The sequence below is a fragment of the Chiroxiphia lanceolata genome, chromosome 23, assembly GCF_009829145.1.
Source record: "Chiroxiphia lanceolata isolate bChiLan1 chromosome 23, bChiLan1.pri, whole genome shotgun sequence".
NCBI lineage: Eukaryota > Metazoa > Chordata > Aves > Passeriformes > Pipridae > Chiroxiphia > Chiroxiphia lanceolata.
Genome location: NC_045659.1, coordinates 3,046,132 through 3,118,220, shown reverse-complemented (window position 1 = coordinate 3,118,220; position 72,089 = coordinate 3,046,132).

Below are 72,089 nucleotides of genomic sequence, written 5' to 3'. Positions count from 1 at the left end.
GATTTTGGTTGTCTCTGTCCCATTCTTGCTGCCTTGGATTCTGGCCTTAGCACTCCTTTTTATCACCTAAGAAATAATCCTTCCCTCCCAGTCCTGTCAACACCATTTGCCTCGCTCAGGTCTCCATCCTCTCCCCGTATCCACTGCTCCACTTTGCTTTCTGAGTCCTTCAGATGTTCTGGGCACAGCTCCTTCCTGAGAGCCCTGCAAGGTCATGGCTGTGTCCAGGCAGCAAGAAATGCAAATATCTCCCCAGTCCCTGCATGAAGGAAGGGAAAAACCAGACCCAAACACATCCCCACACCCAAGTCAGCCCCTGCGCCCTTTGGTTTGCCCCCAGATTTGAGGAGTCTCTCCCTGAAATCACCTTTCTCGTGCAACAGTGGTGAGGATGGGATTTAATCTGGATTTCCTGCTGGTTGGAGGCTGGTGTAGCCTCTGGAATAGGGTCTATAAAAGTAGAACCTCTTTACATCCTGATTCAGGCACCTCTGGTTTGAATCCAGCCCTTTTTTCTCAGTCTGAGTCCAAATCCTTCATTCCCTGGTTTGATCCTTTTTTTTTGCCTTGTAAGCCAGGCTGCACCTTGTGATGCCCAGGTACTGGTTTCCTAATCATCCCTCCTGGATGCTCAGGAGAGCAGATGGAAGGGTCAATGTTATTTGTGCCCCGGGTGCTGTCCTGTCCCTGATCAGCCCTCAGCAGCTCGGTGTTTGAAGCAGGTTCCAGGCATTCACCACCCACTTGAGCACTGAAAAAAACCAAAATCACCTCTCCTTAGACTGGCATCTTAAGATGTTTTGCTTCAGGCCTGGACAGTTTGTGCCAAAACAACCCAGGACCTGGTATTCCCATGGTCACTGTCCAGTGCTTGGGCTTAACCCATCCTGTGCCACAGGGAAACCTGGAATTCCTGTGTGCCCAGGGATTGCAGCTCACTGATGGGACAGCTCATTTCTAGATGGTCACTGCAGGCTGGAACCACATTTCAGTCTTGCAGTTGCCCAATTCTTATGAAGTCTGGTTGGATTTGTTTGGGAATTCACTGCCCAGCCCCAGATAATTGGTTTTATTCCTTTTCCTAATGCTCCAGCCCTGTGTATGGCCTTCCGTAGTGAACTGCCACTTGAATGCAACTCAATCTCCCCCTTCCTGCAGGGTCATTTTTCCATGAGGGTTGAAACATCCACGTTTTTGTCTCATTCCCTACATTCAGCTACACCACCCCAGCCTCCAGCAGTAAGGGGGCAGATGTCACCTCCTGCCACCTTTTTCACGAAGATTGATGCCTGTTCACTCCTTTCCTTCTGTGTAACTGAATACCCACTAAACATTTAGCAGATGTAGAGCTGCAGAGCCTGTACCTGAGCAGGGGGAAGCTTCAGGACAACCTGACAGTGTCATGTGGAGGGGGACACATTTCAGAGAGGTCTGTCTGCCCAAGAGCTCTGGACCTTGTCTCAGTTAACCACCTATTCAGCAGTGAGTTGTCTTGCTGGAGAGAGATGAGCACTTCCAGAGGGTGATTTATTCTGTCCTATCATGGGATAAACTTCCATCTGGTACCACCTTTTCCTTCACTGTGTGATGGCAGAAGACTGCAGGTAGAGATATATGTATTTTACATATATGTTTTACAATCTGAGCTGGCTGAGGTGATGTCCATGTGTGAGAACACTGCTGCTCCTCCTTTGTTCCTTTTTTTTCCTACAAATTCTCTCTTCTGTATTTCCTCTGATTTCAGGAGACAATACAGGAGAGATTTATTGCTAACACAAGATGTCAAATTGCTGTGATTAGAGCCAGGTTAGATCTGTATTTCTTTTTTTTTAGCTCCACTGACTCTTCCTACCCATATTCCAAACACCAAGGGAGGAACAGCTTATGAGCTCAACACTCCCAGGAAAATGAAGGAGCTTTAGGGAGTGAGCACTTTGTGAGATGGGACCTAAATTAATCCCTGCTGTAAATCCATCCCAGACCTTGACAGATTGGGCTGAGAGCAATGCAGGTGATGAACAGGAGGCAAAGGCATGGTACAGGATGACTTATTTCTCTACAAAACCTGCCTTCTATCTTGCTCCTTGCTGGTCACATCATACAGCCCCTGTGTTTAATAACTTTGGGATTGACAGCAGTGAACTTATTGGTTCCTACTCTTCAAGGGACTCCTTAAATCATAGGGGCACTGTCCTTCCAAGCACTCAGATCAGATTGCAGAGCAAGTTTCCAGAGCTCTCTGCTCCCTTTGATTCCCAGCATCTTCCATTATTGCATTTTATCCTGCAACATCCTCCAGATGGTGGGAAGTATCAGGAATCGTTCCATGAGTGAGAGGGCAAGGGATGGGTGTAGTTAAAGGATTTTGGAGACAGGGAATATCCTCTGCTCCTCCTTGACCTGTTTGAGAGGCAGGGAAGCTGAAAAACAGAGGTGTAATGTCGATGTCGGACAGGGAAATCTGCAGCCACAGTAAGGACGGGCCTGAGAGTCCAGAGTCCTTCCAAAGGGATGTACCTGTGGAGCTCCACCCTGGCCTTCCAATCTTCCTTGAAAAAACCCCCTCCTGCTTGTGTCTCACGTCCTTCCTGAACACACTGTTGCTGTCCTTCTCATTTTACCTGGCTGCAGCACAGTTAAAAAGAACTTTAACATATCTCCCAGGGGCAGATGAATTCATCCTCGCTGCGAATCCCAGGCACTTTGTACCTTTCTTGGGGGCTTTTATTCATTCCCTTTGGCATCCCTGCATGAACTCATCTCTGGGTTCCCCATTCCCAGGATGAACTTGATATACAGCAGCGTGGCTAATCCTGTTACCGAGCCCAGGGGAGGACCATGAAGAGCTGCCCATGCCCAGACAACGTGGCTCCATCCCTTGCCATGAGTCATTCCAGCTGCTGGAGAACGCTATCTCTGTAGATTCCCCTTTGGAAAAAGGAGGATGGAGGCTGCTCCAGCCGAGCAGTGAAAATATCTCCCCCCAATTTGCAGACAAGGGGGCTCTTTCAGAGACGTTCTCGGAGGAAATGCCGCGCATGGCACGAACACGCTCCAGCTCCAAGGCCAGAGGATAAAAGACACATATGCTGGCACAGATTAGATAAGAAACAACCATATGTTTCTGCTCTGAATCCACTGCAGAATCAAGTTTGCTGGTGCATCTGCTCACAGGACAGGTCCTGGCATATGGACGGGGAGGGGAGTCCGTAGGTGCGCGGAGGAGAAAGGTTTGTCCCACTCTGGAGCAGGGAATCACAGCCAGGGTGGAATGACAGCAATTAGAGGTGGAGATTAATGCCACCGGGTCTGAGAGCATGATTTCAGTGGAGTCACTCCTGATTTACAAGAGGAAATGCAGGTCCAGCAGCTCCACAGCCTCGCCGAGGTCTGCGTCGTGTTTTCCCTCCTGCCAGAACTGAGCAGCAAGAGACACGTATGAACACACACACAGTAGTGCAGCACAGCATTTCCCACACAGGGATGGTTGAGATTTCATCTAAACCCATGGAAAACACTACTTTTTGTTTGCCTTGCAGTGGAAGTCAAGTGTTTTCTAAATAGTCACTTTTCCCTCCTGCCAGAACTGAGCAGCAAGAGACACGTATGAACACACACACACACTAGTGCAGCACAGCATTTCCCACACAGGGATGGTTGAAATTTCATCTAAACCCATGGAAAACACCACCTTTTGTTTGCCTTGCAGTGGAAGTCAAGTGTTTTCTAAATAGTCACCTATTTATTTATTTATTTATTCCTCAAGTAACAGGCTTTATGAAACCAAGTGAGCTTTTTTCCCCCCTCCCATGGTATTGGCTGTTGTTGCCAGTTTGCAGCATCAGGTTATTACTCAAAGTGGGTTTTGGATTGGTTTGTTCTCACTTTCCCTCTCTGCTGTTGATTCCTGACCAACTCAGTTGCAAGATGCTGACTGCCCCATAGATAAAAGTTTCAGACCCTGGTAGCTGAAGGTAAACCTGGCTGACTGCTCCTGTCCTTTTAATTCCTTGTTCTCTCTCTTCCACTGGCTGCTGAGCCACTTGTATCTGTCTAGTCAAGTTATCCTTTTATTTCTCCTTATTTTCTGTTTGCAGTTCAACACAAAATTTGACTGCAAACTTGTCAAAAACCAGAGAAAGGCCAAGGGAAAAGTTGATTTGTGCAGTGAAGGAAGAGTGATGATGGTGAAAAATCTGAACACAGAGCCTTTTTTGTTTTGGTTTGGTTTGTTGTTTTTTGTTTTGTTTTTTTTTTTTTTAATGATGTTGGAAAATGAGACATCTGAAATGGTGATTGGGCTGATGAACTTCATCCTCTAATAGTTACAGGCTGCTGGGTGCAGTCTCTGAGCTGTTAACAGGGAGCTCTGGGAGCAGCAGGAGGGTGGGGGAAGGAACGTCTCCGAAAGGACACGCGTGATGCTGAGCTCCAAAAAAAAGTTGTGAAGGGGAGGTGTGAAGTCCAGGAAGTGGAGAATTGTGGACTAGTCACTTCAGTGCCAGCCAATGGGAAATTACTGGGGGGAAAAAAACCCCACTGAACCAAGTATCTGTTCACACCTAAAGGATAACGAGGAGGAGAACGAGACAGCAGGGATTTGTCAGGCAGGGATACCCAAAATTAAATCCTAATGAAATCTGGAGTTACAGATAAATTAACAGGCAGGTTATGTGGGATGCTCTTTATGGCACAAAGATGATAGTAATTGCCTCCAATACCACACTTCCCTGGGCTTGATTCCATTTCACTATCAGGACAGCACAAGGACCTGTTCCTCAAGAACAAAATCCCCTTCCTGAGTACCAAAAATCACCTCCTGACTCACAGATCACTGGGACAACTCCACTCCTCCCAGGAAATGTCTGTGACAGTACCAGGAACAAGCACTCAAGAGCCAGTGATTAAAACAAAACAGAAAAAAAAAAAAAAAAAAGATTGGCTAAACCAGTGAGTTTATTCTGAAGTGTTTCCAAATGGCCACACATCTTTGTTTCAGTGGTGAAAATCCCCTTTTTAAAAATTATTTTATTCGATCAATTAAATGCTACCAATTTCTGGATGCACTAACCACAAATTTGCTAAATTCCTGAGCTAATGAAAGGCTGGCTTGCTTTGACATGAATGGGAGTTTTGTTTGAGTAACAATCGAATAAGGACTTGGCCCAAAGACAGCAAGGAAAACATTTAGATGTTAAATATGGATTCAGAAGACCTTTCTTCAAATCTTTTCTCTTACAGTAACAGGATAGTAATTGTGCTCTCTAGAAGGGACAGCTCAGTGAGATGTCCAGCACTTCTCAGCTTTTAGCAGAGTGAACAAGAAACTATGCAAATATTTTAGTTTAGAAATACTTGCAGCTCCTTTTCAAACAATGAAAGCCTCAATTAAAGCCAGATCTCTGTTATTTAAAAATTCCAGGCAGCAACTGAGAGAGAGAGAGAGAGAGAGTGTGAGTTCCATTTTTCTTCCCCTCACTCTCAAACATAAAGTTCAAGGTATTTGAGAGTCAGGAAAATTGTGTCTAAACATTAAAACTGTGAGAGCTGAGGAGGCTGGAGCTGTGATTCTTATCTTCTAAAGAGTTTTGCAGTCATCAATACCTAAAGTAAGCTGAAGTACAAGAAATAGGTGACCTTAATAGATATAACTCTGTGTGGGTTCATTGTACCATGAAATTAAATTTTTAATCTGAATTGATGAACAAAAATGCTGGTTTGATCCTCCCCACACACAATAGTTTAAATACTTTGGTAACTATTTCCCTTCCAGAATGGAGCTGCACAAACAAGGTCAGCAATAATCCACTTCATGGACTGTGGGCTGGGATGATCCAGAAACAAAAAAAAGGTCCTGGCGACTATTTTTGCTTTGTTAAATAGCTGCAAGAAAGATTTAGGATTATTGGGAAGGTAAAATGATGTTCTTTTGCTGCTGATAATTAAAAACATAGGGGTTAATCCCAAGTCACTAAAATCTGTGGTCACTGAGTCTTTTGATGGCTTTGGATGCAGTTCCAGGCTTCTGCTTTTTTTTTCCCAGTGGAAGCCACTGGGTTTTGTGTATAATCACATTCAGTGACACCTTTTCCTCTGAGCTCATCCCATTTCAACAGGATTCCCTTAAAAGTGATGCTCTTCCTCCCTGGTACCTTTCAAATCCTGCCAGGCTGAATTCCAAGCAGATCCGTTGTCTAGGAGGGAATTGCTCACTGGTTTACAGCTTCTGACCACTTGACCTCAAGAATGTTAATATAAAGTTGTAGAAGCTGAAATGAAGATATTAATAGAGGATCTCCTGCCAAAAAAAAAACACAAAAAACAAAAAACCCCAAAAAACAAACAAACAAAAAAACCCCAAAACCCCCAAAACTCAAAAAAAGAAGACTTTAACTAATTTCTTTATTTTTAAAAGCCAACTTTTTTTTGATTTTTATAAAGTTTATCAATATTAAAGACGCTCTTAGGTCCATCATCTCATTTACAGCTCCTTCTTCCCCTAAAATTCCCATCAGATATCCAGTGGATAAAAACAAAATGGAACGAAAATAATGAAAAAAATCTTCTTTGCCTGGGTACAAAGCCTGCCCTGGGATGTGTTGGTCAGCTGGAGCTGTCAGGAGGGCTGGAGGAATTATCTGCTATTATCTGCCGAGTAAACACCAGCCCAGAGTGAAAACTGATGCCGTGGCATTTTTTCTAATGCAATAGGCATGGCCCTCAAAACCTGAGTGGTGGAGCCAAATGCTCTGCCATGGCCCTATACAATGGCCCTCTTTGACAATAGCTGGGTCCTGAGGTTGTTATGAAATCCAGGCTATTTTGGGAGGGCCCCATTGTTCCTATTTTATATGTGCTGCAGGCTCGTGTCGCGGAAAACGTGGAATTCATTGCAGAAGTGGTGGGTGCTGCTGGAAAAGCTGGAGGTTTGGCCCCACTGAGAGGGGAGGAGTGTGTTCTCCCGCCATCCAGGGCCTTGGGGACAGCTGGAATCCATAGGGAAGCACCAGCATTCCCTGCTGCCTGTGGGAAGGAGGAGCAGTGAGAGCTGCCAAGCAGAGCTGATGCTCATCACCCCTTTTATAACCCATTTTAGAAGCAGCCCTGCCTGTCCTGGAGGTATCTCACCTTCTTTGCTGCTTCCCAGAGCAACATCTCATTTAGCACTGAAGGAGGATATAAAACACTAAATATCCAGCTGGTGGAAGCCTTTTAATTTCCTGAAATAAGGTGCTTTTATGCCCATAATGAAGCTGACTCACTGCTGCCATTAAATAGGAGGGGTTGCTGTGTCTCTCCTGCTCTCTCATGGCCTGATCCTGCCCTCCTGTCTCTCCCAGGAGACAAGGTCAGACCATCAAAGTTGGTCTTTGATCATGGTGCACGTGGAAGGAAGAGGAACACGAGTTATTTGTGTGCTCTCCCTGTCACTGGTTCACTTCTCCACTTATTTCACCACAGAAAGTGAGATCTTCAGCGAGAAGGGACTGCAAAGCCAAGTTTTAATGCTTTTGCAAAAATAGCTGGGCACTTCCCATGGGATTCCTCATTCCTGCAGGGGACCCCTGGCCCTGAGATTGTCCATCCCCCCAAAATGCCCATGTTTGTCTTGCTCTCCCTATTCAGACCCATCCCTGCATCATCTCCTCAGATCACCTTTGATCCTTGACAAAATGTCAGTTCCTGCTGTAATTTTTGCTTCATTTAAGTTAATAATTCCAGGTAAATCGATGACCTAGTGATGTATTCAGTTATCTGGAAGGTAATTCTAGCCCTGGCCTGTTTTGGAGAGAAAACCAAGCACACAGGGATTTTATGGGGTTATGAGAAGCAGAGAACATCAAGAGGAAAAGAGTATTTCCCCTTGCCTGGTTTTACTAGTGGGCCCTGTGGTTGTTGGAGTTAATATTTTGGATATTTGTCAACATTCTGGATCATGATGAAGCTCTGGATTAGTCATGTAATTTCTGTTGTTCTGTGCCTTTATACTCTAAAAAAAATTTATATATTAGTATTCAACCCTACGAGATAATTAGCGAAATTTATTTGAGCCCATGGAGATGCCTAAAAGAAACTCCTTTCTTTAGTTTTTTTTTTTTTCCTTTTTCTTGTGTGTTTCTAAATAATTCCTGGCTTTTCAAAACTCCTCGTGTGCTTGTAGAGAGATCCTTCCCAAAACTGGGGACTTGTAATCAGGCTGACAAGTGGACTGGGGGCTGGTAGAATGACCCATGAGGTCTGGTAAGCTTAGTCAGGGTTCCACAGAAGGAAAACCTTCCATTATTTTATTCTTTGCTTTTGCTCACAGCTCCCAAATGTCACAGCAGAGCTGGGAGTTTTCCTAGTCCACGGAAACTGTGGATTTGTGCACCCCCAGGCAGTTTTCCTGAAGTTACTGTAAAGTTTGGACAGTCAGCCTTTCCCTGCTGAGATCGATCTGAGCAAATTTAGAGCCATCGAAGTTCATTAAATATTTATTGATGTTTGTTGCATGTGTATTTTTTTCCCTTTTCCCCCATTTAAACCAATTCCGAGTTTGTGCCCTGAATGCAGATCAGCAAATGAGGGGGGGATGAGGAGCCTGCAGACAAATAATGTTGGTTCACTGGTTCCTGCTATTCACTGGTTCCTGCTACTCATTTCATCCTTCCATTTGGGGAGGCAGAAGAAGTGAGAGGTAGCAGAGAAGTGGTTCATCCTCCTGGTGACAGGACTGTGTCCTCCCCTGTGAGCATTAATGGGAATTAGGGACACAGTGTGGGGAGGGGAGCACAGGGGAAGAAATGTTTGTTATCCAGTGTTTCTGTCTAAACTGAGCACAGGTGAGAGGAGCTGGACTGGCAGCTCCTGGGAAGCACAATCTGTTCCCACATGCAGCCCAGCAGGACAGTAGCAGGATCCAGGGGGGAACTTCCCCAGGCTCATCTGCAGGGTTCCTGCACTGCTGCTGGGGGGGATGTGCTCCCAGTTCTGGTTTGACTTAGTCCTGGGCTCTGAGCTCGACTGCTGAGTGATCTCAGGCCTGACAGCAGCTCGATGTGCTGACATGGAATGTGTTTGCACATGTGCTCCATCTTTAAGAGAAACCATAAGGACTCTTGGGCTTACCTGGAATGAATCCGGGAGGTTCTGCTGGACTAAAACTGAGCTACTTGATGTGCTGGCTGAGCATCAAGCCCAGAGAAATGTGTGTGGTTTATCTATTTTGTAAAATTGTCTGAGCAGTAGCTTGCTTTGGAAGCTCACCAGCCTTCCCAGCCTAAATTTGGAGTGCTTTCATGTGCCAAAGCAGTCGTAGCTGAAGGACCGTGCAGCATCTCCCAGACAATGTTCCCATCCTCTGTTGACTGAAATGGTGTAGCCCCTGTTGTTTAAAATACAGCTGCAGTCTGCAACAGCAGAGCATTTTACCTCCACTCTGAGTGCTTTATCCTCAAAGCAAAGTCTTTTTCTTTTCTCCCCCAGGCCCCCCAACCCAGCATTTAAACCCAAGGAGGCAAAGCCTCGAGGGTCCCCGCCTATATCTAATCATGGGAACTGTTGCTTAGTATTGATATTGCCTTATTAAAGCAATTAGCCAAGCATTTCAGAAGCTTGTTAATGCTTCTAGAGTGACTTCTAATGAGGGATAATGATAACAAGCATGGAAGGTCTCTGGTGAACTTTAGATAATGATGTAAATCTGAGAAAGGTCAATGGTATTCGTGGATTCAATGATGGCCATCCCATTTCCGTTCATTACCTAGTTCAGCTTTTATTTTCCCTTCCCAGGCCATTTAGATCTGCAGGAACAGGTTCCTTATCCAATCTAGAGCCCCACCACTTGATTCACAGACTGACTTAGCCATGAAATAAATGATGCTGAGCCTTAGTGCTCCTTGTAATGAGCTCGAGTCTAGACAAGAACAAATCAATTAGCAGGAGGAAAGCAGAAACAACAGGAGGCACTACATAATGCCAATGTTTGCATTTGCATGGCAAAACATTTCCCCAGAAGATCCCAAAACAGGGGTCTGGGTACCACGAGGAACACTGGATGTGCAAAGGATGGTGCAGGAGGGAGGTGAGATCAAACAGGCACAGGAAGGTGCTACAGGGAGGCAAGAAATGGAGCTGGGAAGGTCAGGTGTGACAGCAAGGTCTGGAGAAGTCACACCTGAACTTTTGCTTAAATTTTATACAAATATTAAATGTTCATATTGCTGTTAAGTAGGCATTTGCTGGCTTAGAAATGTGAGTGATGGGTTTCCTGTGTGTCCCTGTGCCTGGTCAGGGACTGTGGCCCTAACCCACAGCCCACGGGAGTCAGTGCAACACTAACTCCCCACAGGAGTGCAAACAAGGCTTTCCAAAGGGGCCCAGAATTCTGGGAGAGCTTGGAAAGGGTGCAGAGGTCACACCAGGCACTGTCTCAGTGCAGGATGACACATGAGGTTTTGGCTGAAGGAGGCAGAAGGGAAGGCAGAGCGCAGCAAGAGGAAGGGAATTTCCACCCTATGATGGGGTGTGATTCTGATATGAACTCTGTTTTTCTGAAGTGCCACAGAAGCAGTTTGAGGGGTAAAGCAAGTGTCTCTCAGTGATAGACCCACAGAGCTGTCTATTTAGGAAAAAAGCTAGAGAGAGATGGCTTGATTACTCCGTGCTGGCACTGCACTGGTACATTCATGAGATACCAAAAGGCCATTTAATCTACTAGAGATAAGCATAAAAGCCTATTACCCAGCCAGGCAAATTCAAAATGGAAATAAAAAGTGCACTTTTTTTTTTTTTCTTTCCCCTAAAGTGAGGGTGATCACCCAGAGGAAGAAACTCAGCAGTGGATCAATAAACTGCCTCTTGCAGTCTGTGAGGGACTCCAGAGCACCAGCAGGTGTGACTGACCTGGCTCAGCCTCACCTCTGCTGCCCAGCTCTGTTTAAGCTCAGATATGAGCCCAAAAATTCACTTTATTTTCTGTGTGTAGCTGTCCTGCTCTCCCTGACCTGCAGGCTGCTTTTCCCAGGCTGATCCTGGATGTTCCAGCATCCCCTGGAGCACAAACTGCATCCTTCCTGGGGAGGCTCCCCTTGATTCTCCCCCTGCCTCGGTTTCCCCCTCTGCTCAGCAGCCCCAATTCTGCTGGAATTCCTGACCTGCCAGGTGCTGTGATGAGGATTAATAATTAACAGTGAGATTTTTTAAATCTGAGCTGACTCTCCGGAGTTCAGAGGGTTGTTCCGGGCTCGTACAGAAATCAAAGGAGGCAGAAGGTAATTGTAAATCATTTTCAGGAAGTGGTTTCATGCCTTTGGTGGAAAGAGGTATAAAAGGGAAATGTATTAAACAGAATGATTTCCATTCACACGTTCCCCACTAATATTTTGAGCCTGTAGATCACCTTCTGATTATTAAGTGCAAATATTTGCTCTTTGTTTATTATTCTGCATCTCTTTGAGGTTGAAGAGGAAGGGAAGGAGGAGAGGGGCAGATGGGAATTATTAAATAGGTAAATAAAAGGCCAGTCATCACATGAATCACTGCAGTCCCCAGTGTGGAAAGATCCCCAAGCTGGTGAACCCCTTTCCTGGAGCACTGGAGTGGAGGGAGCCAAGGGCAGGATGTGTTTGCTGCAGGACCAGGCTCTTCATCTGCATCTGCCCCTAATTTTTACGCTTTTAAGCTGCAAGTTCCTGTGTGTTTGGGCAGCACTGAGCATGGCACATGGCCTGGCTGAGTTTCATAATGTAGGGTAAGAGAGAGAAGGTTTTTTGGGAAATAATCAGTGTTACTGTGGGCTGGGGCTGAGGGAAGCCAAGCCAGCCTGTAGAAAATGAGACAGTTCCTGTGCTTGAGAGAAGAAAGTTGGAAGGGGAGATGCAGAAATGAAGTGACTTGTCCAAGGTGACACATTTGGTCAAGATAAAAACCCTACTGGAACCCACACCTTCCTCCCACACCTTCCCAGGTATATTTTTGCTTCCCCAGGAGCCTCCCCCACTCCTGCCTTCCTCTGAAATTCCTTTCTTGACTGATTCATTTGAATTTATCACAGCCAGAGTCTGTCTGAATATCTGTACTATTTATATATATATATATATATATGTATCTGTACACTATATACATACATACATACATCATATAATTAGAACTTCAGAAGTGCTTATTTAAAAGAACCCCCCAAACCAACCCAAAATAACCCACAAAACCCACACAGCATTGCCATAGAGCATCTGTTGTCTTCTCCCTAAGTTTCTCCCTGAAGAACGTATGAAGAATAAGAGTTGCTTCATGGTTTGGATGAAATTATGTATCTTTATTAGGTTTCTCTTCTCGGGAAACAATTTATTAGACACAAGAATGTTATGTTATACTACCTCCTCCTTTTTTGCCTGGGAATTTACAGTTCACACACTGCACCAGCACATAAATCCAGTTTTATTTCTCAGTTTATTCACCTGGAACTAAGTGGATTAAATCTTTTTTTTTTTTTTTTTTTTTAAAGGGAGACCAGCCCTGTATTTTCAACCAGGACCACTGCAAATAGTCTTTAGCCAGACAAATTAGAGGTGGCTTTCTGTGCAAACTTTTATGCTCAGAGAGTTTAAATGGTGATTTTTTTTAAAATGTAATTTTATTTTTTTTTTACTTTTTCCGGCGCAAAAATTCACCTTTAACGACCCCTCTCTCCCCCCTTAATAAACCGGGATTGATTAGAATTTGGCTTTAAGAGATGAAAGGACTCTGCAATTATCTACTTGTATATGCCCTTCAGTAAACTACCTTGTCTCCCCCTTTCTACCTCCCCTTCTTAAGAAGACTTTCCCAGGTCCCTCTTGGCTGCGGTTGAACGATGTTGGCTCATGTCCATGCTGCAACAAAGACCTGGCATTCCAGCTGTCTGCTTCTAATCTCCAGTGTCAGCTCTTGTTAATGTTTCAGCATGAAATCAGAGGGGGCAAAGCTGCATGGAATATTAAAACCATGATCAGAATTCCACTGAAATGCTGATAGTCTGCGAGCACCATTAGGAGGGGCCGGCAAATCACTGTCTCGCATTAAATAAAAAAAAAAAAAGGGAAAAAAAAAGGAAAAAAAAAAAAAAAATAAAAGATTTCCATCGCTGGGAAGTACAATCAGTGAATCACTGGGCTCAAATTAGCATTTTTTCAATTGGGGATCGAAGTTGATTTATTGTTCTACACAACATTAATGTAACTGTGTGCTTGACCTGTTAAGGCAGCTAATTTTTCATTTAAATGGCTTCTCTCTCTCTCTCTCTCTGTATGCAAAAAGGTTGTAATCATATTTCAACTTTGCAAAGTGAGCAGGAAAGTACTGGACTGTTTCAAAATTGTCTTAAGGAGTCTCTCTCTCCCCTCCCTCCTTCTCTCCCTTCCCCCTCCCTTATGCCTAGTGGTCAAGGGCAAGTAGGTTTTTGTTGGTTTTTTTTTCTCTTTTTTTTAAAAAAAAGCTGTCTCAAGTAATAAGCTTAATTGTCATTTGACTTGAGCTATTTTACACCACTTTGACCATGTAGAAAAGCATCTGAGTGGGTGTAAATATCACAGCCCCAAGCCCTGCAATGGGAGCTTAGTGTACAGGGAGGGTCTGTCCCATTAATAATCTCAGGGTTTGCATAAAAAAAAGGGAGTTTTTTTAGCCTTGCACATTTATTTTTCTCACTGTCCCGGGTAACCAGTTGCTGGATATGACTGCAGACATCTTGTATGTTTTGTGGTTATTAAAAAAACCCTAAAAAACCCTCGAATTCAGAGCAGAATTAAGGACCGAGCAATGTGACCAGCACAAAGCTGGGTACAGAACGAGCAGTGCAGCAATTCCTGCTGGTTTCAATCGACTTTGTGCTGTGCTGGACATGGAAAGAGTTGTAGTTTTCCAGTGAAGTTTTGTTTTGCACATGAAAACCGTGATTTACTGGAAGTGAAGCTGCCTGTGAGAAAGTGTCGCTGATGAGCCTGAAGAGAAAAACGTGGCCGTGCAGGAGCAAATCTGCTTCTCTGGTCTGAAAAGGCCTGCTTGGTTTTGGTTTTGCAAATGTAATTTGTAGCTTGGAAAGAGAAGGATGGGTTTTTAAAAGGCAGAAATCCAATCTGTGTGTGTGTGTGGAAACCTGCTGAGGTTGCCCCTTTCTTCTTGGGTGAGGAGGTGGGGATTTGAGGGATGGGAACCCATTTCCCACCTGACTCCAGCGTGTCTCCTGTTCCGTGTGTCTCCTTCAAACCCCGTCCTTTCCAACTGTTGCTGCCTCGTCCTCCAGCAGCCCAACCTGGGAAAAACCTCTGCAGGAGCTGACATTCTCCAGATGACAATGCAGAGCAGCCCAGCGCCTCCTCCCTGGCTAAGGGAAGATAATATACATTTCCAATTAGTGGCACACATTCTAGTCATGTTCTCTTTTTACTGCCTAACTATCTTTGTTTTGCTAAAAAGCTGGTCGGTCATTAATGAAATCCTGCAGTTCTGCTAATCCTGGGTACAATGCAGCTTTTCTCCAGCAAGCTATCCCTGACATAAAACTACAGTTACCCAAGCTCCCCACCACATTAAGATTCGTTGCCATTTGCCTTTCATTACATACCTGATGTAGCACAGTAGCAGTCAAATGTCCTTGGCAGGCAAAGCAAAGTATTTAATTGTATTAGTTTCCGCTTGCTCCGCCTTAGGAACATTTTTTTTTTTTTTTTAACTTGGGAGGGAAGAGAAAAAAATAAAAAGAAAAAAAAAGAACAACAAAAAACCCAGAGAGAAAAAAAAAATACTGCATCATGGAAACTTATACTTTCTGCTTGGATGTAAATGTAATTATACTTTTCCAAGCAATTTTGCAACCCCCCCTTCCCCAGCAGCACTGTATTGCCAGTGCCATATGAAATGCCTCTCCGTGGAGGAGAACAATGAGGCATTCATCAAAGGGAACTAGTGATTAGATGTTTTTCATTTTCAGAACTTTAAGAGATAAATAGGGGCCCTGTTCCTCCATTTGATGTACAGTGCTGTTGGGATTCAATTAATCTCTTCTGATAAATACCAAATTTCTGCAATATTATTTCGGAAGAAAGAGTGTCACACAGAATGTTGAGCTCCATCCCTCAGAACACGGGGGCTGGTTTTCAAGACAGAAATATATTAAAGAAGGCTGGGATGACCATGGGGCCTGGAACAGGGAGAAGAAGCTGTACAGCTCTGTCCCTGAACAGCCTTGCTTTTTCCCAATGTTTCCCCCCCAAAAAAGGGCATTGGATAGAATAAGGAGCAAAACATTAAATCTCTATCACATGTTTTAGGAGATCTGAGTTTTCTGTGGAATTATTGAGTCTCTTGGTGTGTTGGTGCCCTGTTCTGCTAGAATTAATAGTCTTTTTCTTCATCAAGATGTCGGGGATGGTTTTTCTTAAACTCTTTTGAAATGCTCATGTACCAGAGGGTTAAGCAGTGCAGAGTTCTCTGCAGGTAAATGAAATTATGATGTTTAACTTCTCCACTCTTCATTTGAATATGCAGAATTGCAGCCAGAGGGAGGGATCACTGGCTGCTCTATGACCTTTGAAAAACGAGTGGCTGCTTTCAGCCCTCGGAGCACGGTCCAGGTTGAGTGTCTGTGTTCCAAAAGCTGTCCCTGCAATTGATAATAATTCACCCACCTATTCCCATTGACAATTTTATTAATAAGATCAATGGCTGAACAGGCCTCGAAGTCTGAACATGCATCTTGCCATTGCTGGAGCAAATGAAGGGTATTGATGGAGCAGGGCAGGGGAGGCTCGTGCTGAGGGACGTGATCGGTGGGTGGACCAAGAAAATAGGTCAGGTTTGATCAATACTCCTGCTTTAGGGAGTGCTGAATCTACTTATATAAATGGACCAGCTCAATTAAAAAAAATAAATAACTTGGGTAACTATCAGGCCCAATTTAGACTCCAGCTAAGGAAGGGATAACCCTGCTCCTGGCAGCGAGGGTTGTGAGGCAGCTCAGTGAAGGTGATGTCCATCACAGAGGCTCCTGCGTGGTGTCACAAGGTTTTCAGGTGGATATATGAGCTGGTGTAGCCCTATGGGGGGATTAAAACAGTTTAAAGTCCAGCTCAGCACAATCCCAAACTTGTAATATAGTGTAATATCATATTTTAATGAATCCACCCTAAATTGCCACAACCCCTCCTGGGTCTGTTTGTGGGTTCTCTCATGGTCACGTTTCACTGGTAGAGTTTATAATCTGTTTTTCCTCGTGGTTATTCTGCACTAGAACTGTTTTGTTTGCTTTGCTGCAGCAAGAGCAGCCATTACTTTAAGGTGGCACACACTGCACTGCAAAGCTGAAGGACTTAACAAATGGTGCTCATTAAAGGTTTGATCCTCCTCCCATTTATACCTCTTTGGAAAACCTGCCACTGGTTTTACCAGAGCAGAGCCAGAGGCTGATCAAACACGAGTTTACCACTGAGGACAACGCAGGGATTTATGGCCAAATGCTGCAGTTGGTTTCCAGAGCACCATGGAAAACTCAGGGGCCGAGTGGCAGCTGTACGTAGGAAATGAGAAATGTTTTTGGCACAAATCTTCATCTTTGTATTTTAAAGATGCAACAACTCCTTTGTAGTCTCCAGGATTGATGTCAGGCTTGTTGGGGGTCAATAGGGATCTTTCAAATGATTTCAAGGGGCTTTGGATCAAATCTAAAGCCAAGCTGCTCATAAAAAGTCAAGGGCTAGACATAGATTTGGGGAGGGAGATGGAGGTCATTCGGTTAAAAAAGTGGATTTTCTGAATTTCTGCTGGTTTTATCAGGTGCTTTCTGAATGCAGCTCAGCTTGTATTATCTGCAAGATTTTATGTCACTGCAGTATCTCAAGCTGCACCGATAACAGGATCTCACAATGTATTCTTAACACAAAACATGTAGAGAGTTTTGGAAGGTTTAGTCTCCGGATTAACTGAGTGGAAAATGTCTTTCATTGTAGCTACAGATGGCCCACAACACAGGGGAGGAATCTGGAGGAAAAAAAAAAATCAGAACCTCTTTGTCTTTGCAACTTCATTAGGTTTTCCAAAGCTCTGAGCAAGATTGTTCATAAAATGAGAGAGGAGATGGAGAATTATTATTTTTCATATTCCCTCGTTTGTTTTCATCTCGTGTTTTCCCTAACAGAAAACACTGAATGCATTTCTCATTTTAAAAAATATGAACATGGGGGAAAAGAATTCAAGCCTTATGTGGTTTTATATATATATATATATATATATATATATATATATATATATAGGAGAAGTTAATACTTGAAGGAAATCTAGTGAGCCACCTTGCAAATAAAATGAAAATATTACCAACCCAGCTCTGAACTTCAGGCAGTGGAAGGCAGCAATTTGATGATATTTGATTTCTGATTTGTTTTGGTGGTTCTCCACGAGGTTTTCCCCCCCAGTGAGGAATTTGATTCCTGATGTGCTGTGGGGAGGCTGCTGCATATCTGGTGTCACGGGAATTCACGCTCCCCTCTGACGAGTCATGCTTCATTATGACTATCATCAAAATCAAAATAGCAACCTTTTTGCTGACTGTACTGCTAATCCCATGGAGGCTGGAGGGAGAGGTGGGTGGGTGGGCAGAGAGAAAGCATAGCAGGGATAGTGGCACTGGGTTGGGAACAGGATATCTCCCTGTGTAAGATTAAGTTATCAAATTAAGGTCTAGTGCCGTGATCAAGAAAGTCAGTGCTCCATGTGATATAATTTCCAATCTGGGCCAATTCTGCCTTTGATAGGGAGCCATCTGTGTGTATAATTCTGTCCAGGTTGAAGTGGAGCTCTTGATAGTGATGGGATCACCACCAGAAATGTGGATCTAAGCACCATCCTCAGGTCTTGTGAATGACATTACTGAGCTCCCCAGGGTGAATTCATCTCATTTTTCAAGCCCTTCCAGCAAAAGGCTCTCAGCTCCATGACAGAACATTTACCAGGGAGAAGACATCTCTGCTTTGTGGGAAAATGAAAAACTAGCCCAGCCAGCAGTTGCAAAGGAAATCTGTAGCCTGTGCTTGTAGCACATTAATAACATGACTGGTGACCTTTCTGGAGACAAGAAATGCGTGGAATTGATTGTCCTACCCAGGAGCTGGGCAGAACTATAGATCGGTTATTTTCAGCCCCATCTTTGTTGTGGTCACATCTTTGGCCAGTGCAGGCTCAGTGTGGGTATAGTTTAGTCTGGTTAAATCCAAATACAGCTGAGGAACGAGAACAATGCCTCGCTCTGGCTGCCAAAGGTGCAGCTGCTGGTGGCCACACTGGAGCTTCTGCATTACAGAGCTTCTCCTAAAGGGAAGTTTAAAGTCTCTCTTGTCCTTAAAGCTGAAGAATCTCACTTTTCTATTTTTTAAATACATATATATATACATATACACACACATATATATAGACATAGATATGTAATTTTTTGTTATGATCTGGGAGAATGATGATAATTCAGGTCCCCAGAAGTTCTGAGCATTTGGGTTGCTTCATGCTGTGTTAGGGAGTAAAGATCCCAGAGTCCAGTGTCCTCCTTTATTTGGAATTAATCCCAAGGTTGTCTCCATGGTTTACTGCTGTGAAAACCTGGAGGGGCCAGGTCTGGGACAACCTCTTGGGTTAGATTATGATGGGCTTCTCCAGCCTGAGAGTCGGAGTTTTCAGCAGCTCTCCAGGGTTTTACTTGGAAATCAGAGAGGCTTCCCTGGGTTATGTCACATCTGCAGAAAACTTAACCCCTTTCCCTTTAAATATTGCTTTATCTACCCAGTACTATAAACCTCCATTGCAGCAGGATGACCAGGAAGGTTAATTTAAGGAGCCTGAAACCTCGCAGGTAATTTTCCAGTCGGGTTTCCTGCGTGAGGGGCAGGGAACTGTCTGGTACCCAGGACTGGGGTGGGTGTCTGCTTCCTGCAAGCATCCAGGAGTAACCCACAGAATCCATTAGAGAGATGCCTAATCATCTTAACCTGTCAGATCCAAACCAGCCTCTTTTAAGAGCCAATTTGTTTTTCTGCCAGATCGATGTTCTTATCTGTAATTGCACAGGCCATGAATGGCACCCAATAACCAGTTAATATGCAGTTCCATTCCACAGCAGGGTGGGGAGCAGGGAAATGTCTTAATTTAAACATTTATTGTACAACTGTGAAAATGTCCTAAGTGAAATTAATTGAAGCTCGGGGAGAATAACTTATAAATCACCTTGTCTGGCTTGCATAAAATGATATAAGGATATGCTGAAGCCTTATCATGGGGCTCTGTGGAGCTGGAGGAAGCTTTAACCCTGAGGTTACTGCTGTTATTCTGGCTCCAGGATGGAAGAAATCTGACTCCCACAGGTTATGTGGTAAAGGGAGGGCTGATCTAATTAATAACAAGCCACCAAATTTTGCTGGTGCTCCTCTCTGCCGTGGCTTGTGGCAGACAATTTGGATTAACACCATCAGCCATTCAGCCCTCAGACTTCAGCAGCACTTTAAAAAAGGGGTAAATAATCCCGTCAGGCTGTGCTTTTCAGGGTACAAATACCTCCAGAAAGTAGAAAAAACAACCCCAGTGACATCAGCAGGGTAGGATATAAACAGTAGTGGCTAAAATGCAAGCTGGAAATTAGGAAGGCTGAAATGGGGAATGTGAAGAGCACATGAAGATGCAAACAGCTCGCAGAGAATTTATTGATTTGCGAGGAACAGTGAAGGAAATAGTTGTCACACTTGAGGAAAGTTAGAAGGACACTTAAGGGAAAGAATAATATTGCAGAGAAACAAAAGCCCTATCTACCTGTTAACCCTTGGAAGGAAGCACTGAGGCAGGGATGGAGCTTTGAGCTGCAAGGACCAGCAAAAGCACAAACCTGTGAGTTGTGAAAGACGTGGCTGAGTTATTGACAGGGAAAAAAAAAAAGTGATAATCCTTCTGAAACCTGCTGCTCAATGGGAAGCCTGCAAAGGCTGCCCCTTTGGAGATGTTCATCCTGCACATTGCAAATCAGCAAGGCTTAATTAAGCCCTGGGCAGGCTGGAGGAGGTGGTTATTGGGAATGGATTTCAGGAGCAACGGTGGGATATGACACAGATGAGCCAGTGCAGCTCCTGCCTCTCTAAAATTCATGGCTCTATAACAGCACCTGGGAACAGGTCAACAAACCAGTGACTAAAGGAGAACTGGCTGACATAATTTATATAGACATGCAGAAAGTCTTGGGACAAAGTCCCTGGTAAGGGGGTACTGAGGCAGCCAAGGGCTGACTGGAAAAGCACTGATGTGGTTTAGATGGGACTAAAAAGTCCCTCCTATTCCCACATGCACCTCAAGATGGAAGGAAATATTCCTCTTTTACCATGGTAAAAATTCACTGCTGTGCCCAGTTGCTTAAATATATTTACCATTGGGTTGGAAAGGTGAAAAATAAGGCAGGAAAAGTGAATAATAAGGCAGGAAAAGTGAATAATAAAGCAGGAAAAGTGAATAATGAAGCAGGAAAAGTGACTTTTGGGCTAAGCTGGAGGTGGCTGAATGGTTTTAATGGAACCCTGCATAGTAAAAGGGAAAACTTGAAGGGCAGGGGTGGAAATTCCCGGCTGACAACACCAAGGGACTCTTCAAAAGAATATTTGGACAGCCCATATCTATCTAAGTTATCACTAAAAGGGGAAAAAAAGAGGTCTGTAACTGAACAGTTCAATGGTATCACTGTTCAAGCTGCAGCAGTGGCTAAAAAAACACCAGTGAAGTGGTAGGAAAAAAACACCAACTAGTGTGGAACATGATATTGAAAATATAAGATATTATATCAGTGTCCCATGATGTTGGTCACTCCTGGGCAAGAAGGATACAGAATAAATGGAAACCGCTGGGAGACAGACAACAGAAATAATTAGAGGCCTGCAAAAGTGCTCAAAAGAATAATTTCTTGAAAGAGATTGTTCAGATGAGAGAGCACAGGAGTAAATAGTAAAAAGGAGCAGAGAAGGTGAATTGCAGTACATTGAAAACGGTTAAAAAGAACTGGGTTTTGTACAGTTGACAAAAACCTGTGGAGTCCTTTGTCTCTTGACATGGCTGAGGCCAGGAATTCTGGTGGGATTGAAAAATTCATTGAACATTTGTACAGTGAATGGAAACATCTGCAGTGAAATGGGTGGGATGCTATTCTTAGCAAAGAACCAGCCCCAAGCCTCCTACTCCAGGGCATAGTTTAAATAGTGACTGAGGAAAGGGTAGGGGAGGAAAGTCCTCATTAAGGTTTCCCATTGTGATCCAGGAGCAGATATATGCTTTTTACCCTGAAAAATTTGATTATCGCTGCAATAGGTTTGCCATTGCTTTAAATAAATATTCCAACACACAGCTTTTATTACTTATAGTATTTATTATTTATACTATTTATTACTTATACTATTTATTACTTATACTATTTATTACTTATACTATTTATTACTTATACTGTTTATTACTTATACTGTTTATTACTTATGGTTTTTATTGTAGTTTGTTGTCGTGTTATCCGAATTTCTGTGAAAGGAAGGGTAGTTTAAGAGTGAATTGAAATTCCTCCTCGTTGCAATATGGCATCATCAGTGCACATCTGTCCACAGATGCTCGAGGCAGTGATTGAACAGGTTTATTACACTCAATTAAAATTTATTGCCCAGGTATATTTAAGTGCTAGAAATAAATGATGGGCCGAGGAAGATTATTTGTGGTGATTCTTAATAGGGAGGATGAGCCTTGTGCACAATTCCCCAGTTGTTTGCATAGGTGGGAAAGGACTGAAAATAAGGATGAATTTAGATTTATGGGTTGTGGGTTTTTTGTTTTTAATTTTTAATTAATTTTTAATTGAGAAGGAGATGAGATGGAGGGGCAGGGTGAGAAAACAGATGCCCTGGGGGTGCAGGGGATGAAGTGCTGGGGGTCCCAGGGCAGTGCTTGCCCTGGCAGGTGCCTCAGCCCAGGGCAGGGGCTCAGCCCAGCTTTCCCCAGTGCCCCTGGATCCCTCCACAAAAGCGCCAAAGAAACCTGCAGAGTCCAAAATTCATCCGCCAAAAATTCCTCCCCGGGGAAGAAAAGAAAGCAGAACAAAACAGCAAAGCCCCACCAGCCCGGGATTTTTAAGACGAGCTGGAACTTGGTGACACAGGCAGTAAATTTGACAGCTTCTTGCCACCTCCTCCTGGTGTGATTTACTTTGAACTTTTCAGCATAATCAGTGCAAGGACTGGGCTCAGGTGGGGATTTTTATGGCCAAGCTTTGCAACTTTGCAGCAAATTGCAGAGCAGGACACTGTGTTACAGTCCCGTCCACCTTTTCCTCCTGTTATTAAATCACCGAGAAGGCACATGCAGGGAAAGCAGAAACAGATCTTCTGCACAAAAAGCAGACACAAAACTCAGAAAGGGATAAAAAAAGCATCATATTAGACCGGGAAATATGTCAGGCAAAATAGTTTTGATGTGCTCTTCGATGCAAGAAAGGGTGGGAATAAAAGATGCATGTATGTGTGTGTATGTGTATATATATATAAAAATATATAAATGTATATAGCAAGCTGCACAGGGATTTTTTTTTTTTTCTGTTTTGAAATCCAGATGAGTGCAACAGGAAAATAAAATGCTGAGCCACCACACAAACCTCTGGTCTTTCTTGTCTGTGTCAACTCTCACTCGCAGAGAACAGCATTTTGTTTCCTACTGTCGAGGCAGCAGCAACTAAAGTGAATGTTCATATGTGTGGTGAGGCATTTGTCCCTGGAAAAATAACATCTCTTCTTCTATTAACGTTTTAATTAATCCCTTTTAGTTATGAAATGTAACTTTACATTACATAAAAAAAAATTACATGCAGTCTCTTAATCTGCTAATCCTTTCTCCAGACAAGCTGGTTCTTTTTAAATCAACTGCCATTTTATCAACCCAATGGAGCAGAGATCCGGACTCAACTCTATTCAACAATACATTCTTTTCATGAGAGACTGGCCTAGCTAATATGACACCACAAAGGGCTTGAGGAATTCCAAATACCCAGCTCTTTGGATTAAAAGCATAATAATCCCATGCAGTTTTTTGTTCAGAATTGATAGAATGGTTGTATAGTGAGTCACACTTGTTTGAACTTATCAAAGTAACAATATATCAAGCATTTCGTAGGATGATATTTTATTTTCTCAGGTTGATTCAACTCCTTTCAAGTATTTTTTTCTTCTTTTTTTTTTTTTTTTTTTTTTAAGCGTGCATTAATGACTGCCAAATGCCCCTGCAGTTAAACAATTAAAACCTATAATTAAGCCCAGAATCTGATAGCTGTTGTTTTATGGCTGGCTTTCCATACAGTTTTTATATAGACATAAGCATTGTTTTTGCCAAAGCAGTCGGAGCAGCCCAGCACACAGCGTGTACCAGGGCAAAAGCACTTTATACTGCTGAGACTCCTTCCCCTGCCCATAGGCTCGACTTTACTCTGCTTCCAGGCTGTATCTTGGAGCCAAAGCAGGACAGCTTTTGTGTGTCAACAAGCCCGTTGGGAGAGGGAAAACAAGGCTGTTGGAATGAGCGGCCCAGTAGCCTCAATAAACTCACATGCAAAGCCCAGGCTTTGGGAAGACGCCTCACTGCGTCCCCTCCCACTTTGCTCTGGATTAAAGTGAGCCCCGAGACCCAAGGTTTTCCCTCAGACAGGTTTTATAAGCTTATTAAAAGAAGCTCTCTGTTGCAATTACGAAGCAGAGGCTCTCAAAAGCCGGCTGAGATGTCGGGGCTGCTGCAGGAACGGGGGGTTTGGTGACCAACGTGTTGTCTGCCGGCGTCAGGAGGGCTGGGAGCACGTTTGGTGCCTGGGAGGGAGAAGCTGATGGGCTGAGCCTGCACTGGGAAGAGCACATCACAACTGGAAGTCCTTGGTAGGCTCCATGGAGTAGCCTTGGGAGGGAGCACCGTGGCTGCCACCGTCTCCATGGGCATCCAGGAGGGCAAGGAACGGGGTTTTCCCTTCACCCTGAACTCCACGGGACACTGCAACAGCAACAGCTTCGTCCCTGGAAGTGTTGAAGGCCAGGCTGGCTGGAGATCTGAGCACCCTGCTCTAGTGGAAGGTGTCCCTGCCTGGAATAAGGTGATTTTTTCATGTCCCTTCCCACCCAAACCACTCCACGATTTCCACCCCGGTTACACACACACACACCATGACCCCTGATCCAACATCTTCCCAAGGCAGCAGTGTGGGAGAACATCTCATGGGGCAGCCACAACTCCCAGTTATTAATAAAATCACCCAGCACTGCTCTGGCCAGCGGGGCCGGGCTGTGAACTGCTGCTGGAGCGTGGCAGGAGCAGCCCCAGCACCCCTGGGATGCTCATCCACTTGCTGACCCCCCATTCTCCCTAAAAGCCCACTGGAAGAACCCTCTCCCATGCTTTTGCCATCTTATCCATGCCCTGCTCAAGCCTTGTGGCTGGACTGGTGAGTCCTTAGTCATGTCCCCACAGAGAACACAGAACTTCCTTTATTTTATTTATGTTTTTGTTTTCATTGTCATAACTCTTCCCTCGAGTTCCCACCCCTCCTACTCCATATGGCATCTCACAAGGGAACAATAGGGACCTCTTCAGGGGTTTGTACTATAACTCTTCAGAAGCAAAGGGTTCTCTGAGGAGCTGGTTGGATTTTTCATCCCAATTATTTCAATATTCCTACGGAATTTCAAAACTAAATACGTTCACAGCAGAATTGGCAGCGCTCGAGCGAATATTTTTCATTTTTACTTTCGACCAACTGCAGAGTTAACCAGAACATTTTGAAATTTGACTCCCTTGCCAATGCCTGCTGTAAAGAAGGGAAATTTGGGAAGGGGGGGTGGCAGAAATGTTTGCTAATTTCCCTCTTTCTTCTCTTTTCAGTTTGAGGCCCGACCCCAAAAGCAACGAGCCACCTCCTCGGGCCAGAGGAATAAAAGTGTTAATGAGGAAGCAAACACAATTTAAAAGTTCAGTTCTTAAAGGGAGGAAAAAAAAAGCAAGAACAGCCCTGATTTTTCAGGCCAGACGAGTTCTCCTTTCTTTTGCCAAGGGAATATTGTTTGCATGCCTCCTTGGAGGAGGGTTTGGTCCTTCCATCCTCCTCGGTGCCCCTTTAAACAAACACCTCATAACACTGCAGCTATAAATAGCACCGAGGTGGAAATGGCTGGATAGGTTTCTATGCCCTCCTTTGTGTTCACATTTTTCAAACATGCAAACCTTCTCCCCTTTCCCCACCCCCCCCCCCCAGCCCTCACCTCCTTCCCTCCACAATGTGTGGTTATATATAGAATATTTATAATAGTTCTTATTTCTGAGCAATTTTCACCACTGCCACGCAGCAGGAAGAAATTGAAAAATTGCTGGTTGTTTATTTATTTATTTCTCCGTGGAAATGTGCACTTAATCCTGCACAGTGTGGAAAAATATACTGTATATGTGGTATGTACTGAGATATATACAGTCTCTAGATAGATAGATGCATGTTTGTGTGTGTGTGTTTTAAATGCAGACCACATTGATTTCAATGTGGAACTTATAAAGATGGGAGATATTCTTATCTCTGCAGGAAATAAAGTGTTTGGGGTGATATTTATGAGCAGGATGGTGACCAGTTTAGACACCCCATCGTTCACAAAGCTTCTTCTTTAAGGCAGGGGAGGCACTTTGGGGGCTGGTAAGGAAGGAAAGGACAGTCCAAGTACAAAGATCCCACTGGTATCCCAAAAATCAGAGAATAGTTGGGGTGGGAAGGAACCTCTGGAGATCATCCAGTCCAACCCCTCTGCCCAGGCAGGGTCACCTGGGGCAGGTGACACAGGGACACATCCAGGGGGGTTTGGGATGTCTCCAGAGAGGGAGACTCCACACCCTCCCTGGGCAGCTGTTCCAGGCTCTGCCACCTCCATGGAAAGAAGTTCTTCCTCCTGTTGAGGTGGAACTTGTGTTTAGTTTATGTCCATTGCTCCTCATCCTGCCACTGGGCACCACCAAAAAGAGTCTGGGAACAGCCCTGGGAGGTATTTGTGTGTCACTGCAGACCACCTGGAACCAGAGGGGTGGATTGGGGAAATATCAGTGAACACTGACCCCCCTCTCCCCCCTCTCCCTTGGCATCTGCTGTAGGTCACTCTTAATGGGATATCAGGCTTAATGGCTAATTGCTGCACAGCCCTATTAGTGATCCTTCCCCTGTGTCACAGGAGAGGGGAAGGGGTTTAAGGGGATCATGGTGATCCCATGGCAGAGGCTGGCAAGGATTCCTGAGCTCTGGGTTCCAGGGGAAGCCAGCCTGGATGGACTGAGGGCACGAGGGAGGCGTGGAAGATGCTGTGCAGCATTCCTGGGCTCCACCTGGTGTGTTTGACATGGAAAGGAAACGAAAATCATAGCACTGATCTCGGCCTGTGAGGTGCAAAGGTGCATTTGCTTAAGGTTTGCTCCTTGTTCAGGACCCACCCTGCCCAAAAAAAGAGAGAGGATTCGGATGTTTTCACTTTTGAAATCGAGCCCAGTGGGGTGGGAAAAGGGGAGGAGGAAGGGGAAAGGCAAAGCTTCAGTCAGGACTTAAGGCAGTCCTGGGGGTTGGGTTTATCCCAGGTTCACTGTCCTCCTAACCTTTATGAGAGCTGTGTGAAAACCCTGCAGGGTTTGGCACAGGATAAATCCTGCACAGTTTGTCTGTAAAATCAGCTGTGTTGTGTTTGGTTCAAGGTCCTTCTCACCAGCTTCCAGCCTCCAGCAGGAGCCAGGAGCTGATGCTCAGAGTTCAAGAAGAGCCCCAGCAACACCTTCACAGATCCCCAGAACGTGGCATTAACTTCTGGTGACCTGAGTTTTCGTGTTTTCTAGCTCAGGTGGGCTTTTCTTCTCTTTATTATTCCACGTGCACTTAAACCCCCTTTTTATCAATGGACTTTGTAACCTCTCGTGCCACTGAGTTCCCCAAATTCATCGTGGGCTGTGTGGGAGCCAGGTGTGGCCTTTGTAAGATTTGTTTTTCCTGATTCAAAGTGGCAATTTTTTAGGACTGGGACTTCCCCTGCTACACGGAGAACATGAAATATGTAATAGAACAGGAGCAGGTTTTTGAGCTATTTTTTTCTTGATTGCTTTTGACAAGCCCTGTCTATCAGCTCAGGGAAATGAAAAAGAGCAAGCATCCATCTCAGCCCTTTTTTTTTCATTAGTATCAGGCAGCATCTGAAGGAAAGCACTATTATCTGAAAAGGATTAGACCCTGAAGAATGTGCATGGGACATGAGAAGTATTGAAGCACAGTGGGTGATACCAGGAGCATCTGTGCTCTGGGGAGCCCTCGGGAAGGCGAGGAGGAATGTCTGGCTGCTGCAATGGGTTCCCTGGAATGCCAGAGGAACATGTGGGTGCCACAGGGTGCTGCTGAGAGCAGCAAAGAGCCGCCTAGGTGGGCGCCAAGATATGCAGGGCACAATACGAGCCGTGCCCCGGGATCCTCCCGACAAAGGCAGGGCCGGGGGCGGGGAGCGGGGTGCTGGAATTCAAACATAGATTAAGCTCCCGGTATGTTTTGCTCTCACTTCTGAAGTGTCTGTCTCATGCTGTTCTCCTCCTGATCTGTCAGCTCCAGTTAATAGCTGAGCGGAGCGGGGCTTTAATGAGTCAGCCGGATTGTTTGCATAAACAGTTGCCAGGTTGATGGAACCAACAGCAGCTCGGGGCCGAATCCTCCCCTCCGCGACTTCCACCTGCGCTCTCCCCTCTCCTCCCTCCCTCCGGGAGGGCACCTGAAACAGGCTGGGGTTTAAGGTGTGTTCCCATCCTTTTCCTCACCCGTTTCCTCCTCTCCCACCACCTAGAGGAGATCTTGTGGCTGACGTGACTTCAGGTGTAATAATTCACAACCTGAGTGCTGCCTTTTGCAGCGGGGGTGTGAATTATTAAGCTCTTGTTTCTCACCTTTATCAAGATTATGATGGCAAAAGCGGGACAAGAAGAGCAAAGTGCTGAGCACAGCCCGGGAGATTAAATTCAAACCCTTTCTCAGGGTGCTCTGACATATTTACAACTTAAATATTTTGCTTTGAAGTGATTTCAGGCGTTTCATATCAAGGTAATAGTTCTGTCCGAAAAACAAATGTTTGCAGTCTCATTCATTAATTACTATTATGAGAGATTCAGGCTTGGAGCTATATAGGTTCTGATCCAAATCTGTTTTCCTTGGCCTCATCTCAGCACTAGAAAAATGACTTTCCATTTCTGCAGTGCCTTTCCCTGTGACATTCTGAAAGCCCCTGATAAAAATTAATTAACCCGTGATGCAAATTCATCAAAGCTGGGAAAAGAACCCCCCGACTCTTTGAAGGCAACTGCTTTGCATGAATATCTGGGCAGAATGACTCCCAGGATGGAACTCCTGATGGTGCTGCCATGCCTCAAAATGTACCTTTTAAAACAGTTTTTAGTAATGCTGTGTGGGCAAAGTGAGCATTCAATATTATTCCCTTCCACAGACGGAGAAAACAGTCACCAAGTGACTAAATAATTTGCTTGTAGTCACATGGAAAAGAACACAGTGTTCCTCACAGTCGAGCCACGTGACTTTCTTATTCCTCTCCTGAATTCCCAACACGATATGGGGAATCTAAAGGTTTGGATCCCTGTGTTTGGCAAAAGGGGATCTGTTTTGAGAGCCCACAGTTCCCATGCACAGTTCCCTTTCAGGGCTAAATTTTGATTAGCCAAGGTATTTTTGATTTCTCTAAAATTCTTCTCTTGCAGTAGAAGGAATTGCTTCCTGCCAGATTCAAGTGAACGCTAAATATTGTGGATTTTAAAAGGCCACAGCTTTCCATCAGTGAAAGATGTGCTTTGCCAAGTTAAGATTCCTGTTTTAAACCCAGGTGAGAGGCTTTGAGGTCCTGCAGAGGATGTGGAGCCACAGAAATGCCATCAAGCTACTGGTGCTGCAGAACAGAGGGGGTTTTCTTGCAGACATTGGCATGAAGAATCAAACCCAGTGAGGGAACAGCACATGGCTGGGGAATATTGGCACTAATTGGCACTAATTTGATGGAAAATGGACAGGGATTCCCTGGACTTGGGCAGTGGGAGGGAGTGTGGCCACGTGTGATTCATTCTCAGAGAAAGATACAACCTGTAAAAATTACTTAAGTGTTAATTTCTAAATATAAAATCACCAGCTAACAGTATTTTTACGTGACTTTAGCTCATGTTCCCTTTGTATTTTCATCCTGAGTCATTCAGCTTGATGACAACTACACTTTTGTGTGCCTGCAGTGCCAGATACATGTGGACATGCCTCCAAAAGCTCTCCCAGTCTCTGTGACCTCTCTCCACAGTTTGTGATCTCCTGAGCCTATTTTTTTCAGAGACCCACGGATTTAAAATGATATTTAAAGTACACAAGCTCCTGCAGTCTGCAGGTGACGGGTGTGGTGACGTTCTGAGGATGAATAAATGGGAATTTCACTAAGAAGGAACAAGTAACTAAACATCTGCTGAAAGTTCCTGTTCCTTTCAGCCAGGGTGTAGGTGCTGAAACACCTGGGAGTGACCCCTTTTGATTGGGATCATCTTTCCAATGGGGAACACCTGTGTGGGGAGCAGAGTTTGGAGAGTTCCCAGGGGTCAGCTGTGCTGCTGCAGGTGTTGGGGATGAGCTGGGGATGCTCAAAGAGAGGAGCTGAGCTCTTGCAGAGCTCCTGCAGAGCTCCAACCTCCCCAGCCTGGCCAGAAGCTCCCTCTCCCTTCTCCAAGGTAGGACATTCTGGCTTTTTTTCTACACCACTTTTGATGATGTTGACTGTAAAATATGTTTAAATGAACACCCTGGAAGCTGATTCTGTGGGTTGGTGGTTTTTCTGTGGTTTCAGAGGTTAATTAAGGCTCCTTGGTTTAATTTTCAGAGGATGGACCTGCCGACTTCCAAACAGCCTCAGGGGTGCTTGAGAACTTGTATATTGTGATTTATTCCAGTTTTTCTTAAAATTTGAGCTGCACCAGCACCTCTGTGGTGGAAAGGGTTTATTTCAGGAGTCCTCAGGGAGCTGCTTGGAGCAGATGTCCCATACAGATGGGAAGTGAAAGTCTTCTTCTTGTTGTTCCCAGTTTTTTTTCCCTTTCTCAGAAAAAGTGAAGTTTTTCCATGTTCTGGACCCTTCCTTTGTTCCCAGATTATCAGCCCAGGCCGTGCTGCTGTTGTGCTTCTCATATTTGTTGGAAATAGTGCTGGTTTTGTGTTAGGACCCTGATTTCCAGCTCTATATCTCTGTGGATTTGCTGATTTTGTGTTGAGTGAGGTCAATTTTCTCTCAGTGGTGGCATTTAGAGAGTTGCTTGTCTTTATCTTGTTCCTGTTTTATCAAAATTTCCTTGGAATTAAGGACTTTCAGGCCTTTACTCTGTGTTCTTGGTTTGTTTGGAATTATCCAGAAAGTTTAAGATTTGGGAAGTGGTTGGAGAACAAAGTTTGCTGGGAAACAAGACAGAAAAAAAGTCTCCTTTTCACCTTGTTTGTGCTTTGACTGCTTTAGTTGGTGGTATTTGTAAGGAGTGTTTTGCTTTTGTGGTCAGTGTTTGTTTTTAAAAGGAATGAAAACTGATAAATAACCCAAATGTACGCTGTGTCTTGGCTGTTTCAATTTTATTTATTTTGGTTATTATCGGTACCAATAATACACCTATTACAGTTCCTATGAAATTGCACCTCCAAACTTTTTCTCTGTGTGGCTCCTTACAGGGATTTTTTTTTTACTATTACTGTTATTTATTTTTAGCTTTTTTTCCCCCCTACAATCTGCAATTGAAGCTTTGCTGCGATTTCAATGACCTGCCTAAATAGAAGACGAAATTGTATTTTTGATTGTGTTTTCAACTGTAAATTGAACTTGTGTTTGTGATTATTTTTGTGTGTGTGTAAAAACCACTGGCCCATGGGCAGCAGCCCTGATCATTCTGGATGTGTTGGTGATAAATGCATAGAGGGGAGGGAGTTGTTGCTGGGGAACTTATTGTCTGAGAAAATAAAGCCCAGAAGTGGGACTGGAGTTGTCAGAACAGGGGAACACACACAGTGGTGCTGGGCTGAGAGGGTAATGTGAATTTTGTGATTATTGGGTGGGAAGGGACCTCAAAAATGATCCAGTTCCAACTCTCTGCCACCAAGTTCCCCAAATTCACCCTGGGCTGGGTGGGAGCCAGGTGTGGCCTTTGTGAGATTTGGTTTTTTCTGATTCAAAGTGGCAATTTTTTTAGGACTGGGACTTTGGTGCTTTAAGGCTGTGCTGCAACCTCTACCCTGGGTACCTTTTCCCCTCCATCCACCCATTTTCAGGCTCACTCCTGCTCTCTCCTTCATACACACGTCTGCTAAAATATTCACTGGGAGTGTGAAAGCAGCTGCTCTTGTAAAGAAACAACCTTGTGTGTTATTGAGAGTGTGCTCCCACCAGCTCCAGCTTCAGCTGCGAGTAGCCACTGATATTTTCCATTAAAAAAAAAAAAGGGAATTAGGTGTCCAGCTCGCAGGTGATGGGATGGAAGCAGCGTGGGAAGGGTTAAAGATTCCCGGGGCTGGATATGACAGGCTGATGTGCTTTCCAGGTAATCAGGATAAACCCGAGCTCGTTATAAAAGGGATGAGCTTGAGCCGCCCGTAAAATACAGGAGGAAGGGGAGAGGAGGGGGGGGGGAAGAAGAAGCGGCTTTCTTGGAGAGCACCGGGGAGCCGAGGCAGGAAGGAAAGCCGGAGGGTTTATTCCTGGCAGTCAATAGGTCTGGGGTTGGCTCCGCTCGCTCATTTGTTCCCTCGGCAGCCGGGCTGTGCCGGGGGATCGATAACGCTGCAGAGGAGGGGGCGATGCTCTTCGTGCCGCCTGGGTGTGGTGCAGGGGCTGAGCTGGGAGCTCTGGGGCTGCCGTGTTTTTTTTGTTTGTTTGGTTTTTTTTTTCCTAAGATCCCTGTAAATGTGAGGTTTATTTATTTTAATTTTTATTCCCTTTTATATTTTTTTTTTTTCCTCGAGGCAGGCGCTGGGAAATGGCTGCCTTGCTCTTTACGTGTCTCCCGATTATTTTCTGGGTCCAACCCCGTTCCAAAGGGTGAGATCCTAGAAACAGGCATCCTGTGCTCGGCCTCTGCATCCCACATTTCCCTCCCTGTCCATAGACCCGAGCCCTGCAGAGCTCTGGGCTCCTCACAGCCCCCCTCAATATGGCAAGTTTAAACCTTTGCAACACGTTATTTTCGTGCTCTGCAGGGACTTTTACAAGAGGATTGAGATACTTCTCCACTGTATCATAGGGGAAGAAACATCATTCCCTTAAAAATAAAAGTATTGGGGGGGAAAAAATGCTTACAAGTGCACTACAACTAAGGATCATTTTTCCTGGCATGGTATAAGTGCTCGTGTTCTTTATAGTGCTCTCAAACCTGGGTTAAATCTTTCTGAATTCCACCTGAATTGGGTATTCAGCTGAAGTCAGGGCCTGGCTGATGACACATCCTCCAGTTAGGCAGCAAACACTGTGAAATGGGGGAGCTTTGGTCTCGTTCCTGAAGAAATAAAGACCTAAATGGGGAATATCTGGCCCTGGGATGCACAGCAGAGGTCACAATAAGTGGGGTTTTTTTCTTGATGTAGTGGGTGCAGCTTTGGGATCACAACTGTAATGGTCCTTAGGTGTCTTTTCAAACTCTGATTTCTCTGTTAGGATTTTTCACAGTTAAGTTCTGGTTGCCCAGAGTGATGCAGAGCCTGCAAGGAGACCTTGTCCTGTGCCTCAGTCTCCCAGGCAGGGGAATGGGGAAGGAAGGATGCTGGAATTCTCCAAGGGTCTTCTTGGAGATGGTGCAAAAAGCAACTGGAATTTATTATTCCAGTATATTATATCTTTAGAAACCTGTAAAACAGGATGGAGAGTTCAGCTCAATAGAAAACCTCCCATGGTAAAAATGAATTTACTAATGATTCTGAGATTTTTTTTTTTCTCAGAACTATTTAATAGTATTCTTCGTGCAACAAGAGCTATAAATGGTTTCCAATACCTGGAATCCATCAGCTCCTGCAGGTACCTGACTGTAGGCTGGACAGTGTAGGGATGTCTCTGCTCTTAGAAAACCAAGATAACTTGCTTGATATTGGCTTTCTTTTGTCTTTTCCATTATTTCTAGATCCTTGCATGAGGAAAATGCAGTTTGCTGAACTAGAAACTCCAATGTTAGGAATGTGACACTTTTAAAAAAAAGAAATCCCTCCAACATTTCCTCCTAGGTTTTCCAACCTCTTGGCCACCTATCCTCTTTCTCCTTGCTTGACTTTGTCCTAGTTAATATTCCAACAGGTGTTTCCTTTTTCAGTGGAATTTTTTAGGCCGATGTCTCAAGAGGCCTTCTGCATAATAATGCTGTATTCATTATGTGGCAGCCTTACTGGGAGAGAACTTTATTTTCTTAACCCCACCATTTCCCCTCCGTTCAGGGGGAGCAGGGGGTGGAGGAGGGAGAGAAGGGGGGAACTTCTCAGCATCTTCTGCTCTCTGGTTTTTGACGAGGCCACCACATGGCACCGTTTGACACCAGGGAAATGAGGATTAAAGGAGGGAGAAATAAGGCAGAAAGTCTCTTTTATTCCACAATTCTGGCAAATTGTGGAATCATCTGCTGATTCCTGGGAAGGACAGAGTTAAAAATAATGAAATTAAAGCTCATGGGTGAAAGAGTCATCCCTTGGTGCCCTCCCTGTGAGTTGTGATATCGCTACAAATTTCTGGTGGTGACACCTGGGTTGGAGGGGGAACAGGAGCTGCTTGTTCATTCCTCCAGCAATTGGAAAGGTGTGTTGAGGTGACTTCTCTGCCTCCTGTGAAATCTGCCCCTTCCTGCCTCTGGCTGATGCTGAGCCACTGGCAGAGTTCAGTGGTTCTACGTGAAGATAAAACTAAAGAGGAAATGTTTTGTTTCAAGGTTTTGTCAAGTTCAATGTATTTTTTTTATTTTTTTTTTTTTTAAGAAGGCTGGAGGGATTTAAGGACAGTGTGCCAAAACTTCCCCTTGCTCGGGTTTCACAGGGTGTGAAATGCTGCTCTGCACAACTGTTGCACTTTGCAGTGGTACCTACAAATTTAGGGTTTTTTTTTTTCAATAAAAGAAGGGAAAGAGGGAAGAAAAGTAACAGTGCAACAATATCAGGTCCTCATGTTATCCCAAGATTATCAGGTTATGATTTGTCTCAAACTGAATAAATAGTATTCCCACCAAGCCAAATTTCATTGCCCTGTGACATACCCAAAGCCAAGAGCTTGAGTGTTTTCAAGATAAAATGTGGAATTTGGAGATATAACAGTCAATGTGCATGAACATGCAAATTTGTGAAATAAATTCTTATTTCTTTGAGATTATTTTCTTGATGGGGATGCTCAGTTCCCTTTCCCACACCTGAGATAATACCTGCTGGGGGTCAGGAGAGTTTGAACAAAGAAAACAAACTTTTTCTGCTCTCTGTAAAGACTATTTTTCTAGTAAAGTGGCAAATAAAGAGATGCTGGGCATTGATTAGTGGAAAAGGAGCTCAGATAACCCTTCCAACCCCAGTCCCTAAATCAGGACTGTGTGTGTCAATATTTTCTTGTGTTCCATAGATGCACAATATCCCATAATTATATATTATGTATGGCAGGGAGCATGAGGAAGGAGGGATGTGAGTGCTGGAGCAATAGAGACTATGAATAGATGAAGTTCTTCTGTTATAACTCCATTAAAAATTGAGTGCACAGTAATGTTGTGCTATTCTTAGCAGAGATAACTTTTTAAAAGGCTAAGACCAATAAACTTTCCTGCTGTAGCAGAGCCAGCATGGAATTCTAGCATGGATAGGATGCTGCAAATTATTGGAAATAAGACAATTGCAATGCCTGGAACCTTTAATATCGATTGGTGAGGTAAATAATCTGTTAAATGGCAGCCTGATTGGGAAGGTGTACATTGAACTGAATTAATAAGTGAACTAATCAGATTCAGATGTTTAAAAAAACCCCAGCAACACTGCTCAGTTGGGTTGATTGGGGGTTTATAAACAAATGTGGAAGTGGGAGATACTCTTGCCATAGGTACTTAAGGCTTTTTGGTTGTATATGTGTTAGCCAGACACTAAAGACATTGTCCTCTGAGGGGTTGTGGCATTTATTTGGGTTATGATTTTTGCAATACAGTCAAAAATATTTTCACAGCACAACTTCCTCCCTCCCCGGGTTTCTAATACCTGAAATTATGAAATCCCAAATCATAAAAACAGCTCAGATTTATTCCACTTGCTCGCTCAGATGATGACAGTGATAACTGATGTTCTTGTGAATTCTCAGCCTGCTGATACATGACTTTGGTGTTTGGATTTTTGACTCTTTAGAAAGGTGTTTTTTGCTTGGTCATCCCTGTAAATATGCACATAAAACCAGGGATAACTTTGGCATTCAGTGGGTCCACTGCAGGATGTATCAGAAGGATCTAAACTACGCTCAGAATCCTATTTGATCTGTATATTGGATACCATATGTATAGATTAGAATCCTATTTTATATGTTTATGTGGCTCATACAGATGGTAACACTCAAGATATTTGTCACAGCCACTGATATTTTAATTGTTAAAAGCACTGACCAAGTGAAACATCTCTCTGTCCCAAAACCCTCCCTTGGAGAGCAAATTGTTCCTGTTTCTTTAAGGTGGGCTTGGTGCTCTGCAGCCATTACCAGTGTTTTTCAATATTTCAGATTATGAGTAAATATAATTACTCACTGATTCCATCCCTTATGTTTACATTGCATAATTACAGGCCCCTCACGATGCTTCATAATAATTGACTTGATATTGATAAATAGATTTGCTAATACAGCAAATGATTGTTCCCCAGCAAATGAATCAGTGGGCTTTTGACTTGGAGTGCCATTAACAATAAATACATGGATTTGGGACAGCTCATGCATTTTGCATTAAGCAGCCCCTGAATAAACACCCACAAAGCAGGGCCCAGAGCTCAGGGTTCCTTCTCCTTCCCTGTTGTGTTCCACAAACACCTTTCCTTCTCCTCCTGAGCCAGACTCTACCTGCAGCACAGAAAGGCTCTGCTGGAGGGCTCCTTGTGCCAGGGGATGCTTAAATTAAGATATTAGGACATTAATTTTTTTTTATGGAAAGGGCTTTAAAGCCTTAGGACAGGCTGCCCAGGGCAGGGGTGGAGTCACCATCCCTGGGAGTGTTCCCAGAACGTGTGGATGTGGCACTTGAGGACATGGGGGTGCTGCTGGTGGATAGTTGGATTTGAAGCTTTTCCAGGTCTTTTCCACCCAAGCAATTCTGTGGAGTTACTTAAACCCTTTTTTAGGGTTAAAATGAACATCAGGGTGGGTGCTCTATGCCCTGTGTCACTGTGTAAAATGTTGGTGTCACAACCCACCTCTGGGAGCTGGTTTTTTTCTCCCAAAATAGAGGAACTCCATCAACTTTGTTGTTGATTGCTGTAGGGTTGGTACAGCTGGAAATTAGCATCCATAGATCGAATTTCTGGGTTCTACAGCAACTCTTTGAGCTTATTTCACCCATTTGGGTCATTTCTGGAGCTGAAAAGCAGCAACTTTGACTCGATGAACCCTGTGGTCCCTTCCAACTCAGAATGTTCTGTGGTAACTTGGAGCTAGAAGGGGGTGGAGGCTCCTCCTCTGGAATATCTGGCTACTGATCAAGGCAATTTGGGATCCCTGTTAGAGACTGCAGTACCTGCAGACCCCCCAAGTCTTTTCTGGGTCTGGCCCAACCTGCTGAAGGAGCTGACAGTCAAAATGATTTATGGGAGTGAATTCTAGACCATATGTTGAGTAAAATCTTGGCTCCGTCGGATGGGGAGGAGGGGGACACTGGCCTGGGTTTTGTGGCATCAGGTTTGCAGCTGCTCCCTGAGCGTTGGAAGGACAACAGGAGACAGAACAAATAACTTCCCTTGCTGGCAAGGAGAACAGAACACACCCTGGGCCTTAATTCCACCATAATTCAGTGGTAAAAATCACTGTTTGAAGGGAACTGAGGATTGGACAAAGTAATGACAATGTGATTTTTGTCTGTCACGTGATCTGGGTTTATTTTAGCCATTTAAAGTCCCTTCACTTTGCTTTCTTTCCTCCTTTGCAGTCACCTTATTAACCTTAATCCTGTCTAGATGATGTATGGGACCTCAGATATCAGCATATATTATATAATACAGAAACATGCTTCCCAGCCTTATTACAGCACCAGGATTAGGGGGGAAAAAAGGGGGAGGGGGGGGGGGGGGAAAAACTAAAATTATTATACCAAAATTGGAACCAGCCTTTAAAAGGACAGGAGTTGTAACCTGACATTCCAGCCCTACAGCATCACATCCAATTTGCTGGATGCCTCCAGTTGCTTTATATCAGGGTCCCAAATTGTGGAGATGTTTTTAGCATGGGCTTACCTTGAAGGGAAATTGTTCTCATGGCTGTTCTCCCTGGCTTGTGGCTCTGTGAGGATGAGTTTGTAACTGAACCTGGAATTCCCTGGACTTCTGCTTTGCACTTCCAATCTTCCAGCTCCCAAAATTTAGTATGAGGTGCACAAAGGTATTGGGAGAAAAACTCATGTTCCTGTGGGGAGAGAGATCTGTGCTCAGCTTCAGAGGATGGAAAAACTTCCCATTGTCCCTGAAAAGGATGGGTTATTCCCTGGATCAGGGACACAGCTACAGGATGGAATCTCAACATCTTTGGTAGCCACAGTGCTGGAAATTTTTCCCTTTCCATAAATGCATAAGTCAGGTAAACTTCCAAAGGCATTATGGAACTTCTATGCCAAGAAGGAATTTTACTTTTACTACTAAAAAGTTAGTTTTTAATAGAACTTCTCAAATATTATTTTGCTAGCTGGTGCAATTTTTTGTATTTATTCCTTTGTCTAATGAAAACAGGGTATTTAGTTGTTTCTCTTTTTCTTCAAAACACTGACATTACCCTTTTCTCCAAATTTTTTTGTTGCCATATTTGACTGTGTCATTTTCTTCATGCTTTAGATCACATCTCTCTTTCAATATTCAGTCCTGATATAACAATGAGTTCTTATAACAATTATAACATCACAATGTTATAATTCAGCTATTGTCCTTGGTGATTTTTTTTTTAAGTGAAAATGCAGTAAAAGGTTAATTTTGGTAGGACAGATGAATGGAAATTGGAATACCAGTGAAGTGGGGATGACAAAGCAGGACTGGAGGGAAGGCAGCAATATTTGAGGTACCTGTGAGTACAACATTTTTTGTGGTCAGGGAAGCAGGGCTGGAGAAAGTGGGATGGTTCCAGAAACTTTGGGATGTTTTGGCACAGAGATTTGACCTGGGTGGACAGAAGTCTGTCCTCCAAAGGTACCTGCTCTGCATGTGCTCATTTACCCCGGCTTTGAGCGAGGTCTTTTCTAAGGCCCAGCGTGAGGGAGTGAAATGATCCAGGATGGGCAGATGGTTGGGAGGAAAAGAGTTGCCTACAGCTGCTGGGAGCAGCAAAAAAACCAGGCAGGAGCAGCCAAAACACAGGCACATCCCACTATGGGACAGGGAAAGCACAGACCTGCAGTTTGGGCAGAGGAGAGAGGTGGGAACAAGTTCAACATTTGGCCAACGAGCTGAAATATCACCTTGGTGGTTGTTCTGATCCCTCTGCACAGTGTCCCAAAGAAAATCAGTGAAGAACTATCAACCACGAGCTGTTAATGTCCTAAATTTTGGCAGAATAAGGTGACTTAGCCGTGTTTCTCTAACCAGCTAAACAAGATTGATTCCCAAAAAGTGTTTCTGTGACTGCAGGATTTCCTGTGAGCTGTTGACTCTCATCCAGAGCAGAGCAACTCTGTTCTTTGCTATCAGCAGAGCTGTTGTCAAGAAAGATTTAGGAGCAAATGAGCTTGAACCTTCATCTCTCCACAGAGGTGCAGTAGAAAACACACTTGCTCACATTTCTCCAGTGCCCACCTATTGTGTAGTCCTTGAGCAAAATTAACCTTTCAGAAAGCAAAGCTTGTGGTCATGATATAATCAATATTTTCTGGGTGCGGGCACATGTGAAACCAAGACCCCTATGGAATGGCTTCATGGAGTTTAAGTATAATAAAACCAGTAATGGAAGAATTTACTGGTGAAACTAGAGTTCTTATTAGACAGCAAGGTTATTTCTTCTCTTGATTTTTTTTTTTAAGATGTCTTCCAGAAATCTACAGAATTTGGTTGTATTAAATCAGATAAAATGGGTAGATCCTTAGGTATGTGATCATCTCCAAAGATCAGAACTTCTCTATAATTTGGGGCAAAGGGGAAGATCTGTAGTGATCCTTTCACGTCACAGAGGCTGTTCAGAAGGTTTCTCATAGGTGTTTATAAAGATGAAAAGCTCACCATGGAGGAAAAGCCACTTAATTAAAGCCCAGGTCAGACACGATACATTTTTCATTACAGGGCTGCACTGAACCCTGACTTGGTGGTAATTTGGAATTCATAATTCTTTGGTCTACTGAGCAGGCATAGTTAAATTTGCTCATTGGTAATAAAACCCCACATATGATGTCTTTCTAAGGAAGCAATGTCTATTTTGCCAACTGAAACAAAGTCTGTTCGGGTTGGTGGGCAGGGGGAGGTCGTGCAATGAGCTGCAAGGATGAGCCAAAGCCTGGAGAAATCCAGCTTTTTCTGGGGGCTGCATCCCCTTCTTGTTGCCTTCAGAGAGGGTGAGGGATATTTGAATCTTGTGCATTTTACCTGGAAAAGAAGTTACTTGGTTTTCCTCAAAAGCTCTGAGTGGTTTTGGGAAAGCAATGGGCTTAAGCATTGCAGGTTCCATAAATCATGAAACAGCTCCATTCCAAATTTACAAGGCTCCTGTTTTCTCATTTAGCCCCAGGGAGCCTTATTTCTCTCAGTTAGGTTTTGGAGGTGTGCATTTTTCATCCTATTTATTTTGGTGTGTTCATTATTTGGGGAGTCTGGAGCATCCTCTGGGGTGGGGCTGTGAAAATGTCTCAGCTCAGGGCAACCAGAACGTGGATGACTTGGAATCTGGGAAATCTTGAGAGCTGAAATTGTATGTATTAATTGCTTTTTAAAGCTGATGGAGAGGGTCTGGTGGGAGGGAGATGCCTGTAGCCCTTGGAAACTCCCATTTTTCTAATGGCATTGTGTGGTTTTGTCTGCACTTTAAGTTATTCCAGACAACACCCCAGTCTCAAGCGTGGTCTCAAGATAGTTCCCCGTGTCACACAAGTTCAGGGCTCAGCTTGAAGAGAGATCTGATGCCCTCAGATCAAAGAGCAGGGTTTTCAAAACAGAATTATCCCTTCTTTTGAGTCCTTTAAAAATCGTGTTTTGTAATCAGTAAGAGGTTGGATTTATGACGTGAGAGACTAAACAATCTGTACCTCTCCTTTATCACTGGCATCACACTCTCCTGCATTCCTGCCCTGCTCCTCTCCCTGGGATCATCCTGGCTACTCTTAATCATGGAATATCATGGAGAGGGGGGAACACGACCTGTTAGGCATCAGATCTGGAAAACTTGGGTACACAACTGCTCTGGCTTTGCTCCCACAGCCCATTAAAAGGCACAGTGACTAATTAAAAAAATAATTGGCTGCTCTGATAGGGTTGGTTGGCATGTGGCAAAACTAGGGAAGAATTTTGAGAACTAAGATTTTTATTTGATTTTTTTTTTTTTTAGTATAAAGTAGTTTATTTTAAAATCTCCCTCCTTTGAAGGAGACCAGCCTCTAAGATAATAGAAATCCTTTATCTAAAATATTTATATATTTGCTTTACAAGTTCTGGAGGGAAAGGCTCCGGTTCAATAAAAAACTGAATAGAATGATGTATATTGTCACTTGTCTCAGTCTATGTTACTTCTATGATGTGTGTTTGGTAATTTTGAGACATCTCTAATTAAACCAAAGCAATGTGATGTTCTGTGCATCACTGATTTGGCACTGCTTGGACTACCAAGCAATAAAATAAGATCAATTCTCTTAAGCCAGAAGTGACACTCCTTAAGAATGGAATTTTTAGGGATCACCCTTGCCTTTGTTACTCTTTTTTTTCCTTTATCTTTTTCTTTTTTTTGTTACCACTTTTTTTGTTTTTGCTCTGCAGTGTCATAACCACCTTCTGAAAGACTTTTTATGAGCTCCTTTTTTTTTTCTTTATTTTTTTTTTTGGACAACACAGCAGCAGCAAGGTATGGCCACCTGCATTTTTCAGTTCCTAGGATATATATCAGTGCCAGGTGGGAAAAGAGTGGGAGATCAAGTCCTTGCAACAACCTTTGCAACTGGATCTTTACAGCAAGTGAGAGAGACAGCGAAAAATAGTCAACATTATTTCAGCACAGTGGGGAAGGAGGGATGAAAGCTCTGCAAATGAATTCATTGTGACAACCTTTGTGAAGAATCTGAGTGTTTGATCTTTTAAAAGATTTAATAATTCTTTTGATAGATTAAAGAATAAACTGGGTGGGAGGAGGAGAGGAAGTCAACTTTCTTTTGCCCGATTCTGTCACAATAATAAATAAAAAAGGGCAAATCCCTAAATTTAGCTTCTCCCCAAACCACCTCTATTTTTTTTCTTTTTTGGGGGGGTGTTGATTCCTGTTGTGGTTTAGTCTGTGAATTAGAGAAACACTTGGAAATATGACCCTTTAGGTAAAGATTTGGGGCAATGATCTAATGTGCTCATACCCAATGGAAAGTGATCTAAGAAGCAAAGGAATTGAGAGCTTGGAAATCAAAATTTCCACAGTGGAGGCATTTAGGAAGTTTTCCAGGTTTTTCAAAAGCCAGACCTTCAATCACAGTGTTGTTGGGTTTGGCCCCAACTGCTGAAGGTCTTCCCAGTGACAATGCTAAAATATATCTTAGAATAATTTTTGATTTCTTTTAGCTTGAAAGACTTCACATCTCAGATCTGAAAGTTAGTTCTGATTAATGGTGCTGCAATACAAAAAGTAAATTCCTCTTAACTTTTTTTTTTTAGATATTACTTAAAAAAACCCAAACAAAACAACAAAGGACAACCCTCCAGAAGCTTAAAATGGAAACATCTTTTTCTATTAAAGGACCTCGTATTGCTTTTATTTTAAAATAAGGGAATTATCTCTGTTGCATTTTGGGGGGAATCAATCCTTCTGCTTTGAAGAAGTACTGATTCCTCAAAAAAAAAAAAATAGCTGAGGATTTTTGTTTTAGGCTGGCCAGTAGGCCACCTTTAGCTAACAAATAAAGCACAGTCCAAGCAAATAAAATACATTTTTGACTGGTAACAGCTGTCAAAGGTGTAAGTGGGGAAGGGTAGGAAGACTGGTGCAATGATTTCTTCATCAAATGCTGAACAGCCTTTCCTATGATAAGACCCCAGGGTCCCACAGGCTGAGCCAGAAACTCCTGTGGCCCAGAGCTGAACAGGAAGGGCACTCAGTGTAGGCATCTATTTCAAAAGCCTCCACATAATGAAGATTAATTAGACCTTCTTTACCGACCAGAAGCTAAATACACACAGCCAAGGCCTTGGGCTTCCTCACACCACCAAAGAGCTTCCATGGAAAGCCGAGAAGATTCGACAGAATAAAAAGGATTGACTCCCCTGTAAAAGTACTTGAAAAAAGTATGGAGGTTGACTTGGCTTATTCACACTCAAGAATAAAATGCCCTGGTGTGGACTTTCAGCCCAGAGCAGTGGAGGAATAAGGTTCTGTGTCTGTTTGCAGTAATGCAGCTTCTCCAGCCACATTATTTGTCGTTGTCTCTGCAGTGGCTGAGGGCGTCACGTCTCCTTTATTTCATGTACAGCACATTCAGATATATGCATTATTATTCTCTTTGCTAGTTACCTCTTTGCTTTTTCATCCTCAGTACCATGAGCTGGGTTTTGATTGGAATTCAGACTTTTCCAACAGTAGCTATTCCCTCTGATTTGTTCTCCTCTGAGACATCTCTTGGTCTAGGGCTCAGATGGGGTCTGGAGTGATCTTGTGCTTTGAATCCTTTTCAGGCCTACTAAAAGTTGAACTTGGTGATCCAAACTTGATGATTCCATGATTCTAATCTCCTTTCAAATGGCTCCAATGGGGAGTAAGGCCCCAGTGCAGCTCGTGCTCAAGCTGAGGGTGCTGGAAGAGGATGGGAATGACTTCTGCTTTTGCAGCTGAAGGATGTGTTGGAGTAGCTGGCAGGATGAGGGGTTGTGTCTGATGCAATCAGCAGCACTGAGTGTAGGGGTTTGAGTTTGTAAAATACTTACCAGGGACAGGCTGTCCTCGCTTGCTACTTTAGAAACAACAGGCAGTTGCCATCGGCACACGAGTGGAAAAGGAGCTGAGCCCTGGCTCCTCATGGAGTGTCTCCAGCACCTCTGGACATGCAAAATCCTTGTAGTGTCTTATTGTCAAGGCTGCTGACTGCTCTCATTAACTTCAAGTGGAATGGAGTGCTCAGCACAATGGAAAAACCAGGCCCTTCACTTCCTTAAAGTGATCTTTGGGGTTTTCATATTTATTTGCCAAACAGGGGCGGCGTAACCCGAAATAAATGTGGTTTGGGCTTTTTTTTTTTTTTCCTTCCCCTTCCCTCCTCTCGCGCGGAGTTTTGAGGTGGAGCCGTCGAGGAAAGGCCTGTTCTGCCAGCACAATGGCAACTTATGAATAAGATCATACTTGTATTTGCATTAGCACGGCTGGCTTCTCCAACCAGTTTTACATAATCTCCTTTTCAATGGGTAAGGGTGTCATTTCCCCTTCATTTCATACAACCCTGCTTTGAAAATGTAGGGAGGAAGTATTTAAAGAAAGTCCGCATTTTATGAAAGGGAAAATTGCCGGCGTTCCTTTGTGTGTCTCAGTAGGATTTGGATAGATTACTCATACTTAAAAAGGAAGGGAGCTTTTGCTTTCTCTTCTCCTTCTTTAAAAACTTGCATTAACATGATGTATTGACATATCACAAAATCCAGGGAAGGCTGGAGAGCGAATCGACCACGACTTTGTCCACGAGTCGCAACAAATTCTTAGAACCTCGTCGCCTTCTGAAATAAAATTGTCACATTTTCCATAGGGGCAACTTTTATAAGGGCTAAAGCTTCACATATTAGATTGGGACAACAGCATGATCTCTCTCACTTTCTTTTTCTTTTTGTTTAAAAATTGATTCTCTTCTCTCTTTCTCTTTTTTTTTTTTTCTTCTGATCCAATAAGCTCGGTACGAATGCAGCACATTTTAACAATTTTCATAAATCAAGCAACTGGAATAGATTTTAATACAGAATTGTATTACTGCAAGAATGCAAGGCATGCAGGCTCTAAGCACTAACATTTCTATTAGTTGAATGGAAGCCAATCCTTTAGCTGTAAGCACGTTAAAGGAAAATAATTCCCTGCTACGTTTCTGGGCTCTCTGATGTCAAAAATCCTCCCTGAAGCAACTCACAACTTTTTCCGAGTTGTCCTTGTCTCGTGGGTGTTAGGATTGGTCAGTCACAGCCTGGAGAGAAGGTTCTGTGGTCAGATATGGAAGTCTATTGAACTATTCTTCTCTCTGACATCCCTTGATTAAAAAAGTCATGTAGAAGTAGAACATCAGTGTTCAAAGGCATAAGGAGCTCTCAGCTCCCATAAAGGTTTTCTGTTCTTTATGTGACCTATATTTATATTTGCTGATGACTCCTTGTCAATCTGACACTTGCTAATCAACCATTGATGATAATTGTCATTCTTGCTAAGGACACTTCATCCTATGAGGTCACAAAGACATTTCACACACAGAAATGCACTCTGTGCCTACATGTGGATGAATCTCTGGGCATCTGTTTATATTTACAAGAGATGTTTATGTTAAATCTTCTTTTATGGTGAATTTTTTTTTTTAGTTCTCTTGCTCCTCATTTGTTGCTGTCTTTTTGCATCTGTGAAATGCTGCTGCTCGTTGCTAAATCATTAACAATATTTTAAAGGGAGACCTGAACTTGCTGCTTAAAACTGAAGGAAAAAATGCCAGAAAATTTTAGGGGTGTTTTTGTAAAAAAACTTGATAAACATTCAGCTCAATCCTTTTCTTAGGGAGGGGGTTTTGTGATATCAGTTGATAAGATCTTCATCTAAATCCATTTATTATCTCCTGTTTGAAAAACACTCAGCTCAACAGGGCTCTGTACCTTCACTGAGATTTCTAAGTATCATTAGATCAAGCACCCTGACTTAGGTGTGGATGAGAGATAACTCTGTTATTTTCTCCCTCAAGAAAAGAAGGCAAATAAATTAAGGCATCTGACCATGATGGTGTTGACCCTTAAGCCAATGTGAAGGCTTTTCATGTCATATTTTGGGACTGATTCTTATTTTTGGGGGGGTTTTTTTGACTTGGCATTCCACAGGTTTTTGATGTCCTGACTAACCATAAGTCTACATGTCTGGAAATAATGAGATTTTGAATGGTTTGCTGATGGCAGCACTTGCACCTGAGTCCTGAATTTGTAGTTTGGGTTCCCAGCATTAGGCACTGAACTTCAGAAATCAAAGGACTCAAAGAAAAATGGATTTTCACTTGCACGTGGCATTCTTTGGAGAGCAGAGTCCCCTTCTAAATATAGCAACACGTATCTGCTGTCACAGGGCAGAAAGGGAGCTGGGCATTGCAAACTGCTCTTCTACTGGAGGGCAATGCTCGTGCAGTCCCAGTTTAATTGCCCTATTTATTCTGGTGTGCCAGTCTTGGAGCAAGAGTGGTCAAATAATACGCAGGATAATCCCTTCTTATAGGAATCTCAACATAACCTCAGTGACTGGTACCCAGAGACTGATTCTGGCTCAAGAACTGACCTCAATCAGAGAGCGGGGCAAAAGCAGAAAGCAAATTATCTCACTGCTTCCACAGTTTGCTCCCCGGAGGACTACAGAACCTTGCATAAACAAAACTAATTATAACACACACACACAAAAATTTAGTAAAAACTAAACCTTCAGCTCGTAGGCCGAACAAAAAGGAACCTGGGAGAGTGAATGTCACAGTGCCATCTACTGACGCCAGCCCCGATGATGTACGGAGAACACCCAATCACGGGGAGAAAATAAATAAATAAGGCTGGGAGCCTTGGAAGGATTATGTTTAAAGGAAGGAGGTGACTGCTAATTAATCTGACTGGAGAAAGCCTCACCTACCTACAGGTTATTCATCCCACAAGTGTTAGGAGCCTCTTCAGCGTGATGGGTCTGTGCCTGTAGTTCTTGGGAAGAGACCTGTGCTAGAGGGGCAGCTGACCAGGACCCTCAGTGCCATCTCCCATGTTTCTGTTTTGCCTTGATGAGCTTTATACCGTAGGAGGATTACAATTTGAACACATAAAGGAATGTGGCTGGGGAATAAAATCTGTTCTGTGCACGATGCCATAACTTTCTGTGGCACAGAAAACGAGCGGTAACTCGGAGGCAGGTAGGAGCAACGTGTAATCCTGTTGCCACAAATGAAAAGATGATACTGGCAGAAAATTGGGCTGAGTGTGAATATAAAGGCTGTTGAATAACAGGGGATGGAAAATGATATGCTCAGCAGCAGTAAGGGAAAGATGAAAGGAGTTCAGAAAACATTCGTATGGGGGAAGCCAAGTACGAGTCAGTAAAGACTGAGATTCTTTGCTCCTGGAAGCAGAGCTGAATGCTGAAGCCTTCAGTCCTACCTGTGTTAAGGGCTGGCAAGTGGTAGAGTGTCAAAACAATTAGAGTTTGTTCTCTGGTTGCTAATGTGAGAGCTGAAGTGGCTGCTGAGATGCTCAGCAAAACCATTACTAAGCAAAACGATGTATCATCATCTGTGTCGCTCTCAGTAATTCCAAGGTAAGAATGAAATGAAGGACGAGAAGAGAGTGATTGGGATTTGAGAGGCAGAGAAAAAAAAAGTCAAGAGGTGAGGAGACTGCAACATGTTGATTGAAAAAGAAATATTGTGTATAATCTGAAGCCTTATGTCAAGTACAAGAATTGAGGAGGAGGGTAGAAGTGAGCACCTGAACTGTACTCGCTGAGATATTTTGTGGCAGATGGAGCTGATATCCTGAGAGAGGCTAAGGGCTGAAAGTAATAATGAACAATCTTCACAATGCAGAAGTAGAAGAAATACTGGAGCTGTTACAAGAGAGCAAGCAGGAGATGTTTAGACTTCTGAGTTCTTTTGGATGGCAGCCATGGTTTGTCTTTATGTCCTACTAACTGGTTCTTGGTTGGAGCTTCATCAGGTCACCAGATTGGTGCCATCAGCTCTAAAAGGTCCTTTCTTTGGATCCTCAAGCAGGCAGGGAATTAACATGTGGAGTGCAAACACGATATGCTTTTGGGGGAGCTGTCCTGATAAGTAAAAGCAGTGGGGGGAAAAAAGTAAGAATAGAGAGAGGATTTTAATATGGCACCATCTGTCTCCTCGCTGTTAATATTTTTCTCCACTTTTTGCAGCGATTTTGGGAAGTGGATTTGAGGATGGGTGTGGTAGTTCAGAATCAGGGGATGGCTTCAGAAGGGACCTAAGGCGTGATCAAGGTTGTCCATCCACAAGCAGAAAGCAGATGGTGCCTTGAAGTCCACTGGACTTAAAAGTAACACACACAAATGAGGCTTTGCTTGGAAAAGGGACAACAAGGGAAATCCAGCTTAGTGCTCTTGGTGGGTACTCCTATTTCTCATTCTCTTCTTCCTTCCATTGCTTCCTTTAAAGTTGGTTAATGACAGTCCCAGGCTTGTCTTGGACAATGTACAATATTACAGCACTGAGCACCACGGAGTGGTCAGCTCAGACAAACTCCTGCTGAATATCAGAGAGCCCTGGCAAGTGCTTTTCTATCATATTTTTCAGCTGATCCAGAGATTTCAAATAGCAGCTTCATTTTTCCTTTTTAAATTTAATTGAAGAACGTAATGGGAGCTTTTGACTTTTACTGGTGGATCCTGATGAGGACTGAAGGAATTTGAAAACTTGACCAACCTTAACCAATGCAGGGCACCCTTCTAAACTTTTGTTTGCCTCCTGGGAGCTGCTGAAGAGAGGAGAGGGGGGGGGGAAAGAAAAAAAAGAAAAGGCAGCTTTCAGTTACTAACCCCCCTCGTCGTATTGAATTCTAACCAAGTACATCCAGCCCTGCCAGCCAGAAATGCCAAAAGGAGGAAAGCTGCTGAATCAGAAGAGAATCAGGACTGGGAGGATGGTAGGGAATATGAGAGTAGCACTAGGTGAGTTTATTTGCTAGACTTATTGCTGCTTTGTATTTGCAGATCAGCTGGGAGTAAACTTCTTTGCTTTTTTTTTTTTTTTTTTTTTAATTATCATTGCTGGGTTTTGTTCCTAAATTATTTAGCAAATGCCTTCTGAGAGCAACTTCCAGCATATAGATTAGTTCTCACCAGCCACTTGCTGCTCTTGAGTAAGTTTTGCTGTTCTGAGATGCCAAAAGCTTTGAGCACCCCGGGCTGTGGTCTGAGTAAACGGGGAGTTCCTGGTGCTCTGCTCCTCTGGGGTTCAAATCTTATTTGCAGGGGGTAAAGTGACCACTTAAATCATGTGGTTCCCTCTCTGCTCCCTCCCTGAGTGACTCTTGAGGGCCTTTTGAATCGTTTCATGTGAGTGCTCCTGCCACAAGTGCTGAGGCAAAGGGAGTCACCCTGGCACTCTCTGTCCTCGTGGGCTGGCAGCACGTGGGAGGGGATGGACACGAAGGCCCAGCCAGCACCAGAAGGTCACAGGGCTGGTGCTGTGTCCTCACCTGAACTGCAGCACATCCTCAGGGCTCTGTGCAGAGCCAGAGCACAAGTCACTGCACCAGAATTTGGACATGGATGATCCATTGGGTCCCTTCCAGTTAAGGATATTCTGATCCTCTGTGGCTCCCTGGGACCAAACCATCCCCTGGCATGGTCTTAAGCTGTGCCAGGGGAGGTTTAGGTTGGAGATTAGAAAGAATTTCTTTCCAGAGAGGGTAATCAAACATTGGAATGGGCTCCCCAGGAAAATGGTGGATTCTCCATCCCTGGAGGTTTTTAAGATGAGACTGGATGTGGCATCAGTGCCATGGGCTGGGAACCACGGCAGGGTTGGATCAAGAGTTGGACTTGATGATCTCAGAGGTCCCTTCCAACCCAGCTGATTCTATGATTCTATGATCACTTGGCCACCAACACTGAACGTGGGGAGGATTTGGGGAGCAAGCACTGCCTTAGATACTGAAGTTCTTCCCTCCTGGATGCACAGCTTGGAAAAATGGCTCTACCTGGTAGCCATGGGATGCTGTGATGGAGCATCTCCTGTGGGCTGGTGGCACAGTCACCCCCACATTTACCATGCAGCCATTTCCCTCTCATTTTTCAGGCAGAGACATCTTTAATCCAGGTGCAATAATTCCACTGTGTGAGTGGTGGTGGGAACTCCAAGCAGGTGCCCATTTCACTGTAAACTTTGTTGTACCTCTGGGGGTGCCAACCCAGACCTAATTTAGCCACAGCTTTGAGACACTAAACAGCATCAGAATATTGGCAGCTTATTTATTGTTTTGAAAAGCACCATTCTGCTTCCTGGGAAGTAGAGTGGCATTCTTAGGAAACCTGGGATATACAGCACAAGATTCCTTGTGCAGGAACATCTTTGCTGAGCGTGGTTTGCCACAGGATGTTGTGCAGCCATCAGCCAACTAATGCCAATTTATTTAGAAGTATAGTCTAGCCATGGCTGTCTGCTTTTCCAAAAAATCCTGTTGTGTCCTTTCTCTGCCACACTCGATGGGGTGTGTTTGCTAAAGCTGCTGTTGCATATGCTCCAGCAATAAAACATTTACAGCTATTTCAGAAATTGCTGCAGTAGGCAATTTTCCTCATTAATTTGACCATTGTAGATGGGATTTCATGAGGTGTGAAGGCATGCAGAGTCATACCTTACACTATCCCTGTTCCTGCTCCTAGCACCAAGCTCTTAAGGAAAAAGGCACTGAAATGAGAAGGGGATGTTTGAGGGAAGATGGAACAAGAAGTATGATGAATGAGGAAGGTACTGGTGGTTGTGCAGCTCCATGTCCAATAATCAGTCATAGAACTATAGAATATCCTGAGCTGGGAGGATCAGGGACCATCCATGTCCAACTCCTGATGCACATTTACATTGATTGTTCTTTTCTCCTTCTTACCCAACACCATGGAGACTTTTTAAAATACCTTTGGGACCCTGCAGGGAGAAATGGGCTATAAAAATACAACAGTGATGATTTCTTTCTGCCACCTTCACCTAAGGAATCTCTGAGCATGTTTCAAATATCAAAGAGCAAGAAACCCCTTGAAGTGTTGTCCCCTGGGTGCATAGGTGGGAAATGGAGACCCTGAGAGGTAAAAAGATTTATACAAGGCTAAATGTGAATCCAGCAGCAGAGCAGGAGATAGACCTGAGGGCAAGCTCTGGGTTCTGACTCTTTCTGTTGTCCCCATCTTGTCTCCTGTTTTGGGGTAATTTTTTAATCCATGTACAAACACTTAATATCTGGTAAATATTTTTATATGTTTCTTGCAGAAGAAGGTTTCTCTTCCATTTTAGACTAGCTGAAGTGATGGCTACACTAAAATATAACTACCACTGAGACAAATCACGGAATTCTCTGCTCCATCCTCTGTCCCAGGGCTGTATCTCAACTTGACTATCCTGTAAATATTAAGCCACATGATGGATAGTGATAGGTCAAAGCAGAGAAGATCTGGAATTATTCTTTTCACGTTGCAAAAGAATGAGCTTGTGCTATTTCTCACACTTTCATATTTGCCCCCAATTTTTATGGGGTAGATAAGGCTGGAATTTTGAAGAGCGACATCATGAATTGCTTTTCCTTATTGATCGAACTTTTAATGTGCAAACAATGAAAACAATAAAACTTGCATTTAAAAACAAACATTTCTAGCACAGGAGCTGCGTTAAAATGACACAAATTGCTTTTGTGGGCTGAGTTGAACAGAACACCCATGAGGTTCCACTTAAAAACAACAAGCCAACAAAAATCAAATTGCATTGTTTTACTAGCAAACAAAATGGTGAACGTGCCTTGGGCTACGTTTTCAGCGTGTTTTCTTGGGAGATCAAAGCTTAAATCCCATTAACCCTTGAGATGTCAGCCCAGTGAATTCCACTGCTTTCCCTCTGAGCTTCCAGCCCTCCCTGTAACGGGAGCCCAGGTCTCTGCCTGTGTGTGATGCTCTTCCTCCTCCTCCTCCTCCTCCTCCCAGCACAGAGTTTCACTCGTCTCCCCCACCGGCACCTCCACGGAAGCACCACCTTGTAAGTGGGCAGAGTTCAAACAGACGGTTTTCCAGCCCACATTGGTTTCCCATTTTACTAACTTGGAGATCTGGAGAGGAGCCAGAACTAAAATACATTTATTTTATGATTTCTTTTATTTATTTTTCTTTTTTATACCATTTGCTGTGGCGCTACTTTACCCCCCCTGGCAAGAGGCTGAATGAGGCTCACACTGTTGGCCAGCAGGGCTGTTTTTAGAGCAAACTTGGGCTTGGTTGGACCCCTCCTCATTAATGATCCCCTCCTGGACATGTTGGTGCTTCAAACTGATGGATGGTTGGTTGCTCATAGTAAAGAAAAGCTGCTTTGTGTTGATGTTTCCCCCTATTCCAACAACCACTGGGCATCTCTTGTGCTTCCTAAGCAAGTGAATGCACATGAGATGCCACTTCCTGAGGGTTTGCTGCTTTCTCAGGGATATTAAACTAATATTTTGCATGAATTTGCCTGTTTCCTGTGGTGGACCAGGTCCTAATCTGACTTTACCCTTATTTCCCTGCCCTACTGGGACCCAGTTTCATGTACAAATACAAAAACCCCCTCCCAGCAGTGATTAATTCCAAATATCTGTATGTACGTTGTGTAATGCCACGAAGATTAGGAAGACAGAACAGATGCACCCTTCTGGAAGTGGCTGGGAAGCATGGAAAGATTTGGATGCACTGGAGAGCAGCAGGGTGTTGGGAGCTGCAGGATTAACCATCCTGGCTTGGGATGACACTTCAGGGCAGTGGGGCAGCTGATGTGTTTGGAAAATGGCCAGAAGGCTGAGGTCGAAAGGGACCTTTTTTCCATTAGGAGGAAAAAAAAGGGAATTTTTTTCGTTAAATTTCTTAAAAATAAAACAAAACAAAAAAGGAAGAAAGGGGGAGCATGGATTTAGTTGTGAGCAGCTCGGTGTTTAAGTGGAGCTGTGGAGGAAGGTGGATGTGTCCAGACTCACACAGAAGCAAACTGTACTTTCCCTCGGTGTTACCCTTCCAGGGCCTCCTGTCCACATGCCAGAGTTCACTCTTAAAAATGCTCCAGTTGCAGTACCAGCCCCACAGCTGTCTGCAGCTGGATGCCTCCCAGCCCCTTCACAACTGGCTTTTCACACAGGAATGGCCCCTTTTAAAAGGGTTCACCCTGGCAGATTGTGCAGCCTAACAACGTGTAAAACATGGGACTTCAGACAGCCCTGCCTTTTATTGGGTGGGCTTTTTTTGGAGGCTTTTATGCCCCCACATGAGAAGAGCTGCTGCCAAATAACTCAGCACTGTGGTGGGTTTTTTGTTGGCTTTTATTTTCACCTGAGTGCTTCACGAGGAGGGGCTTCTACCCCACACCCTGCTGCCCCCTTCCCTTCAGGAATGCCTCAGCCTAACTGCTGCTTTCCAAGGAAAAATGGAAGCTGAGCTCGCTGTCTTTTGTTTTGGAGGGATTGGGTTGTCAAGGCCAAGTACACAAATCTCTCTGGTGACCAGGGACAGGACCCAGGGAATGGCTGGAGCTGTGTCAGGGCAGGGTCAGGTTGGATCTCAGGGAAAAGGTTCTTCCCCCAGGCTCCCCAGGGCAGTGGGCACAGCCCCAAGGCTGCCAGAGCTCAGGGAGGGTTTGGACAACTCTCAGGATTGTTGGGGTGTCCTGGGCAGAGCCAGGAGTCGGGCTGGATGATCCCTGTGGGTCCCTTCCAGCTCAGGGTATCCTATGATTCTATGAAATCAAACTATAGCTGAGGACTGGCTTCTCCTGAATCTGCAGGGACACTCTGCCATGGGATGGCAGAGCCTGTTTGTCAACATGCAGCACCAGGCACAGTGGTGACCTTGTCCCATGGCTGAGTCCCTAAATCTGTGATACAAACTGCAAGCACAGAATAAATCCTCCCCTTTCACCCCTGATGTGCAGATAGTTCACAACAAACGCCATAAATCTGAGGGGAAATGAGCAAGAATAAGAAGAAGAATGATAATTGACAGGTTTTTATTATTTTAGAGAGTAGCTGATGATTGGATTTGATAATCTTAGAGGTCTTTCCTTTAATTCTGTGAGGTTTGCTTGGTGCTGCACAGATTGGGGTTAAAGGAGAGTCTCTTACTCAGGAGCATTTGCAGTCAGAGCAGAAGGTGCATAGGTTTGTCATCCTCACTCCTACTTTTGCTTGACTCTAAATCTGTGAGGAGAAAAACTGCATTTTATGATGGGCAGACAAAAAAAAAAGGCAGCCTTTTCCAGTGTCTTTATTTCTGGCAGTCTGGGGATATTTAGGAGTGGTAGGGGTTGTTATTGCATATAGGAAGGTTTTATTGCTTCCCCTTCAGCACAAACTATGTCATGTCTGTCCCCTCCACTTCCCCTTTTGCTACTGGGATGAGGAAACAAAGAGAAAGGAGGGAAACATGCAAAAAAAGCAGCACTTGCTTCCTTTTGTCTGCCACTCAGAGCTTGTCCGTGTGTTTTGGGGGAGAGGGGAAAATGAGAATTTATCCCTAGATGGCTGATTCTCCCTTTTCAGACCTGACCTGAGAGGAGCTGTGAGTTGCCTGTGCCACCCTCTGCCAGGGGTTTTCTCTCTGCAGTTCAGCAGGTCCTGCAGGGACTTGTCCCGACACCCTCACACACCTCAGCAGGACCTGCCAGGACGGTGCCTTTGCTGTTCTGCTGCGATTTTTCCCGGGATTTCACCAACGTGGGGAGTTACAGTAATGCTGTGCTGGAAACCCAGATTCCAGGGAGAATTTCCCTACACAATGGGCTGCATTTAAAGAGGCTTGCTCCAAACAGAGCGTGGTGGCTGAGTCCAATTTCCAGTGTGAAGCGAGGTGTGATTTTTAATTTAGGTTTTTTATGGTTTTTTTTTTCCCCCCTAATCCCATCATCATTATTCTGTTCCAAGCCCATTGCCAAAGGCTTGTGTTTGGTATTGATTTGAAATACAGCTGATTTTCCTGCTGCCAGCTTGCAGGGAACAAAGGCTGACCTGGGCACTGGGTGGCTGTGGCCGGTGCTGGTGGCACAACAACAGGGCTCTCACTGGTCCTGAGGTGCCTTAAATCTGCTCCCTCCTCTGAATTGGGCTACTTTGCAGTTAGCTGGAAATGCACCCATTTTATCCCAGCTTGTAGGGATGATGGATGTGTTTTCCACAGAGGGGGATTTAGTTTCCATCTCAGGGCAGTGGGAACCCCAGGGCGGGGTGGTGCAGCAGCATCACCTCCTCATCGGGTGCTGGTGGTGCCACTGGAGGGGGGATGTGGGTTCCCACCCCTCTGGTGTTCCCAGGAGGTCTCTCCAGACCCTCCCCTCTCTGCACATGGAGACACTGAGGTCGGTCAAGCTGAAGCTTTTCCCCAGCCCTACGTTCTCACAAGCAAAAGAAAGCTAATACCTTGGCTCTTCCCTTTGGGAAGTGTGGGATACCCAGGCAGCGAAGGCATCAAGTGAGCAGGACCTTCTGGGATCAGAAGGCATCCTGGAGGCATTAGGCATGGCTGGCATTTGATACAAGAACTGAGCTTTCTCTGTTTTATTGATTCAACCTATCTGTGGTTGGACACACACAAAGGGCTGCATTATGAGTGCCATGTGCATCCCTGCTCCTGCCAATAAACCCGGGGGCAGATGTTTCCCACCCAAAAACTCATTCCTCTCTGGGTGAGAGAGAGAGAGAGAGAGAGAGAGACAGACAGGCTGCTCCCCAGGACCTCCAAGGCACAGAGGTGCACGTTTGTGTGTGTTTGTTCACATTTGGCTGCCTGGTAGCAGCAGAGAACTCCCTTCCTGTGTGGTTTCTGCTCCTGTTCCCAGCAGGAATAACACTGGGATGGTGGGGAAGAGCGGCTGCTCTCAGCTGGAGTGTGGAGCATGGGGGAGGGCTCTGAGCATGGACACACCTGTACTTTAGGAACAATTATTTTGTAGTGTGTGAGAATAATTTACTGGGTTTGTGCTTGCTGGTGTGTCTTTGATAGAAACGCTTTTGGGAGGGAGGAGATCTTATGCCCAAGTGTCTGAAAAGGGGGTGCCTAGGTCTGAAAAGGGGGGGGGTCTACTTGGACCAAGGGTGTCCATGTATCAAGGGGAGGGAAGAGAGTGGGCAGAGGATCTCCAAAACAAGCTCTTGTTGTGGCTGGTTGAGCCCTTCAGGAGTGAAGCTCGAGGATCAAGACAGGTTTGACTGAAACCCAGCAAGTGCTGCTGCAAGTGATTGGGTCACACAGTTCATCTGTTCATGTTCATCTCTTTTCACCACAAATCCCCCTCTCAGGCACAGTCCAGATGAAACCACACTTCAGGAAAATAAGAGAGCTGGAACAAATGCAGGGACTGCTCACGTTGGTCACTTGGTACACGAATGAGGTACAGGGTGATAATGATGGTTTAACTCAGAAAAGCACAACGGTGGCAGCACTAAGAAGTGTTTTTTAGGTGCTGGAGGGAGATGTCTTGGACAAAAGGCAAAGCCTGGTATTTGCCAGGTGTGAGACACAGGCTCATGTTCCCCTGCAAGGCTGCAGTGAAGTGTCCTCCTTCACCCTGCATGGAAGCAGAGAACACTTATTTTCTAAACATGAAGCCACTGACATTTTGATGATGGGACATCTTTTAATTTATTTATTTATTTATTTATTTATTTTTAATTTACCTTCCTGAGAAAAGCTTTTGTTTTGGAAAAAAACCCCCAGCTTATTTACTCTGTTTCAAATCAAGCTGGAGCGTTCCTCTGAAGCTGAGAAATGCTCCCCGTCCTCTTCAGAATTAAATACTTCAATTGTATATTTGGAAATGACTTTTCATTTCCATTTTTTTATAGCACAAATACTTTTTTTTTTAAAAAAAAAAAAAAGCCAAAACAGTAATGAGGCCCTTTGGGTTTTACTACAGTGAAACCAGTTTGACCTGTGGAGGAAATATTTTGTGTGGGAACAGAGGGAGAGGATCTTTAGGCATCTCAAGGTCTGAGTCCTCCTCCTTCTGATTTTTCAAAAAACACACCAAATGTGGAAAAATCAGCTACACCCAGCAGAGATTCCAGCTTACAAGCAGCCCCAAGAAGCAGCTCAGTGTAAAGGTTAGATCTATATGTTCTTGCACCAGAATATTTTGCTGTTGGGACAGAGAGTCTGTATTTAAGCAGCAATAATTCACACAAAGGATTGACAGATTGGAATGCACCTGGTTCAGGCTGTTGGTTCCCAATATCATTCCAGGTTTTCTCTGCTGGAAGCCAGCTGGGATGGTTCATGGGGTGTGTGTGGCTGTACCTAGGGCTGCTCTGCTTAAACAGACCCTCAAATTAAACTGGTGGGGTGGGATCCTGGGGCTAAACCTCCAGGGACAGATAAATCTGGGAGGTTCCCAACACAAAGGGAACTCTTCTTTTTAAGGAGACTCTGAGGGGGGGACCCAAAAAATCTGAACTGCCCCAAATCACTGGTTGCTTTTGAAAATTGAGGCCAAAGCTGCTTAAGCTGCACTGCTTGGCAATATTGTTTAAAAACAATGGGGCTCAATTAGATGAGAATTATTTTAACACTTCGGAAGGCTGCCAAGTCATTTCCTTCTCCTTTATTGATTTTTTCCGTTGCCAGTAAATATATATATATATATATATATTTGTGTGTGGCAGCAGAATGAAAGAAACAGCTTTAGAGAGGAGGAAAAGTTAAGTGTTAAAAAGGAGCCTGTAACCAGATACATCCCTTGAACCTCTGGGAAGGAGGAGGACATTTTAAGACAGGAGGAAGCAGGGGATTCATGGAGGCATTTCACGGGGTTAGATGTGGTAGCAGACAGCCCAATATTATTTTTCCTTCCAGTGCTTGCCTGATCCTTTACTTAGATTGGCTCCTGTTTCTTCCCCTCATTGTGCAGCCCCTGCATGAGCTGGTCTCCATGTAAAGACATTCCACCTACATTCCTTTGCCACCGGGTGAGAGGAGGGGGGAGTGCAATTATGTGGGCTAGTGAGACACAAAAGGCTCTGCTCCACAGCTAAAGCTTATAAACTTGAGGTAACTTTTCCCCTTAAAAATATATACATAGATAAACACACCAAAAAAAAAAAAAAAAGGAGAAAAAAAATACCCAAGAGAGGTTGTCAACAAGGGTCTGGTTCATTCCTCTCCTACCTACCTACAAGTGAAGGTTTTTGAGCTGTGACTATCCCACCTATAAATATTTCTCTCCCCAGCACTCTGTAGATCACCACAGAATAAATACTTGTGGAGTTTTTGGCAGTATCAGTGTTACTCTCTGGCTTTTTTTACGTGTGTCTTCTCTGTACTGACCACAGAATCCCAGAATGGTTTGGGTTGGAAGGGACCTTGAAGATCATCTCATTCCAAACCCCTGCCCTGGGCAGGGACACCTTCCACTGGAATGGATATTCCAATGGATGAGGTGTGAAACAATCTGAATGGTCCTTGGATAAAAAGGCCATAGGTGATTAAATCTGCAAGGATACTACATTTATTGGGATCTAATGAGGCCATTATGGCTTTTATCCAAGGACTTTCCAGGATGCAGGTGTGACCCTGCGTTTTTCCATCCTCAAGAGTCATGTCACTGTCCCAGTTATAAATGCTGGGAATATTTTGTTATGGGCACCACTGGAAGGGATCTTGTTCTGAAAGGAGACATGGAGCTGTCTATAAAAGCACTGGTTATAAATACTGGGAATATTTCACTATGGGCACCACTGGAAGGGATCTTGTTCTGGAAGGAGACATGGAGCTGTCAATAAAAGCACCATGAGACTCAGAACCAATAAAATTCTCCAGCTGAGTAATCTGGATCATGGAATAAGTTGTTCAGAAGTTCACCCAAACTGGACCTTTTCCAGGTGAGCATCTCCAGGGCTGTTACAGGGCAGGCTTTCTAAGTGATGCTGCCCTGCTTTCCATATTGATTTCTGTGCCCTTGCCATTTTGTCTAATAAGCAAATTTCATTACCTGACTTCACAATTTTTCCTCTGGGCCATTAGAATTGCTTGACTGTATTCCTGGCAGAGCCTTTAATTAGAGATGGATCAGAACTGATGCCATTACACTGATCCATTAACCACACTCTTCCCGTGACTCCCGATGCAAGTTGTTCAGATAAAATGTGACCTGGATCCAAATCACCAATGAGTTCACTGTGCAAGCCCCAAACCTCCTCAGATTTGCCAAAGAGGGAGAAGAAAAGTTAAATTAAGCTGGAAAACCCCATGGACCTCTCACAGATTCTGCCTGGGTTGTCCTGACACAGGAAACACCTCCGGTTTTATTCTGCAACCAAAGCATTTCTGTTGTAGAAATGATTTAATTTCTTACTGCACTTTTTGGAAGGTGCAAAAATAAAATAAAAATGTTATCATTTTTCACATAAAAAAAATCTTCTGAGGCACAGACTTTCTTCCTTTAGCACAGAGTGAATGCACCTCCTCTGAGCTGTGTATTCTTTCCACACCTCCAGCTGTCCCTGAGCAAGGGTCAGTCACTGTGCATGCTCTGGCACTCTGCTTGGAAGAAAGGAGGCAAGTTGAGCCTGGCAGGACCCAGCAGTCCTGCTGTGTCACACTTCCAGCCCAGTGTCCCAGCCTTTCCAAGTCCCCAGTTGCCTGGATGTGTTATCCCACAGTCCCTCTGACTCCAGGGATTCTGGTTTCTGAGATAGTAGAGCATGAAACCAGTGAGCCAGGTTTGGTACATGGAATTTCCCAACTATATTCACTTTTTCATTAGCAGAATACCCTTGAGAGCTCTCTGAAAGCCAGTCCAATTTTTAAACTTCCCTATAAAACCCAATTAGGTCAGAATCCATAAGCTGAGATGGACACTTTGGTTTTCTGTGGCCCTTTCTGTGCTGCCTTGTCCAGCAGCCTGGGCACTTGCTTAAATAAATTACAGTCTCTTTTTAGAGCTGGATGAAGCCAGGGGTGGACAGAGAGGAGCTGAACAGGATGATCTCACAAGAGATGCTCTGCATTAAGTAGGAGGTTGCTATGCCACGAGACTGCTGCACTCTCCAACAGAAGTTACACAGAATGGGGTTTTCCAAGTAAAAAACTCTTCAAGGGCTCAACCTTAGCTGGCTGTGGCTGTAAAAACCCCTGAAGTCATCCAGGATTTCATCTCTTGCCTCTTGGAACATCCACACTTGCTTCCCCACAAGCAAACCAAGCAAAACCAAACAGCTTCGCTTCCCCCAGAATCTTGAGTGTGGAGAATCAAACTCTGCCTTGTTCTGCTTCTTAAATAAGTATTTATGTTGATGAAGCCATAAAAATAATATTTGATTCTTCCCTTTCTTCCCTGGAATGGCTGCCCCAGGGTTTCCCCAAGGATGGCTCAGCAAGGATGGCATCATCCCCCTTGGGAGTGGGAACCAGGTGGTCTTTAAGGCCTTTTTCAATCCAAACCATTCTGGGATTTTATGACCCTTCTGGAAAGTTATCCCCACCTCTCCTCCAGCCAGAGAGGGTTAATTTGGCCTTTTCCTGGACCTAGCAGGGCAGCACCTGCTAGCAGGGTGGGGTGTTCCCTCTCGCAGCTTGTCAGAGGCAGATTATTATTATTATTGTTTTGTGAAATAACAGGTTTCTTTGTCTGTGTCCTACCCTGAAACCTTCAGTCGAGCCTCGCTGGTCTCTCAGCCCTCGCTGCCAATTTTGCTGCTTTTTCCCTGTTTGCAGAAACCTCAGCCCTGTGTTTGAATTGGCCTGCAGGATCTGTTTGAGGAGGGAGAGAGTGAACAAAAATGGGAGGCTCTCATCCCCCCCAAAAAGAAGTGTAATTTGCCTTTAAAGGCTTTTAAACAGCAAACACATTCTGTCTGATCCTCCTTAATAAAGTATCCCAGCAGTGCTACAGTGCCTTATTTGAGGTCTGTGCAGTCTCATTAAATTTGATGTGTCACAGAGGGCTTGGACATGTGAAAAGGGAGGCTGCAGGAACCAGGATTGAAGTTTGCCAGAATTTGCGAAGGAAAAATGATTCATTATGGCTTTTTTTCAAAATGGACACCCTTCAGGCTTCCCTGCTCCATTGATTGTGTGTGCAGGGCCAGGGAATGCCAGGCAGAGGGGCCTCCACAGCCTGTGGGTTTAACCCTTATTAACAGCTGCCTAAATTAGGGATTCTGCTTGATCTCTGAAGCTGTGTGCTCTCACACCTCCTGTGCTCCGAGTAGAAAGAAAAGGAAGGTTATTAAAGATTTAAGGACTGGATGTTTCAGCTCCAAACTCCGGGGTTTGCTTTTCCTGCCGCTGCTCCGGTGTCGGGCGGCAGCTCCAGGGTTTGCCCTCCCTGTGTTCAGGTCTTAAAAAGTCCTCCATGAGCCAGCCCTGCAGCCAGAGCAGCCCTTGAGGTGCTCAAACCAGCACCCTGCTTCCCCAGTGCCTTGGGAAAGGTGCTGAGAAGGATGTTTGGCTCATCCCTTTGGTGTGGATCCGATGCCACAGTTTGGGACTGGAATATGCTGGTACCATGGAGCTGCACAGGAACCACTTTGGTGGGGCTGTCTCTTCCTCCTCTCCTTAAAAGAGGTTGCCTGGGGATCTAGTTTTGTGGATTTGTGCCTTGTAGGGGGCAGGTGGTCAGTGGAGGATGGTTGTCCCATGTGCTGTGGTCTGGGGCACAAGACACTGTTGATGCTTTGGGATTGGTGTGTTGGGGCTTGAATTCCTCTCAGTTCTCAGTCCTGAAAAACCCCTCAGGTGTCCTCCCTGTGCTTTGCTGGGAGGAGAGCCAGTGCAGGGGCTGGTGTTGGATGAAGAGAAGGAAGGTGGCTTGGAAAGGTGCTGTAGGAATGGTACCAGTGCAGAGCGATGCTATTTTGGAAAATAAGGAACAGGCAGGTGAAGCTGGACACCCAAAAAGTGATGTGTCCAGTGCTGGTGAGCATCCCTGCAGACAATGTCCTAGGTCAGTGGGTCAGGAGTGAGTGAAGTGAGGGATTCCTCAGTGTTACCTCCATGGGAGCAGGGATACAGCCAGGTTTGTGGGGATGGAAGGGTGTCAATCCTGGGAGGAGGCTGCAGTGGTGATCTGGGAACAACAGACTCCTCACACACCACACTCCCTTCTCCCTCTGTCTGAGGGCTACAGCAGAAAGTTCACAGCACAGTCACATTTCAATTCAAGATGCCAGAGGGGAGGAATGAAAAAGAAAAGCAGGCAGGAAAACTGATCCCTGGTATCCATGTCCCTTCCTTAGGACAGCAACAAAAAGACGGGAGCAACCCACCAAGGGGGATTTCGTGGTGCTGCAAAGATTTCTCCTGATTTGTGGCATCTGAGTTAGGGGGCCGAAAAGAAAAACATTTGTGCTTTTAAAAAGGTTGTAAATCACTCCCTGAATGCTCACCATTTACATTTTAAGTGAAATAGGATGTCAAACCATTTTGCTTTATGTTTATTTTCAAATACTGTACGCTTTACTGTCCACTTTCTCCGGTGCCTGTGCCATTTAAATCATATTGTATATAGCCAAGGATGCAGGGGAATATAAATCTCACATGGGGTATGTATACACCAATTATTCTTGGGAAATGCAGCCAGCCAGAGTTCACAGTACCTGAGCTACAAGAATAGAGTGGTTACGCTATTTTTGTGCAGCTTTTTTGGGGGGAGATTCTTCCCCAGCACAGATTTAAGAGTAAACCCACCAAGTTCAGTGGTGTGACATAGGTATAAAATGCATGTAAATGAGGTCTTTTAATTTTAGAGAGCAAATTTCATCTGTAGACTCTTACAGATGCTGTGTGATAAATACAGTCTCTCAACTTGCATATTCAAACAAAGCATTAAAGCGTTCACACTTCCTGTTGGAGAAGTATTTTATTTCTCCCCCCCTTTATTTATACAGCATGGTAGAAAGAGCAGAAATAAATTTCATCAGCTTCTTACTGCCTCATCACCAGCAGAGACACACAGGAACAAGATGAAACATTGTTCAAATAAAATGTAAATTTAACTTGCATGCCTTGTCCAGTAAAACACTGTGAGACTTGGCGAGGAGTAACACACACAATATGGAGAGCTAGACGGGGCCACAGGAGGGATGGGCCTGGTTGTGGGCCAGGACTAAATGAGCTGAAGGAGTGGGGGTATCAGGATACAGCCTTTGGGCTCGGCTCCATCCCCAGTGTCCATGCTGGAAGCAGGCACAGCCATTCCCTGAGCCCTGGCGCTGATGGAGTTTGGTTTCTCTTGGAGCTGTGCCTTGCTTGTGCTTCTCTCCGTCGTTAGGAAGGTGAGAGTTCCCACTTAAGGCTGTTTGGGAAGTGCTCTCTGCTGCAGGATCTCTGGCCTTTCGTGAGATTGTGTCTTCTCAGCTGTTCCTCAAAGCAGAGGGTTTCAGAGAATCACAGAATATCCTGAGCTGGGAGGGACCCACCAGGATCATCCAGTCCAACCCCTGCCCTGCACAGACACCCCAACAATCTCACCCTGACCCTGAGAGCGTTGTCCAAACACTTCTTGAACTCAGGCTTGGTGCTGTGACCACTGCCCTGGGGAGCTCCCACCACTCCAACCTGCTTCCAGTTATGAGTATCACATGGATGTAAATCCTGCTCTGCCTTGGAGTTGTCCCACAGGTGACAAAGGATTTAGGGATGGAACCCTGGTCAGTGTGACTGGTTGTGTCTCTGCTCTGCCAAGCCCAGCCACGCTGCTGATGCAGGCAGGGCAGGATCTGTGCCCAGTTCGTGCTTCCTGGACAGAGGAACTCGCTGTGTTCTTGGGGAAAATGTTTCTCCACCAGCAGAGTAATGAGAGGTTTGGGTTGCCTTGCCTTGGAAATAAAGACATGGCTCCCCTGAGCTCAGGGAAACCAGGATTTGGATGACCTGAGCCCCCATCCCCAGTGCACAGCAGTTGGAAAGGGCCAGGAGAGGGGCAGTGTCCCCCCCTGCAAAGCTGCCCCTGCACTGGAGCCATCCCAGTGCTGTCCAAACCCTGTTAAACCACAGGCATTGGCAATTTGATTTGCAGTTACTGCTCTACCTTAATTTGTACCCGTCTGTCTCACAACGAAGCTGGAAACTCAGCTCAGAGACAGGGCTAGATCTTCCCTGAGCCACCCTCCTGGTTAATTAAAAGATATTCTCCCCTATAGCTTCTAGCCCAAATCCCATTTACCAGGCTTTCTCATGGGCAAAGAAAAGCTGAAATTCAAGCTATAAGGCTAAACAGATCCACATTGTGCTGTGGAGAAGAAAAAAAAAAAAACCAACAAAAAAACCCAGCCCACATCGCAATTCAGTTAGCTGCTTAAAACCCTGCCTCGCTTATTGCCATTGTTATAAAACCTAATAAATCATGAGATTACTTTCTCAGGGTCCTAGGAGCTATCCTGCAGGGGGAGAGATTTACATCAGGATGTTGGCTCAGATCAGTGGCCCCAAATAAACCCCCCCTACCCTTAAACCACCCACCCCCCCCAGCCCAAGCCTCGCTCGCCAGGGATTTGCACAGGCTGGGGGGTTCTGGTGGTGGGAGGGGAAGGGTTGTGAAGCCTCCCAAGCATTTTAGGGAGCTTAGGAAGCTCTGCTGGTTTGGATCTTAAGTTTTCTGCTGCTGAAGAGGCTTTGCAGTGACCCAGATCCCATGATACTTCTGAAACTTGGATAGAAGCTCTCATTATTCTGCCTCATATTTTATAGGGGATGTTCCTCAGCTCTTTAGTATCAGTAGGTCTGACAGCCCTTGGGATTGAGACCGGGGTGGAAAAGGTTGTTGTCCTGTTTCTGTGTTGGACTCGGTGTGTCTGTTGAACTTTCAAATTCCCTGGGATTGAGGAACTCTTTGTTCACGCCCAAAGAAATTGTGGGTGTCATTCCATCTAAATTTGTGCTTATGTTAGAGACATTTTGATAAGTAGCTGATGGAATAAAACTGAAAATCTGTGTACACAATGGGATAAATCAAGAAGCCCCTACTATAAAAATCTAATTTTTTTATGCAATATTCCCAAGAATCCTGTTGATTTAGTGTGTAGCATCCTGCAGGCAGGGAGACTGACCTGATGTCCAGGTTTGTCTTTAGAAAATAAACTGAAACAGGAGTGTCAGTCCAGGTTTCTCACAGGACACTGGCGTGACAGTGGGAGAGCTCAGGAGCTCTTCCCAGCTCTGCCAGTGACCTGTTGGGTGGCTGGGGAGAGTCTTTAATCTTTTTTTTTCTCTGCTTTCATCTGTTGGGATGGCAAAGGCTTTGAGGATGAAACGGGCTGTGTGTGTGTGTGGACAGTGCTGAGCACCACAGGGTCCTGCCCCACGCTGGCTCCGGGGCACTGAGCCCCACGGGGATGGAAATGAATCCAGGATGAATCCACACAATTCCCTGGCTGTCAGGGCAGCCACACCAGCTGACAGCAGCCCAGCACCTGGGCCTAAATTTAGCTTGAGACCTGACACACTCTTCGAGCCAAACTGGGACAACCAGAGAGGAGCAATTCAGAGATAACATATTCCAGGTCTTTCTCATTACAATTCTCCTCATGCAAGATTATCTTTGATTTTTCCATAGCTCCTCCACACTGGCAGCCAGAGGCTTTGTTTAAAACACATCCATCATTATCACTGTAATGTATTATTATTATTATAACTTATTCATTCATATAGCATTTTTCTCACAACAACCCAGGAATCAAAGTGGTTTACACTTTGCAGTCTGAAAGCAATCTGAAAGGAGAAATTAAGGAGGGGGGGGATGTTAAAAATGCTTAAGTAAATCTGTGAAACTCGTTTGAGGTTCGCAGTGAAAACTCCAGGTCTCAATAGAAAGGTAGGAAAATAATGGTGAGGAGCTGTGGTGGTTGAGAAAGAAACTACAGCGTTGTGTAACGTTATATGAAAGAGAATTTAGAGCAGGCTTTGCCTCCTCTCTGCCTTGGAGGATGTTCTCCAGCTGGCTGTGTGATACACAATAGCTCATCTCTGCAACAGGAATCCAGATCTTGCTTCAGCACAGGGGCATTTGGGAGTTAAGATATAGATTTATAGCATAGTTAATAAGGATGGAGGCTGATGCCTTTGCAGAATTCCAGTGATACTCACATTTTAGGTTCTGCAGGTCTGTGCTTTCTCTGCAGCTAGATAAATAGAGAGCCAGAACAAAACAGCAAAACCCCACAACCCCAAAACCAAAATGAATGTGAAGAAGGGGCTTAGTACAGTGTGAGGTCAGTGCAAACTGCTGTGAAGGAGGGGAGGTGAAACCCAAATGAAACCCTAACTTTGCCCTTGTCAAAGAGTAAAACGGTCTCACATCTGCATCACTCCAGTCAAAGGCAGCAAAACACCCTAAAAAAAGGTCTATGACATCTTGATTTCAGATTTATCCGGACTAGAGAACCCTGGAGCCTTCAATAATTCATTGTTTTCTCCTCTTAATTTCCTCTCCTGCTCCAAACGTGCCCCATGCCCTGTGTTTCGTGCTCAAGGTTCTGCTCAAGGTGATTCTGTTTGTGCAGCTTTTAGGTGCAGTGTTCCCTTTTTAATTTTAATGCAGCATTTTGAGGATGTCTCCTGCAAACCTTTGCTGTCTGCTTTGTGGAGCATCAGGAAGGCAGGAAAAGATATGACTAAGGAAGATTATGATATCATTCTGGTTAAGTGCAAATGCATTTTATAAAATGCTTTGGCTTCTTACCAAGAGGAAGTGACAGATGATCTTTGGCAATTTTATTAATGCATCTTTTCTCTGTTGTTCTGTGTAGCCCCATTATTTCCTATAAGCAGACAAGGACCAGCATAATTTTTCTAAATCTTTCCTGTCTCCTCTCGAAGAATCTCACATAGATTTGGAAAATCGTATTCCAGATCTGAATGATTCTTTTTTTCCCTTTATATACATATCTGGAATCCTTCTTCGAATATCTGCCCAGTGGTTATTTTATATTATCATTTGCATAATTCAGCTTTCCCCTGATTCCTCAGCAAGATTAAAGTGGAACAGCCACCATCCCAGCACGTATTAACAGGTCTGTTACCTGTCTGGGAGTTCACCTACACGTCTCTTGAGAGCTGTCATGTTCCCAACTAGAAAATAAGGAAGAGAGGCACAGTGGCCAAGAATTTCCTGGACAACTTCCTAAGCAATGTTGATGACAGCCAAGAACCAGCTTCTCTGTCACCACCAGCTCCCTGGTGTCATCCCTCGGGGTGACCTCCAAGCTGAACAGGAGTGGCTGGGCTGTAAAATCTGTTTCTTTGGGTGTTTGCTCCAAAACAAGGGGTTTATCCTTCTTTTCTGCCCTGATTTCCTTCCATCACGAGTTCAGGGCCTTTTCCAGTGGGATGGGAGGCAGTTTGTCCTGCCTAAATCTATAAAACAAAGGTGTTCATCTGTCCAGCAATGCAGAATGAACCCAAGTGTCCTTGTGTGGTGTTTTTGCCACTGGAGTAGGCATGGGGCTAATTACAGTATCAGGGAAATGCTGAGAGACTAGTCAAATACAAAATATTCAATTCATTTAATATTCCTGATGAATAGGCAAATTACTCTAATCACATTAGTTATTCTATTCATTTATTAGCTAAGAGTGATTAGTGGTGAATAGCTGTAAGAGGATCTTCCAGGTGCAAAAATTAGGCATCTATAGTTTCATGATGTTTATTTTCAGCTGAAGATAATTGTCTCTTTAGCTCCTCTCAGACATACACACACACTGACACACACAGATATGCTCTCTTTTGTCCAGGCCTGGGGGAAAAAGGTAGGGAAAAAACCCCCCGAGCTGGCACACAGGTGTGGAGAGATAAGGCCAATTCACCGCAGAATTTAAGGGGATTTATTTAAAAACAGTTGGGAAGAGATTTCTCAAAGATTATGCCAAGTTAATGCAGAGGGATTTGGCTCTGGGTTCCCAGGGAGAGCACTGATAATGCCATTTTGAGCAGCGGGCTCTGCTCCGTTCGTGCCTGATTTGATTGCGCCGGTGAGTCGCAGCTCGGCTTTATCTGAGCACAAATGTGACACAGGTCCCTCGTGTGACAGTGGCACTGCCACGCTGCTCCTCTGGCTGCTCTCTCCTTGTGTTGTTCTCCATGGGATAAATGCAGAATTAGGGACTGGTTTGGGCTGGGAGGGACCTTAAAGCTCATCCAGTCCTACCCCCTGTCACGGGCAGGGACACCTTCCACAGGACCAGGTTGCTCCAAGTCCCGCCCAACTTGACCTCGAGGACTTCCAGGGATGGGGGATCCACAACCTCTCTGTGTCAGGGCCTCACCACCTTCACAGGGAAGAACTTCTTCCTGATATCCCACCTAACCCTGCCCTCCTTCAGCTTAAGCTGCTGTGCAAAATCAGGGTGGCTGATTTACAAACAACACACAAGCCCGTAACTTTTCCTTTATTACTGTGCATGGATGACTCCAAAACTCGAGGAAGAGAAACAAAACTGCCTGGAATTCTGCCTGACATAGTTTATGAAAGTCCAGCAATATATAAGAAAAAATTCATCAGTGTTGTTATCCTGGGTTGGGCAGTTAAGGACCAACAGGCACATCCAGCAGTGCACAGGTGTGCTGGTTTGAAACTCCCAAGAATCTAATTTCTAAGTTCAATCCCCCCCTCCCTGGCAAACCATTACTATCTCAGAGAAAAGGTTTTTCAAACCACCACAGCAGGTAACAGGGTAGCAGAGAAAAGCAGGGATTTGAATTGGAAGGGACCTTAGAGATTCTCATTCCACCCCCTGCCATGGGCAGGGACACCTTCCACTAGCCCAGGTTGCTCCAAGCCCCATCCAGCCTGGCCTTGGACACTTCCAGGGATGGGGCAGCCACAAATTCCCTGGGGAAGGGGCAGTTTGAGAGCCAGGGGAGAGGGAATTTCTGCATGTTTGAACCTTGGCTCTCACGCTGCTGCCTTGGGACTCACCTCTCAGCTCACCCCTCGTGGCTGGAGGGATTTCCCTGGGGCTCTGCACCAGTTTGTCTGCAGGCATTAAACTGCAAGATCAAGAGCTGGGATTGCAAGAGAGGCATTTCACTTATTTCCCCAAGTAGAAAATCGATGGGCAATAGTATTTGGACAGCAAAGTGACAGGAGTATTTACTCCTCGATTGCACCCAGGCACGCCGGGCTGCGTTAATTCAATGTTCTCAGGCACTTCCAGGATGTTATGCTAAGCAAAGGCTGAGCTGTCATTACATTTTTATGAAGTCAATGCAGTTTCTAACAGCTTAGAAAAAAGAATTTACAAGAATTGATCAAATATCTCATTTTTTCTGAGAGAATCTGCTCCTCTGGATTTCCCTGAGCTGTCAGCTTGCATTGATATGATCTGATTGATGCTGTTTGCCACATTAAGAAATGTTGGGAGCTAATCTGTTTTAATCCCATTCTCTGTTTTTAATATAATACTCTTGAAGGTAACGGAAGGTTATTACTTATTTTAAATAGCTTAAATATTTGTGTCAAAACATTGTCCTGAAAGGTTCAAATCCAGCCTTTGCCACATGGCTGGGGAAGAAAAAAAAAAAGGAGGAAAAAAAAAAAAGAAAGCCCCCAAACCACCAATGTTGAGACCATTTGGAATGATCTAATCCATGCTTCAAATCCCTTTGTTCTCCTGTTCCCTTGCAGTGTTGGAGAGTTGGAGCTGAATGCTATTTATTAGATGGTTAGAGGGGGTGCTGGCTGCTAAAGAGTTTCTTCTCCAGGCTGTTTGGGGAGGCTGCATTTTTCAAACTCACATTTTGCTCCCAGTTTGGATGAGAACTGCCATCTCACGGGGCATTTTCTAGGGAAAGGAGGACCCATCACCGCTCCCCAGGGAATGCTCCCTTATATTAAACTGGCACCTTTATTGCTGGGGGACAAAGCTGTGGTTTTCCAGGACTTTAAAACCAGTATTGGGGGGATTGGATTAAAAAAGAAAAAAAAGTCCCTGGGTAATGAGAGTTGTACATTATCTTAGAGGAATCATTTATCTCTGTGCCAGTTGTTTAGCTGGGTTTGCCAAGCTTGAAAATTTAGATTTATTGGTGCCAACAGCAGGAATGGAAGCATTTAATGGGCTTGTGCTTTATGGAGGTGATGAGGAAAAGCCAAAGAAAGTCAGGAGGTGGCTGGAATTGTCCGACAATTACTGTTTTCTGTTTGTTTTCTAATATTTTAAAGAACAAATTCAGACTGCCGAAAGAAAAGAGGATTTTTTTAGCAGGATGCAAGATGTGGGATGGTGCGGGCAAAAGGGGTCAGGGCTCCAGCGTTTCGCCAGGGGAGACTGATGCCAGGACTTGATATCCCCGATAAAACACGGCATCTGAACCTTGGGGGGTGGCACCTCTTGCTGCCCGCGCCGTGCTGGAGCAGTTTGCTGTGGCCAGCGAGCGTCTCCTCCTCCTCCTCCCAGCACCTCTCCCTTCCCGAAGGTGCCGGGCTCGGGACGGGCCCCCACCGGCGCCCTCGCGTTTGCTTGTGCTTGTGTTTCAGCAGCGATGCTGTTGTTTACCCCACACGCTCCAACAGGGCTTGCACTGGCTTCGCAGGAGCAGATGTGAAGCACAATCTTGGACGCCTTCCCAGCCCTCGCTCCGAGCGTCCAAGTGCTCAGTATTTCCTGCACGAAGCGAGTCTAGTCTGACACAATGCCAGCTGCACTAAATGTGCTCTCTCGGAGTGAATGCTCAGTGTCTGGGTGGCTGCGAGCTCGCACAGAAAAACCAGCGCTTTCCAGCCCGTCCCCAACCCCGTTTTCTCCCCCAAAACCTCCGGTGTCACCTTCGGCACTCCATCCCCCAGCGGGACGGTGGCGTGGGAGGAGGCAGCAGTGGTGAGATGGGTCTGTTGTGCCCGGTGTGTCCCCCGTGCACCTGCTGAAACAGCTGCCACTGCCCCTCAGGGGGCACCTGACAGTGGCTTTCTGGGCCAAGCTGGCCCAACTGTGCTCCAAAGAAAGGGGTTTTCACCTGCTTTTGGTTCAGTCTCCAGCCCCACGTGCATTTATGGTCTGTGTAGATCAAGCAGAGCGGTGAACATCGAGTTCCTTCCTGCCAAGTTTTCCCCCTGCTACAGTACATAGTCCACTTAAGAGCTACAATCTGGTTGCTTCATTTGCTTTCAAATTCGGTCTCCCATTTGTTCCTCCAAGACATTTGGGTAAGTGGCAGCATCTGTCTCATGTTTGTGTTATTCACACTGAATTTCCAAATGGACGTTTCGAATGGGTGCAAGATGCTACTCTGGCTTGAAAATCAGACTTCTCCAGGCTGTGCTTGACTTATTAGATGCTAAATAGGCTGAGTTTTAGCGTGGGGCTAGGTGGAAGACCTGCAGAGCAGCAGTGGAGCCCGTGCAAGGAGTGTTTATCCTGCTGGATCTCCATCAGCACTGACGGAGGAGGGTCGCAGTGATGACGGTGCTGCTGGAAGGGCCATGGCCAAGCGCTGTGTCTTCAGGCTCGCTGAAAGGTCACCTGTCTGTCTCTGCAAAATAATGGAGGGTGTTCAACCCTGATGGCTTGGCCGGGTCTCAACCCCGGGACGAGCCGCATTCCGCTGGCCCAGGGGCCCTCTAGTGGCATTCCCGGCTGGATCTGCTCAGCCTGCCTCCTCCTCGGATGGGCGATCCGAGGTGATGTCCCCCGCTGAGGGGACCTGCCACCAGCAGGTGCCCATCGCTCTCTGCATCCTCCCCCGGGACCCTTCCACGCAGCCAAAGCCCGTGTGGGGTGTGAATGATGCTGAAACCACCCTGCCAGGCTCCTCAGAACCTACCCGGTGTGTTACTGGGTTTGGGGGGCACAGCAGCCCCCTCCCTGCCTGCCCTACCCCTCCTCAGGCACCTTGTGCCGAGTGCTCCCTCCAAAGGCTTTCCCTCCGTGTAGCTCGACCTCTCCTGTCCCTGCTCTGTGCTCCATCCTGCAGCAGCATTTCTGACCCCAGGGCTGTGCTTTCCTGGGAGGGAGCAAACATGGTCTTCACCTCTAACCATTTTTAGCAGGCTTTGTGCTCTGGGCTGCAGGAATGAGCCATGTGGGAATGGGGCAGGTCGGGAGCTGTGAGTTTTCCTTGTCTGTGAGCAAAAGAAACACCTGGGCTTCGCTGGGCAGGCTCTGTTCTTCACTTAATCATTTCTGCAGTTTTTCCTGTATTTCCCTTTTTTCTCGTTCTTCAGTGTTTTTCCATCATTTCTCCAGTTTCTAGGCCCCCTTTTCAGCCTGTTTGTAAATAAGTCTGCTCTATCCATCCCCTTTTCCCATAATCAATTCTTGAAGGTGTCAGAGAAATGGTTCAGATGTTCCCAGCAGCAAATAGAAGCTTTGAGTTGTTCCCTGTTGGTTCTACTCCTTATTCCTTTCATTTACAGTGGGGGGGAAATACAGATAATTGCAGATCCTGTACATCTCAAACTGTTTGTGGTGATAGTTACAATTATCCAAAATAATTGGCAGAAAGATCTGTGGACTTAATGTGCCGGGCTAAATTAATACTTTTAGTGCTAGAATTTTAAGAGCCTGTGTTTGTGACATTTGCTGGGCTGGATCTTCTAAAATGGGCTAAATTGGCCATGCTGGCCATAAGGGGGCATGAAAAGGTTTCTGGTGTCATTTTGGATTGAAGTTTATCTGAACAGCTATTAGGAAAGACGGGGAGGGATATCATTTGCACCCTCAGGAATCTACACCCTGACAGAGCTTTGCACCCCTCAGCTCTCAGAGACTTTAAACAGAGACAAAATTTTCATCT